The 72,089-nt window shown below is 37.8% G+C and overlaps 1 protein-coding gene across 1 annotated transcript; it reads left to right on the forward strand.

Moving 5' to 3' along the window:
* The first annotated feature begins 7,445 nt into the window (after nucleotides 1-7,445).
* Nucleotides 7,446-37,561, forward strand: PAPSS1 (3'-phosphoadenosine 5'-phosphosulfate synthase 1). The gene is made up of 12 exons (XM_088523985.1): nucleotides 7,446-7,509; nucleotides 12,063-12,177; nucleotides 14,310-14,545; nucleotides 15,571-15,709; nucleotides 17,109-17,227; nucleotides 23,042-23,155; nucleotides 24,499-24,610; nucleotides 25,607-25,812; nucleotides 26,934-27,069; nucleotides 28,001-28,269; nucleotides 32,037-32,266; nucleotides 37,342-37,561. Exons 1-12 carry the CDS (start codon nucleotides 7,450-7,452, stop codon nucleotides 37,478-37,480), a joined length of 1,875 nt encoding a protein of 624 aa, XP_088380111.1. The 5' UTR covers nucleotides 7,446-7,449; the 3' UTR covers nucleotides 37,481-37,561.
* The last annotated feature ends 34,528 nt before the right edge of the window (nucleotides 37,562-72,089 follow it).

Raw genomic sequence — 72,089 nt, forward strand, 5'->3', positions numbered from 1 at the left:
TTTAAAGCACACTTATTAAAAATAATTCATTTTGCAAAGACATTTTATGCTATGTTAAAGCTATGTTAAATTTGTGCAAAAATTTATGAAGAGTGATTAGGTATCTAATCTCAAGGCAATTAAATGAAAATGAAAGTTCTGAATGAGGAAAAAGTTTTGGGAAAGTTTTGCCTGGCAGACAGGTACTAGCCTGTATTCTTTCCCAAAATGTGAACTGCCATGTTGGACCTGCTCTCTGAAGATGCCTAATTTAATCAAAAGGCAATGCTTGCATTGTACACTGCAACAGCTTAACATGCTAGTCCTTGTCCCTGTATTGATTGGGTTTTTGATAAGAAGTTATCCCTTTTCTTTACCCACAGTGGTGGGTGCTGAATCTGTGTAAACCCAGATACCTTATCTGCTATCCTGGGATGGAGCGTGAGATTATGGCAGCAATCCCATCTTATCTGCTCTGTCAAATGGAAGAGTTTGTCACCAAGATTACTCGATTAGTACAGAGATTACTCAGATGATAACAACAATTCCAGACCCTTTTCCAGGGGTGACCCTTGATATCTCTTGTTTAGCTTTTGGTTTAGAGACCTCCACTGACTTCAAAGATAAATTCAATGAGATCGAAAAGCTTAAAGGGCTTGAAAGGTCCACTTCAGAAACCGTTTTCCAAAAGGCTCTCCATCCCTCCCTATACACAGTTTATGGAAATAAGAGAGGACTTTCCAGTCAGAGAGGGCCCTAGGTGACTAGACAAATGGGACCTCTCCAAATATGTGCCCACAGGCAAGAATAGTAAAACTGGCATTTATTTTGTTTTTCTTCCCTTCCAGTTTTGCTGCTGTGTCTATCAGCATAGTTAAGAATATTGTTCTCAAATATCAAAGGGAATGAAAGGAAATAAACAATTACTCTAGTACTTATTGATTGATCCTGTTAGCTACTGGGCTGAAAGCCTCTTAAAAAGGGCTAAAACCTTCATCTCCTTTTGATTTGATTAAGAGCACTAATCATCTGCTCCACTTTAAGTCAGTGAGAGGTCCAGGTACAAGCCCTTCACAGGCTATGATCTGTATTGCTTGGACCAAAGGCATGGTAAAGTGAAGCTGAGAGAAGCACTTTTCTCAAAGTACCATTTGGGAAGCCAGGTAGCTGTTAGATAACTAACCAACTAACTGATGCTGTTCCCACTTTTAACTGGAAGAGGGACTGCAGAAAGTGACCAATTCAGGTTTGAAGTATTGCAGAAATGGCTTGCAAAAGCTGTGCCCATGATCTTGGTTGACAATGAATCCCACTGGAGGCTGAGGTAGTTATGCTGGGAAATACAAATTCTTAAATGTCTAAGAGGTGTCTTGAAGAAAGCCTTTCAGTTAAAGTTGTTTCAAGTTTACACATCTGTCAGACATCTCCATAATTTTTTACTTTGAGGAAAAATATCGGTAGTTTGGTTAAATACTTATGATTAGAGAAGAGTTTAGCCTGTTCCTCACTTGAGCCACTGTGTTTTAATACCTTATGAGATGAAATAGAAATGTGTTTCGAGCCTCTGCCAGCTTTGCCCTTGAGTGTTCCTTACTGAAATGTTTTTATAATGAAATGGTAGTACATGCCATCATGGTAGGATAACTATACTTCATATATATGAAATAGTAATACTCAAGATATATAAGTCTTTGATTCAAAGCATTTTGCTCACATAAAGTAGATACAAAACAGTAAAAAGTGATTAAACATATTTTAGAGAATGGGAAGCAATCACAGAAAGATAAGATCCTGAATCTGTAGTCATCAGTAATTTCTGGAGACGTAGCTAAAAAGTACTCCATTTTCCAAAGGTCATGAGCACTTTGTTTTAGAGGCTCTGTGTATTACTGTAAAACTTATGTCAAAAGTTTTGAACAACAAATAATGCAGGCATGATGTATAAATGTCTCTTCCCCCACCAATGCATTTCCTGACTTTTGTCTTGTTGTTTAGTGAGTAGACCATACTCTCTCTAGAAGCCTTTAAAGTGTGTTTTCGCTAGTGATTCTTATCAAGCTACCTTTCAATGTTTGATTCTGTGGTAATTCGCTAATATTTATCTTAGAAGCCAACTGTATAGCAGTTACAGCTTTCTGTACAGAATTGCTTTTTTATTATTTCATAGTTATGGGCAATATTCTGTTTATGAATTAACATGAACCTCTTGCTAGTTCCACTTAGGGAAAAAAAATAATTAGAGCTTGAAAAGAGCTTGAAAAATGTATTTTCCAAGCTAAAGTGCTTTTTTTCCTAATATCTTTAGAAGAAATAATCTTTGGGGCAAATATCAGTACATTCTTGCTGATAAACACATAGCGAGGCTGCTACAGTTTTTTTCCAACAGGTAGCTAAGCTTGTGATACAGTCCTCTATTTCTCTGTCCAAAAATCTTTTCAAGATGAGATAGAGATTTTGCTTTTGAAATGTACTTAGCAGATGGATTTGCATATTGAGGGATAAATTATTAAAAAGCACTCTAATGGTTCATTTTCCATTTCCAACATATCAAATGACTGAGCAAAAAAGTATAGTACAAATATATTTGAGAACAGGTCTTCCTCATTAATGAAAAACTGTTTGTATTCTAAGGACAAAGCTATTACTACGTTAAACAACACATGTAGTAGGTAGCAAAAGGGAAGTGCTAAAATACTTGTTCCTTCTGAGAAAGCATCTCAGTAGCACAGAGACATCAGAAAGTACTCTGTAAATCTTTGTATACAAGATTTAGTTAAAAATCATCCGCTAATGGGAGGAACATCCTTTCAACATTCCTGGTTTGGCAAAAACAATTCTAGGGATGTTGCATCCTGGGATTGCTGACAAGTATACTCTGTTGTGTCCTTTTCTGTAAGAAAACAGTCTTAGTTCACATTTCTTCTCATCTTGTTTCTCCTAATAGGCTCTTAGCTAAGTAGAGCTGTCTCTGGCTTTTGGGGAAGAACCATTGCATATCCCTTCTTCCGCTTGGGCTTGCCTGACAGGACCTGCAGCTGTTCACCCTTCTCCCAGGTTTAAACTTCTCTAAGCTCTTTCCTATCTCTCTGGCTGATAGAGCACCCTTTTGTTCTGTTCATGATCCCAGATATCCCACTGGGTCTATCGCATAGGATTGTCACAAGTTTTCCCCCCACCTCACCCCCATGTAATGTCATATTCAGAGATGCAGCGCAAAAAAAAAAAAAAAAAAGATTTTTTTTTGTCTAATCATAAACAAAGACTTTAATAGGAAAATACCTTTCAAATTACCCCATTTTTAATTTTGCTTCACTGGAGACCCTTCTGCTTAGAAGTTCCCAGGGTCACTCCTCATGTTTCTCTACTAATGGTTAAAAAAAAAAAAAAAAAAAAAAAAAAGTCCTTCTGTCAGACCGATACAACAGGATGAAATTTTAGTGTGCTTCAATTTAAAATGACAATTTTATATAGATGTCGGCAGTTATTTAAGCATGGAGAGTACATGGGTATCCATTTCATTATTTTCAGAAGCAGTTTAGCTTTCGTGAAAAATTTATTCTCATTAATGAAAAGGACAAAACCTACTCAAACCAAAGAGCAACAACCTTCTCTTATTCATTTAATGACCTCTAGCGGTCATTTGGAATTTTATGGCAGTATAAATGCCGATGCTTGGGAGGCTCGGAGATGCATGTGTGTGTGTGTTTTTTTGTTTTTTTGTTTTTGTTTTGTTTTGTTTTTGGTAAAGTGTGGCACAAGAATATCCCTTTTTAAAAGCTGTTCCTGTGTGCTTTTGCTCTATAGCTGGAAGGCTTTCTGAGTCCATCAAAATTACGTTTTATTTTATTTAACAAGAGGAACATTTTATTAACTCTGCAAGAGTGTAAGTCAGAGGTTTCGTATCTGCACTGCTCCTTGCACTCTTTCTTGGCAAGCCAATACCAAGGCTGAGGGTAGCCCTCCCTCAGTCTACCTCTGCTGAACTTTGCCAGGAACAGACTTGTGTTGGATGACACAGCATTGCAGTGCAGTCCTTCAACCTGTGAGGCATTGGTACAATTGCTTGTAATGTCAGAATATTGCCTGGCCACATGGCCAGAACATGTCATGGCTGGCCACATCATTCTGAACAGTGGCAGTACACAGAGTGAGTGCATCCAGCTAGGGAACAAACTCAGCAGACAGCATAATTAGGAAGGAGCAGTAATCCTCAGTGTTGTGGACACGAAAGGAATCTGAGTTGAGTGTTCAGCAGCATTTCCTCATGACCAAAAATCTTTATTAGGATTTCTGCTGATCTTTCCATGGCTTCTTCAAACAGTTGAGCCTAATTTTTCTTCTCTTGGGACATATGTGTCAGTCCACATCAGAGAATTTATTAAAAGCTTTTGCTAAAGATAAAGAATGAGTTTTCAGAAGTACCTCCTATATTAGGATCTTTCCAAAATATGTGAGTTATGCAAGACTTCCTGCATTTGAGCATTATGTATATAGAGAAACATATTTTGCTTGCCAGCCCAAGTGGTACTGCAACTGAAGCATCCATACTTTAATTTCTTCAACTAGAAGCAACAGTGTAGAATTGCTTCTGATTGCTATCCCTTCTACCACACAAACATTGTGATAAACAAAAACAGCTCCCCGAAAAGTTGGGTAAGAAACTAATAGTTAAGAACAGTTAGAGAGATTGCTTCATGATCCCACTTCCACTGGTGAAAAACATCTGAGAAAAGCTTGAAAAAATGCTTCAGCTGTTTAAAAGGATTCTGAAGTTCTCACCAGAAAATTGACAGAAGAAAAATGATTTGTGAGACAAAGTTTGAAAACAATCCTGACGGAACAGTCAAAAGCCTTTTCTATATAGGCAACACCAAGGATTATATATTTCTCAAATGAAATGCAAAGGTGTGAAGAGCCTACCTGAGCTACAGGGCTTCTGTGCCTGCTCCTCCGCTGCCGCCAAAGAAACCTCCCCATATTGAGAGACATGGATTTCTGTTAATTTCCATACCTATCAATACAGATGGATTGAATTATAGATGCCTCATCTTGAGAGGCATCTCTGCTTTAGTTCTTGGACTTTTTGCTCTTGGTAGGTACAGCAGACTATCAACATTGATCATTATTGAATGGCCTTCTGGAATAGCCCTCATCAAGTAGCAATATTGACTGCTCACAGGACTGAGGGCCTTGACGAGTATCAATTTCCATAGGTATTGTTGTGGAATGATGTCTGTCTATAGATAATGATCCCTTTTGGTAGATTTTTATATCTCTCAATCTGTAGAGATATTATGTAGATAATATTTTAGTATACTCTGTATGTATATACTTATGTGTGTTGTTTTATAACAGTAAGCATAGTCATCAGAAGTGATCTGTTTTAGGAATATCTGTTAAGGAATATTTTTTATTACCTTTAAGACCACATCATTTGTCTGCCCATAAGTGTGTATATCTGCTGTCACACTTCATATTTCATGAGTATATGGTTCATTCATCTGCTTTCTTGCAACATTTTATGGAAGAAACTACGTAGCTCTTTGCTGTCAGTCTGTTTTGGCAGTATTGTGTATACATCTTAATATTTAAATACATTTTTTTTTCCTCTTGTGATTCTCAAACTATAAATAGTTAAGATAATGCCCCAAGCTTCCCATGCTGGTCTAGAACTCCCTGCAGGCACCCAGCTGACCAAAGTTACCATTCCCAAGCTGACCTTTCAACAAAATTCCCAGATTGTCTTGCTGCCAGTCAATATGTAAATATCAGAGAGATGCCAAATGTCGGTAGGAAGCCACTCGCATAGCTTAGCAAGCTGCCAGTGTGTGTTTTGTTTAATTTACAGGTCTTTTTGCAAAAAAGCCTTCTTTGCCACCAGTGTCTTGCAGCCTGCAGAATGAAGAGTACCAATCTGTTCCAGTACCACAACAGCAGTAGAACTGAAAATAGGGGTGCAATTACAAATAAGATGCCTAGAATTAACCTGAAGCCATATAAAACACTGTTACTGAAGCTGCAGTTAACCAACCCTGGTTTAGATATAAAATTGAAGAGTCAACAAAGGCTTTTAACTCACAGTCTGACTGCACTCTCCTAGTCCCCTTTCCATGTTTGGGAGTGTGTGTTTGAGCACGATTTTGCTAATTAAAAGCCAGGCCCTGTGACTGTCACTGTTTGTCATGGTCAGAATGTCTCTGCACAACAAGGGATCATCTGTATAACAGTTCTTTTGAGTTGCACTTCCAAGACCTCCATCCTTCAAACCAAGGCTTAAATAAATATCTGCAGCAGTTTTATTTATCGGTTATATTATGTTCACTCTATCAGACTTTCAAATTATCTGAGCATACAGTTATCTGAGCACTGCAGAGAAGTCATCTATCTTGCATAAAGGGTTTAAGCTTTTTAGCTTTAATACTTGGTTTAATTCCAGCACCTTTGAAGGATATCTTGCTGATACAGCAAGGGACATATCTGGCCACAAAGAATGCATTTTTTTTCCTGATTGAAATTCCTGAGAACAAAAAATCCACAAATTGATTGTAAACTGGTTAATATTTAGCCAGTAAATACAACTTATGTTAATCAGTAGGGCATCTTCTCTGCTTTAAGATTAGTGCTGGAATGCTAAAGCAGTTCCTTTCTGGAAGGGGAAATGGGAGAGCTTCTGCTCATAAATTTGCATTAGGAGCTGTTTCCTGGAACATAACACAGTGCTGGCTTTGTCTGCTGGCAAAACCCTGGTACGGTGAGAGATTTACTGGAAGGGTCCTCGTTTGCTAAGCATCTGTGACTCCATGGCCACCAGGCCCCCTCTGCTGCTTCCCAAGCTTTCAACAGCTCCACGCTCAGGAGTCGCAGCAAAGCCCAGGCTTTCCCTGCAGACCGGTAAACGGCTCTTGACGTGAGCTAGGTGTTTAGCTCTCTCTGCCAAAGAGACAACCCAGTTGCCCCCTGCTTTTCGGGGTGGCCCTCAGGGACGCGCATTTCCTGCTGCCCCGGGGGCTGCCTGTCAACGAGGGGAGCGCTGAGGTTACCGCTGCCGGCCGAGATGGCGCTTGGCTGTCAGCCCCTCCTGCTAAGGGGGATAAGGGCGCGGCGGGGGAAGGGGGTGAACTGTGCCTGCGCGCCGCCTTCCGCCGGGAGCTCTCCGCACCAGCCCGTACGCTCTGCCTTTGCTCCCGCCGAGCAGCGAGCCCCGGCGGCAGCGGAGGGCGCCCTGCGCCGCCGCGGGGGCAGCAGCCAGCGCGCCGAGCCGGGCGGAAGTGCCACGACCCGCGCCCCCGCGCCCCTGGCGCTGCGTCACGGCGCTGCGCACGCGCACCACACGCACCGCCCCCCGCCCGGGCTCCGCCCGCCTCCCGCCCTGCGCCGGCCTTGGGCGAGCCGGGCGGCAGTGGTGGCAGCGGTTCCGCTCGCGCGCAGCATCCCCAGCAAGGCGCTTCCCTCGCAGCCCGCCGCGCCGCCATGGAGCTGCCCGAGAGCCAGTGCAAGAAGGTCAAGCTGAGCAACAGGGCGCCGAGCTGGGTACGCGGCGGGCGGGCGGGCGGGCGGATGAGGGGGCTGCTGATGTGGCGTTGCAAGGGATGCGGCTGAGCGCGCGCGCGCCCGTTAGCGGACCGACCGCGTGCGCTCCCTGAGGAGCCGCTGCCCGGCGCTCCGCGGCGTGCCCCGTGTTCGTGAGCCCGAGAGCAAGGCGGGCTCCGGCGTGCGCCGCACAATGTGGCTATTCATGCGCTGGGGACGGCTGGGACTGAGGCTCTTTGTATTGTGGGTGTTCTGTGGAAAACTGCCGAGACGGGGCTCTAAAAAAACTCTCCAAAGGCAGCGTTCTTCCCGAGGGAGATGGGGGAAGATCAGCTTACAGCCAAGAGCAAAATGGAGCTTTTCAGAAGATAAACTGCAGGCCTTTGCTGAGAACATTTGGTATTTTTGTTACGGTAAAAATAGTTGTGTGATTCTTTTCAAGTGATGCTTGATCAGAACCAGATGAGAGATAACATCTCTAAAAGTATTTGATATGAAAGTATTAGCATAAAACAACAGTCCTGGAAGCCTTGCTGCAAGCAGTACATGCCCCAATTTTTGTATTAATGTAACAAATCCAGGAAGGAAAGAGCCTTCACTGTTGATCAAGGAAGCTGGTGTAGTGCTAGAAAGTACTTTGTAGGTATTGTGCCATTCCAAACTTCTACCATTGCGTGCAAGTTTGAACTTGTTGCCTAACAGAGTACTTGGTAAGTCATGTCCTTTATGTTCTGTGAGAAAGTAAATGCCATGAAAAAGGTAGTGAAACAGTTCACTGTCTATACAGCGAAATAGATATGTGGGTCTGATGGAGTGTATGAAAAAGTTATTCTGTATCATTTAATTTGTCATGAGCAACGCTGTGATGGTTTTGTCCAAACCAAGGAAATTGTGTTCAAAAATGTTAATTAACTTGTTTTGTTAGTTTAGCTGGCAAGCTCTGTAAGTAATGTGGAAAATGGAGAAATTCTTTCACTTCTCCCTTTCTCTGAAGAACTCAGCTGAAATGTTCTCTTTTTCCTGGGATTAGTTTTCCCCAGAACTCTACCAAAAGAAAATTCCTACTAATTCACATGTTCCACAGGCAGATGTTCTGTCTTGATGTCTTCAAGTGGCAGGAAAATCAAAGCAACCTTTTTTTTTTTTTTTCTTTTCTTTTTTTTTTTTTTCTCTTCTCCCCTCTGGTGAACCCAGTAGTTCTTAGCCAGAGCCTGTTCTGCAGACTTTCTACAGGCATCCAGCACTACTCACAATATACCTGTGTCTGTGGAAACTCATGGTTTTTGTGCTTGCCAAGACCACCTCTGAGCACAGCAAATTCCAAGTTGTAGAGCAACATAGCTGCAAATTCTCAGTTACACAACTTGGTAGGAAGAAGCATGGAACATTTTTAAGCTTCTTAGTATAGCTCAAATTATGGAGGTGGTAGGAAATGATGCAACAAAACCTTGTTCCAATTTTTATTTCTGCCAGCATATTCATCTGAGGCATTTCTGGCTTTCAGTGCTTCGTTTTTGTTCATTCTACATTGTCTCTGCTTTTGGCTACACTGTTATTGCAGCAGGTTGCACATGACGATGCTTTGTGCAGTGCTTTGTGCAGTGTGATATCACTGAATTGCTTGCATCTGCTTTTGCTATACATGGTTCTTGCAACTTTCCGTTGCCATGATTTGTGAAACTGTCCCAGGGTTAGAACATCTGGCTAGTTTGTATATGTGGCAGGGGAGTGTGCAGATTGGGCGGTGCTGCCTGCAAAACTGCTTAGATGCTTCATTGCATCAGTGTTCCTGTGGCAAACTGCTGCTCCAAAGGAGTTGCAAAGATAAAGGAAGACCTTTCACTGTTGTAATTGTGGGTGCAAGAAAATGTAGTGCTGTAGGGTATTGCAAAATGTGGGTTGGTGGTTTGTAGTATTTTTATGACTATGAAACATCTTATTATTTGGATATGTTTCTGGACTTGTACTTCTTTCCAAAACATATCCAAAGTGAAGCACAGAGTTTTCAAACCAGAATTTGAATCAGCAGTCACTAGAAAGCATTCTGGGCAGACCTTTTGCCAAAATGTCATCTAAATATATGAGAAAACAGACTATCTGGTGAAGTGTAGTGGTTCCAGCATCTGTAGTAGTAGTCTTTTATGTTACAATTACATCTATTCTTCTCTTGGACAGAAGAAGCAGGAATATCTGATTTGCCTCAGTTGCAGTTCCTCTCCTGAGGAGAGCAGTTTGAAGAGATGGGGGGAGATGTGTTATCAGTACTGAAGAATGATGTAAATGCTGTAACGATACGTTGTTATCAGGATATTCCTGGCTCATAGGAGACATCCGGTGAACAAGTAAATGAATGGCCTAGAAAATAGCTGCGAAATGGGGAAGCATTAAAGATAAGGTTATGTTATAGACGTGACACTTGCTATTGATACCTTACGGAAGTTCTTAGCTTAGGGAATAAATGCTATGTTGTTGTTAGAGCAGAAGAACATGGGTTTGTTCCCAGCTGCTTGAGTGTATATATGATTTGTATAAAAATTGTGCCCATTTTTTGCATAGTTTTGTTTGTTTGCTTTTTGGTTTGCTTCCTACCTCAAAGTTGTCTGTTTCAGTCTGTACTGTAGCTTGGGATGGCTTTACTTCCTACCTTAGAGGTCTTTTGCAATAAGTTAGTTTAGGGCAAAGTGGCTGCAGAAGCCAAACATTTCGTAATAGCTTCTAAAGTCATGAAAAATAAGCTCATTCTATAAGCTCATTCTATGCCAGTGTAGAGCTGTCTGTTAAAACTGTAATAACATTAAACAATAGTCTTTTCTTTCTGCTGTCTTTTGATTTTGGTGTTGCAGTCAGTTCGCTGTTCTTTATCTGGATGTCCGATCTGAGTTCTTATCTCAAAAGTATTTGGCACAGGTAGTCAGGTTTGACTTTGTCCAGGCAAAATTATATTTTTGTCTGAGCAAGATATCAAGAATAAGAAAATCAAAAAAAAAGTTAAAGCAAATCTTTGCGTAGAGAAATTGGCAGAGTTAATGCTTCTTTTTGGTTCCATCTCCTTTCTTTTTATGTTCTTGTAATTCTTAGATGTTTGTATTAACAAACATCAAACAAAAACAATCTGACATGGTGAAAACATACATTTGTACTTTAAAAAAGTGAATTGCAGAGTGATCCTTCTTTGTTCTCTTTTCATTGCATGTCTTTAGTGCACATATGTTGCAAGCTGTTACTTTAATTTTGCATTTTTTTTTTCATCTGCATGTTTTTATCTATTTCTGGTTTGTTTCTCTCTGCAACAGCTATGAACCCAGCTGTGTATAATGCTTAAGTATACAATCACTTAAATGAATGCATTCCAGTTTAATAATGGATAAACTAAATTTTGAGGTGCCTTTCTGTAGAAGGAAAATATATTACTTTCTCCGACATTTATTGAAGTCAAAAGTAGATACTGCTCTTCTCAATCCTGCTTTGTGGTATCTCTTTTTAAAAATATGAATAGGTCTCCGCTGGTGCTCTGTGGATATTCCCTCCCGTTATTTCTGAAGGAATACCATAAATATCCGATTTTTACTATGCAGCAAACGCTTTCCTTTCCATCTGCACCGATAACGATAACACAAATATCTTACGCTGTATAGTAAGCAGGAAAAATGAAAGCAATATCATGCATGCAGCTAATCCCTTCTGCCCTTTAAAAAAGCTTTTATGTGTGTGTGGCATTGCTTCTATTCTATTGTTTGATGGTCTAAGGTCTTAATCTTAAATGAATGAATCTTATATAACCAGATACCCATAAAGATTCCTATAAAACTCAAGGGAAGCCAAGAAGATCTTTCTGTGGATTTCTAATCTTAGATTGTGAAATTTGAGTGATAGCCATGTTATCTTAACTAAAATATCTATACAGTAGTTAATTACAGTCAGCAAATACTTTTAAAAATGTCCTTAACCAAATTTGTTTTTAATAAAATAATCTTAAAAAATTCAAGCTTCATAAGTATTTTTTTAAGTCACCTAGAAATATTACTTCCTTTAAACACTCAGGATATGTGGTAACTGTCTGTATTTTGGCAATGGAAGATTCCATGGGTAAAGGCAGAGTAGTTAAAGGTGTGACTCCTGGATTGAAACTTGGACCACACATGCATAGCTTGCAATGAAAAGGCCCATTTTTATGGCTTAAAAAGAGCCAATGTTTAGTCCTCTTAGAAACCTTCAGCTGTAAGACAAGAATTCATTATCCATTTATTCAAGTTGAATAGCTTGAGTAGGAGTCCTAGCAGTTTATCTCAGTGGATTGATTTTCTTAAAGCAGTGGTTGCCTAGCCTGGTAGCTCACAAGTTTCAGAGGAGGAACGCAGTATGTGTGATGCATATGGCGTGGGTTTTCTAACTCGCTGGGCCCTTTCACTGATGCTGCAGCAGATGGATTTTTACCATCTGTGCTTTAACTGCTCTGTTTCCAAGCATCGCTTCGTGTTTGTGGATAGGTTTTAGTGGGCTTTGGCAGTTTACTCTTCCAAAAGTCAACAACCTAACAATGTCTTCTTTTACAGGGAATGCAGAGGGCAACTAATGTTACCTACCAGGCTCATCACGTCAGCAGGAATAAGAGAGGCCAGGTGGTAGGAACAAGAAGTGGTTTTCGTGGATGCACAGTCTGGCTAACAGGTACAGTTGTGGATTTCTGAAGTTTCTTATGTCTTGCTTTAGATTCTCATTTATTAAGCTGCTCATCTGTAGCACATCTTAGTTGAGAGGCTTTGGAGAAGTGCAGAAAAGAAATACCTTTCTCTTCTGCCTTTCTTCCCCAAGCTTATCCCCTTTCTGAGGGAAAAGTTGAATGTTTGGAGTATCCAAAATCTTGATGTGTTTTTTGTTGTTGTCTTTAGGCAGGCTACCAAGAAATTACCCTGGGACAGATAGTAATTTTCACAACAGTACTTTGTTTTGTTTTGTTTTATTTTGTTGGTAAAGTTGTCTGGAGTAGAAGAAGACTTCCTTCGGAGTTTAAAAAAAAAAAAAGCGTAAATAAAGCACTAAATAGTTTTCTTTTAGTGAGATACGCAAGATGTTTAGAGGCTACTAGAGAATTTTGCTACATTAAAATTTTTGTTAAATAATTACAAAAGCTATTGGTAAGAAATGTCTTGCAGACCACATAAACAAATTTGATACAGTAGCCTGTTATCATGCAATTCTTTGGTAACAAAGTGCAGTCCTCTCTCTGTTTCTGTCTCATAGCTCCAGCCTGTGTCCTAATTCTTCAATGAGCCAGGAGGCTAATTTTCTGTTTCTTTTTGAAAAAAAAGTAGCAATTAAAATGTATTATTGGTTATCTGCGTGACAACATCTTCCATTCATTCTTCTTTTTAAACTAAAGTTGCCTTATCCTCATCTTCCAATCTTCAGAGGAAGAAGGTTGAGGGAGGCATAGGAAAGTAGGAAGGCTAAGGTGTTAAGATAAGTGTGTTGGGGAAGTTAGATTTAGAGGTGTTCGAGTTACTCATATAAGGAACTGAGATGAACCACTGGAGTTAAAATAATGCATACTAGCTGTTCTAGTGTAGATATGATTCTCCAACAACCTCAGTGAGTTTTTTAGAATGGAAGTTGAAATGGTGGTTTATTTCCTAGAAGTTTCTCCCCTTGATCAGGATTCATGGGGTGTCAGTATAGGGGAAGTTATTTCAGAGATCACTCTTCATTTTTTACATTGTTATTTCAGAACTAAGTTCACTAAGTGATGTCTGTTGAATCACTGAGTCTAATAAGTAAAATCAAAATTGTCTCTAAAACATGGAAAAGTTTTACTTTAGTGTTTAAGGCAATATGCAAATTTGAGAAGATAAATTTTTGTAAAAGGTTTGTCAGCTAAAAATCTATTTTAAAAGCTTACTGTGACGTAACCTTTATATTCCATTATATGTTGGAGCCTAGGTGTCGTATAGCCAAAGTGGGCATTTGAGAGTATGGCAGGCTAGATGCAGGAATGAAATTGCAAACTAAAGGTAAAATGAATGAAAAGTAAATTATAAAATTATCAAAGTTTCAGCTTGGACTACCATACTTATCCTCTAAGTTGTGGGTACACTTAATTGCTGCCAAAAAAAAAAAGTTCTGTTCCCAGCCTCACTCCTCTTCTCTCACCTTGTGCAAGCTGTAGTGTTTGCCCAGCCCAACCTTGGGATGATTCAACTTGCAAATTCATCAGCAAATTTAACACAGCCCCAAAAATAGAGCCATTAGCAGAGTTGGCTGATAAGCACCAAAGGTGATAGAACAGAGGAGGTTGTATGTTGTGAGCAGAGGGAGGCCAAGACAGCAGGGCCTCCTCTCTTAGCAAGCTAATACTGTCTTGAGTTACTAACTTGCAACTTCATCATCTGTGGCCGTTACCCTTTTCAGTGTAAACAGGAAAGTGTCTGAGGAATAGTAGATAATTTTTATACGTGGTAGGTCATTATTCACAACTTCCCCCCTCTGAGTTCTGCGTGTGGACTAAGCCATATTGAAATCTTTAAGATATATGGGTGATTTTAATTTTTGGTTTGTTTGTTCTGGGGCTTTTTAGATAGAGATGTTGATTTAGTCTCTTGTGTAGTGCTTGCCCTGGCATGCAAATGCCTAGGTAAAAGGTACTTTTTTCGCGTCTCAGCTAGATATTGCAAAAAAGGCAGACTCGTGCATTGCTGCTGATAACTGTTGCTTTGTCTTTCCTGCCATCACTAGCACAAGTACTCAAATTTGCTCTAGTTTGTTTCTATGTTTACCACATGTATTATTCTTTTTGAATACTCCAGGTCTATCTGGTGCTGGAAAGACTACAGTGAGCATGGCACTGGAGGAGTATTTGGTATGCCATGGTATCCCATGCTACACCTTGGATGGTGACAATATTCGCCAGGGCCTTAATAAGAATCTGGGCTTCACACCGGAAGATAGAGAAGAAAATGTCCGTCGGATTGCTGAGGTTGCTAAGCTGTTTGCAGATGCTGGTTTGGTGTGCATCACTAGTTTTATCTCTCCCTATACTCAGGTGGGTGCCCTGCTGTATTTTGGTCTTGCACTACTGTGCATGGTCACACGTGTGTGTTGCAAATGTGAAAACCCACTTGCTAAAGCACGAGAAAATACCAAAGGCAAAACATCACTTAAGATGGAATTCTAGGAATCCATTACAGAACTTAACTGCGATGAAATGCTTATTTTCTTGTTTGTGGCATTTGTACTTTGTAGAGATGATTACTCATATTTCAGAGAAGTTAAGCTTAGTCTTCACTACTCATAAGATTCAAACTGCCTTTTAGCCTAATCGGCAGAATTGCAGATTAGGAACAAAAGCAAAAGATACTCCAAGACTCTAAAATTGGCAAGAGAGGAAATGATGCATGAACACTAGGCATCTTGAAGAGTGACTGGGGGCTGTAGCTCATGTGTTCTGCTGCATGAAAAGATGACTTTTTCTTTGGCTTTTGTGGTACAAGCAGTTCTTCAGATAATATTTTGGAGACCTTGAGATCCTTCAGTAAAGCAGAAGTCTTTAGAGGAGAAGTACTAAATGTGACGAGAGATGCCTTTAATGTTTTGGGTTTATGAATACTGTGAATATCACTAACTGTTTCTGCAGCTGACAAACACTACAGATAAAATAGTTTCGAGTATGCAAGTCTTGTCAGATTAATGAAGAAAAAAAAGAAGGGTGGTCATATTGGGAGATGCAAGTAATACCCACTTTCACTTCAGTGAGCCAGATATAACTGTGAGGGGTGTAACTCCTAGTATTATGGCAGATAGTATTTATTTATTTATTTTTAAAAAAGTTAATATCTTTGATCTTGATATCAACTTTAACCATGTGACAAACTTCAGTCAAGCAGTAACTGCAGTGTTATCAGTATATCAAATCCCTTTTTTCCTCTCTCTTTCTTTCTCTGTCTCAGGCTTTGAGAGTTTGCATTTTACTATTGGCTTTAAAATTAATTTTGAAAGCAGAAAGAAAATAAAAACATGTGGCAATCTTTTTTTTTTTTTTTTTTTTTTTTTTTTTTTTTTTTGATTCAGGATCGTAATAATGCCAGACGAATTCATGAAGGTGCAAGTTTGCCCTTTTTTGAAGTATTTGTGGATGCTCCATTGCATGTCTGTGAGCAGAGAGATGTTAAAGGACTGTACAAGAAAGCCAGGGCTGGAGAAATTAAAGGTGAACACAGATGTAGTCACATCCTGCCTGTGTAAGGGGGTATTGTAGTTCAACGCGTAAATGGATGCATTGAAGTTTGCGGCATACCACCTTGAGAAGTAGCAAGGACTCTCCAGTCATAGGAAGACAGTTTGAAATGACAAGGTTACAAGTATATTGTATCTTACAGAGTCATCATTAGTGCTATGGAGCTTCTTTAACTGTTCTTGTTAATTTTACCAATCCATTTACGGAAATGTATTACTTTAGAAGTGGTGGTGAGAGATAATCATGCTTAGGTAAGTTACAAGGGGGAATAGCAGTTGCTGTGTCTTACAACCTAGTTAATCTATAAAGAAATGTAAATGACCATGCCTTCTCACAAGGAGTGCCAGCAACTATATTATCTTCCTTTCCTCTAGGACAGGTAATATGATACTTTCTATTCTCCCTCTTGTCACTCCCTCCAGTCATTAGATAAGCTTAAAGCGTACAGTTTTAGGAGCAGATGCTGGCCTTTATTTGTACCAGTGTTCAGCAAGTTTATCTTTTCACAGATGGAGAAATACACTAGTAATTTAAAGAATTTTAAGTCTCAAGCACAAAGGTCATGCTTTACTGTCTGCATTTACAATTGTGGAGGATACAAAAGTTCAGTTCCAGCGATTTAGCTGATCTGTTTATTACAGAAATTATGCTGTAGTACTTGTATGCTTTGCTTTTGCTTCCTTGACAGTTTAACTGGGCTTAATTTTTTCCTCGTGTTTATGCACGATTACCTAGGAATCTCTTTTTTAAATGGGATTACTAGCTAAATAGGATGAACAGCTGTCACTGGTAGTCTATATGGGTTGTGATAAAAGTCATAGTTATATAACAATCTCATTGAATGCTTCCTTACTTTAACTAGTTATGATGGCTATATTTGCCAGACTAATAGATGCCAGACTAATATAATAAATATAATTCCTTAATCTTCTGAGCTAGTATTACTTGGTGCCATGAGCAAATGTTTTACCAGTTGTTCAATAATTAGTCTTAGTGCTCGAAAAGCAATCAGAGATAATATACATCCTTCAGTATCTACTAATTCTGGGTTGATCTGTACAGTTCTTTTTCCAGTGTTACTTTATTTATTCGTTGTATAAATGAAAGAACTTCAACAGCAAGAATATGCCCTGTATGTTAGGGCATATATGATATGAAATTGATAGAGTTAGATGAAGTGATATAGCAGGGCTGACAACAAATGGTTTGATTAAAATTTAATTTCAATAAGAAATATTGTATCAAGGAAGCTAAAACTCTTTTCTCTGGCCTGCTGTATTGGTTTGTGCCTAGAAGATTGTGTATGAAGAATATTAAGATGGAGTCTGTCTTCTAGAGGAAGTGACCTAAGACTCTGTGTTCTGTTCTGTAGGCTTTACTGGAATTGATTCAGAATATGAAAAACCTGAAGCCCCTGAGCTTGTGCTGAAAACTGATTCCTGTGATGTGAATGATTGCATACAGCAAGTTGTGGAGCTTCTTCAAGAAAGGGTGAGCTGAAATGCAGTTATATCCAAGTGTGTGCATGTGTGTATATAGACTTTTTTTTTTCCCCCAAAGCATTAGCATTTTTTTCTAAACCTGCATGTACCAGTTGGGAAAAGCAGAGAGAGTTTTTTGATATGTAAAAAAAGTCTTAATACTAAATAAAACACCTTAATATTTGAACTCTTAAACTCATCCAATTGTTTGTTTCCTTTTTAAACCTAAACATTGCAACACCATTACTGAAGCTTTTGACAAGAGGAAAAGTAATTTATATTCATTGTCCTAACAGATAATTCAGAGAAGGATTTTGTAGTTGTTACATAACTGATGGTGTGTGCTGACTTTTAAAAGCCTCACAACTTTTAATTTCTCTAGAGCATACATATATTAATAACATATACTGAAAATCAGTAAAGACCAGGGATGCAGTTCCACAGCAGCTTGAACTGATCTAAGCAGATGTTGCTGTGGTTCTGTGCATTTTCCTTTGTTTATACAGCTTTTCTTGCACTAGTAGTAGTGCTCCCGCAATTGTGTAATTGCCTATTCAGGAAGCTGATTTTCCTGACATGATTGAGTTGGTTTATTGCTTCTAGAAAGGTAAGTCTGTTTTTTCTCTTCTACCTGACATTAACCCCTCCCCTCTTAGCCCTCTTGGTGCTCTTCCTCTCATATGGTAAGTGGATTCAGTTAGTTAATGCAACCTTAAAAAAAAACAAAATAGAAGAAGAAATAAAAACAAAAAAGAGCAGGTAGTCATGAGGCAGCTTTATGCTCCTGAAACTGTGCTTCCAATCCTTTTTAAAATTTATTATTATTATTTTTTTATTCTTCATGTGTTCCAATTATCTCCTGACTTGGTCTACTGCATAGCGACATGAAACCAACTGATGAGTCAGAGAACAGGGCAGTGATGTGGTTATGAAGGGAGCAGGTGGTGCTTTGATTTAGATCAGGTTGCATCACAGTGTTTCACCTCACCCTTATGAGTGTTGAGACATAAACACCAATAAAATAAAACTGAATGGACGAAGTAAATGTACTTTGCTCAGCTTTTAGCCTTGCTCTTCTGCCAGAGGTTACTACCCACATGGAGATCATTATGGACATTTCTTAAATATGTTTTAACTGCTGCTGTTCACAGCCTAATGTATGTAAGCTTTATTAACCAAGGGTGATGTCCAATACATTAATGTGCTGTTTTCCATTGAAAATTTCAAAGCTTTCAGGCTGAAAAGAACACCAGGTTAGCTGGTGGGTAGTTTTACTTTTAATGTGGGATGGACTTCTATACGTCTTTCTGGCTTTCATGGAGGAGTATAGTATCTGCTCATGGGAAGAAGAATAGGCAAGTCATGGTTATGACAACTGAAGCTGTTGGGCTTTAATTTACCTCCCTTTCTTAGTCCTCCCCCTGTTAGGAAGGAACTTGTAATTTTTCTCTAAAAGAAACTGACCTCACTAAATAGCTATTTATAATCAGTCAAGAGGAAGATTGCATTTCAGACTATGATTTTAGCCTACAAGGTCTGACAGGAAAAGTCTCTTGTAGTTAAATTTTCAAAAGAGCTCCTTAAACAGGTCACTGGTTGCGCAGGTGATCTGACGCACAAAACAGCAGCAGTGTGCTGGACTTGCACCTAATGCCCTACTAGAAAGAGAAGGGAGAGAGTAAGAAGTCCTATGTGTGGGACGTGGCAGGCTGTGGCTGTGGGAAGTCCTGAACCTCCTGCTCAGAAGGGCGATTGTTTTAAGTTTCGTAATTGTAGAAACTAGTGTCACGTGCCAAAACTTTGTACGCAATGCTGAATGCTGGCTTCTGGCCATCAGATATGCCTTGTCCTTTGCTTAAGGCACATTCCAGCATTTTTATTATTATTTATTTATTTATTTATTTATTTATTTCCTATCTTCGTGGGGAATGGCACCATGGATGCAAAGTTGCCTTAGTGGTTATTTTATTCAATGAGAGAGAATGAAACCAAGCCATGGCTGAACAGGCATGTCTTATTTTCCTTCTGATCATGTGTAACCAGCTGATATATTGAGAATGTGATTTCCATAGATGTGATGATCATTAGCTAAATATATCTGTGCATATGTATGTATAAAATATGATCTCTCAATGCATACATATATAGCATATATACACATATCAGTAAACATATTCAGTCAGGTTTTAAAACATTGTTCTATTATTTTTCTATCAATTATTTTATCCTGAGAGTCATAAGAAACTACTTTTTTTTTTAAAAAAAAACTACTTTAATATATTGGGGTTTGCACACTTAGTTTCTTCAGTCAAAAAGGCAAATGATGTGTTTGGCACCCAATCTGCTGATACTTTCCAGTGGAATGAGGCAAGTCTAGTGTGGATGTTTGGCTCTGGGGATTTCATTGTTTTCTTTCGTGTTTCTCTTGTCAACAAATGCGGTTGAGCCAGCACAAAAGTTGTTTTGCATAGTAATGAAGTAAGTTCATTTTTAACCAGTGAAATATTTTCAGGGGAAATCATAATTCATAATCTTGGCAACCTACTGTGATAGGACCTGCTTTGAATAAGAGGATACACTAGATGTCTAGAGGTCTCTATGTGGTTCTTTGACAAGGTTATTTTTTGTGTATGAGAATGGGGAAAAGCATCTTCTGTGTGAAGAATAGGTAAGACTATAGTAGTGTTTTACACTGAATATTTAAACACAGAAAAGTAAATATGCAAGCCAGAATAAGCAGAAACCAGTGCAAGCTTAAAGTACGATCAAAAAAAATCTCAGTATTGAACTTTAATAATTCCCACATCAATAAAACATATCCATGTATTGATGTGAGTTCTCCTCATGCTTATAGAAGTAAGCAATCTTCCTGTATTTGTTTAGATTATGAATTTCCTAATTTTGAGGTATGTATATTTTTGTTATGAAATGTTTCCTTTTAAAAATATACTATTGAATATAATATAAATCAAATTCACATTCTAAAACTGTTTTGTTGTTGCTGTTTGTTTTTTTTTTTTTTAAAAAAGGGGCAAATATAATTTTTGAGTTATTGTTAAAGAGCAACCTTCAGTTACATTGAATGTGTAATTATTGGGTACTGCAGTGGTGGTAGTGTTGCTGCTGTATTATTTCTGGCTTGTTCTCTTGATTTTTATCTTCTCTATCCTGGGGAAAGACAGGTATGCTTTTGATCCAGAGTCAGTCTGCTCTTTGCAGAGACTTTGGTAAAGAAACAATTGTTCGTTTAGATCTGCTAAGTATGTGAATATTTCCGAGGTGGTTTCAGCCATAATGAATAGGCTTGATTAAGAGGTAGTATTTAAGCTAAACACGGCTTATTTTGACTGAAGGAAATATCTAAAGGGTATGTACAGCAGAAAGCCAGTAGTGCTTTACCGTGGTCAGAAAATCCTCATTTGTACAGTTGGAGTGTCTCTGTGGCTCAAATGAGTTTTAAATGAAATGGAACCAGTGGGAAGAAAAAGGGGCTCAAGACAGAAAACCTGACCCGTTTGTTAAAATTGTGCTTTACTCTGCATGTTGCAATTTTCCCCCATACTTAAAATACTGACAAACATTCCATGCAAGCTGTAGATAACAAAACTTCAGTGGTGATTGTACTCAAGTTAAGTACTTTGTTTTTCTGTATATAGGTAAATCAATGGCTTTGCAACACTGTGCACTAATATAATTTGGATGATACTTGTGCTCACATACTGGGAGTTTACCTGAAGGCTGTTTCTTGACTGATTTTTATTAAGCACATTAGTATCAGCAAAGAATGCACTGCCAAAGTCTGACGAGCCTCTTAAAAAAGCCTCTAGTTTATTTGTATTGTTTTGCAATTATTTATATCAATGCACTGAGAAATATTAAGTATTGAGGAACATTGTGTAGTTTAGCCTTTGGTGGCATGATGCTCTGAATAAAGTCACCACCTTAAAGTGGTCACTAGGTGGCCTGCTAGCATAGTGTTTTCCTAAAATTCATGGTCTTGAAGACCTATGGAATTTTCCTGCAGGCATTTTTAGTCTGAAGTGTTTTTAGATACAATTTCTATGCCTGCTGTGGACCCTTGATTTACTAATCCTCCTAGCTCTGGATGCTGTGTTTTGGAGCTAGAGTTTTCTCCATAGCTTTGTCCCATAAAGGGGACACTAGAAACAAGCTACTATCTGATGGGATCTCTGTGTTAGCTAAATTTAATTTCCAGCTTTTGATGGGTTATAAAACTAGGACATTATGCCATGGAAATTAACTGAATTAACACAGAAGCAGAATCTTCAGTGAAGCAGCATGCAAGTACAATGTGTGCTTAATCATTTTACTTTGCTCATAGGTCTGCTGTTTTTTAGGGCAGGTAGCACCTGATTTGATATCTGGAGTTACTGCCGTGGCAGGAGTGTCCTACAGCTCCCCTGGGTCATAATTCTGTTGTTTGGAGGGAGACAGTAGAAAGTGAGTTTTGCTTTGCTTGCTGTCAGGTAAAAGCAGCTTTGCAGATAAGGTCTGGTAGATAATGGATTGAGCTTGTCCTTCTGAAATATTTCTAAGTGCTAGTTACATTTATTTTTCTTTATTTGTCTTTCGAGATAGGACTTGCCTAGTGGCTAGGCTCATCAGCTCTTTTTACTCCTATGGCCACTTTATCACCCTGGTATTTATGTTGTTCTGCTTTCCTTGTTTCTCTTTCCATAGACTCAGTGCCTTATGACTGACATGCTGCCTTTTAAAATGCTTGGATAAACTTTGTGTTTCCTTGGGTACAGGCATACCTCTTTGTCTTACTTTCCATGGAGGTGGATGGAGGGAGTGCCTTAACTGATACATTGCTTTTAAAATGGTTGGACAAACTTTGTGTTTCCTGTGGTACATGCATAACTCTCTACTATGGGCTGCATTTACTGGAAAAATAAAGATAACTTCTGTGTTTTTGTTTCAAGTCTGTGTGTTATCTTACTGTAAGTATAAGGTGTTTTCTTTCTTTGCTCCTGAATATCACTGAAAAGTTTGAGTAGCCTTTATTAGAAGAGATTCTATAGAGGTTTATCATGAGTGCTTCCTTTTCTCTTTTGATATTATTTTTGTACATTGAAGTGTTTGTTTTGTACCTTAGAATAAGACTCTCTTGTTTAAAACCAAAATAAGAAACTTTCAGGCATGTAGTTGATATGCTGGTTATGAAAGTAGATTTCTGTTCACGCTATATCTAGGTGTACTAATGAGTTTCTGCATTTAAATGTTTCCATGAAGTGTGATTTTACAGATTGAATGGTGGTAGTGTATTGATAGCTGTAGTTAATGTCTTCAATTCATACTTCTGTGTTAAGCAAGTTCAATTGTGAAGGAGACCTTTGCCCTCCCTTTTACCATTGCTGATACGTTTTGTGTAGTCAGTTACTTGACTCAGTCAAATGTTCAACTTAAAACATTTTTACTCCTTTAGCAAATATAAAAATACACTATTTCTTTTTGCTCTTGATAGAGTATGCATTAATGACTCATGAAAAACTGCACTTAATTCAATTGTTAATATTTACAGGCTAAATTTTTTAAGTGTATGGGGTGCTTATAGTTTAGAAAAAGCTTATTGTCAGGATATCTCACTCAAGCTGCTCAGATAAGCTGCTTGGCTAACAGTATGTCAGAATCTTAGGAAGGAAAGTGCTATGTTTCAGTTTAATACAAGTTACTTAATGCATATTTTTTTACTGCAGAACAATACAGCATAAATATTACTTCTTGACCATGTGTTCATCAGCCAGGAAGCATTCCAAGCAAATACTATACTCTAATTACTTTTTAAAATATATACATACAGGATATCGTGCCCGTGGATGCCTCTTACGAAGTGAAAGAGCTCTACGTGCCTGAGAACAAGCTTAAGTTGGCCAAAACTGATGCTGAGTCTCTGTTAACCTTGGAAATAACTAAGGTACTGGGTGCTTGGTTTTCTCATTGCTGAAACTGTAAGGTAGTCTAATATGTTGCTTAGCTGAAGGAGGTTTATGTGCCATTATTAGTTACAAACTACAACTTGATACTGTTATCTGCTCTTTTTGAGGGTTATTTCAGTGTCTGTATCTTCTTTAATAGCATGTTATTTCTGAGTCTTTCCAACTTCAAAAATGTCTATCCCTTCAGATAGCTTAACCTAAACCTGAAGAGTTAAATCCACAGTGACTTTTTTTTACTCCTGCGTGCACTGAACTATCTTGCGTGTGTTCCGAGAATAATTGTTTGTAAAAGAGTTTAAACCTTTTTTCGTAAACAGTCTCACTCACTTTGACAAGGGCCTGACTAGGCTTGGTGTTAGCATCTGCAGTAAGGGTCTTGACTCTTACAGATCAAGACCATTTTCCAGGTGCTGAACTATATTGTTTCTACATTTCCCTAGTCTTCATCTGTAAGAGGTTAAGACTTCCCTGTCTGCAGCTTACTAGATTTTCTTGCATATATATGTCTAAAACCAAGCATCTTGCTTTGCTGAGTAATAAATATTTATGATGACCATCATTAAATTTCTATACAGTCCTAACGTAAATTCTTTCTGGAAAAATAAGTCTACTTTCCCTCACACTCACCACTAGCAAATTATCAAGTAAATATATGCTTTAACCTAGGGAAGAAAATGTATATTGTAATTATTTCAGTATAACTTAATGTAATAAAATTAGTCATTCTGTTTGCAAAAGAGATTTGCACAAGCAAATTCTGCCCTTGTCAAAGACAACTGCCTAAGTCTCAGTAATGTACATGCAGAAATAATAAAGGCCACACACTAAGTCACAGTGTGACTGTTTAAATGCCAAGGGAGGAAATTCCCTGTAAACCAATACCTCTTAAACTAAAACAAATTCTAGTCCTGGGAGGATTTTATTTCTCAGTTTTCTTATAATACCTCCTGCAGTAAAAATTCCCTTTGTAATGTTTTGTAAGGTTATATATCTTAATATTCACCCCCTTAAATCTGATATTTTTGTCATAATAGTATGTGTTTTCTTTTTTACCTCTTGGATAGTTTGTTTTATTAAAAGACAAGTACTCCCCAATTCTGCTAAGTTGAGCTATATCAAACCTTTGCAAGTTAAATGTACTTTTTTTTTAGCACCTGGAAATTTGATCTAGAGTTAGGACTGGAAAACAGCCAAAACTATATAAGCCATGAGGAACAAGGTGTTCCTTTTTTTGTTACGTGGAGACTTTGAGATAACTTGTTGGGTTTCTGATGACTCTAAGTATTTTTTCCTTTTTTTTTTTTTTTTTTTTTTTTATAAGGTGGATATGCAATGGGTGCAAGTGCTAGCAGAGGGCTGGGCAACGCCACTGAATGGCTTTATGAGGGAGAGAGAATACCTGCAGTGCCTTCACTTCGACTGTCTCCTTGATGGTAAGGTATTGCCACTTGTAACACTGAACAATCTAATGCTGTATTATGAAATGTCATTTGTTCAGATGAAACTTTTACCTCAGATGACAAACATGTCTTTTCAACCATTAAAATAGCTTGCAGCTCCTAATATCAACCTCAATCCTCTGTAAACCAGAATTTCTTAAAAGCTTTTCAGATTTTGTAAAGGTGAGTGTCTGAGATGAGGCTTTATTTCAAGTTTGCAAACTTCTCTGGCATCTCTTTTGACTATCTCTTAAATGCTATTAATAAAATACCAGTTACAGAAAATGACAGTCAGTAGTATCTGCTTGAATAGAGCAGCCATACTCCTTAAATGCTACCAGATCTTCTATCTGCAGGTTGTCATACATGAATTTTGCAGTAGATATGTTTTTTGGTGAAATTGGTAGGAGCATGGGTTGTCTTAGGGCTGCCTTTCTGCTTGAGCCAATGAACAACAGAGTTGAGTCAGCGTGGTGTGTTAGTGCTGCAATCTAAGAGCAGCAGTTGTTTTCTGGAGTCCTTATTCTGGAGAGAGGGAATTTGCTACATAACCCCCAATGCATTTCTTACATTGGGTCTTGAAAGAAATATTTGCACTAATTAACTTCTGCATCATGGAGATCAATACAAGGGTGTAGCTATTTTTATTTTAAAGCTTTCTTAAATGGTTTCTACCTGACAGTCTGCTTCATCTAAAAGATATCAGCTGTGTTTTTCTGCTTGTAGTATAGCTTCTTGAACAAATTTTTCATTATTTTGGAATCACAAAAAATGTAATATAGTCTAAATATTTGCATGGAACTAAGTATTTGGTATTTTCACTAGTGTCTTTGTTCTTTTTCAAAGGTCAGCAGTTGCAACCCTGAGGTAAATGCTTGAACTGCTTGTTATACGATACGAAGTCCAGGCTGTAACTTTTCAGGAAGGTAGATATTCATAATCTCATTGATGATCCTTCCTAAGGGTCAGAGCTTTTTTTTCCCTCTGCAGGAGGAGTTATCAATCTGTCGGTGCCTATAGTGCTAACAGCTACTCAGGAAGACAAGGAAAGACTGGATGGCTGTACAGCAATTGCCCTGGTGTACGAAGGGCGCCGTGTAGCCATCCTTCGTAATCCTGAATTCTATGAGCACAGGAAGGAGGAACGCTGTGCAAGGCAATGGGGAACAACATGCAAGGAACATCCCTATATCAAGGTGTGCTTTTAAGAGTTGAAAATCTAGTCCTATTATTTATCCTGTTTGTAGAGTTGCATATTAAGTGGAAATGGTGTCAAAGCTGACAGCAGTTCTTGACACAAAGCTTCTTTGAGAAAGAAATGGTTGAGCAGAAACAAAGGGTTTTTTTTGTTTTATGCAGTTGCCAAATAGTCTGCCCTTAGTGTGAAATTCTAATGTCAATATGTGCACATGAAATGAATTTAGAGTATAATGTAGAATCTGTGCTACAGAGGAGAGGTCTTTGTCCTCTGGTGTGCTTCCCTCTGTGGACCCAGATGGATCATCAAAGCTCCTTAATCAGCGGATATATGCATTGTGAAGGCAAAAAATCTTCTCCATGCATGTGAAGCATGTGAGAATTATCTAGTTTAGATGCTTTTGAAATAGGCCTGCTTCCTAGAGAGTTCATAATTTAACTCCCTAGGGGGTTATTTCCCCTCCATTGTGCTCAGAATGTCTTTTTTATCTTGACCTTATGTGTATGTCATGTAACAATGTTCTAATCAAAACGTACCCCTGATATGACTGTGTTTGGTTTTAAAAACTGATGCAAATGTTATGTCTCTACAGAGCCATAAATGCTTTTGTCTCCCCATTTATGGTCTCTACCATTCCTTTTTTTACAACTGTGATTTTTAAATCAGATAAAAGGAAATCAAACTTCAAATTGCAAACTTGCTAATATAAATGGATAGTATTTGTGTTCAGAAAGTACTTGTATGACTAAAAGCTGCACATATATGAAAACTATGCGTTTCTTTCTTTTTATTGCCATGACATTCTTTTACTAACTGAACTTGTGCCCAGAAGTATGTCTGAAATATCACATCTCTTATTATATACAAGTAAAAGTACTGAGGAAGATTCTTCAAAATGCTTGGTATGTTCTGTGCTGATATGCTTAGAATGACACCTTTGAAAGCTTAAAATAATGCAGATTTAAGAAATTCCAAGAAAATCTAATAATTTAAGTGAGTTGTTATGATGTACTCTTTGGTGTATGCCTCTTTGGTAAATTGTGCCCACATTGCAATGCCATAGGTATTCAGGACAAGCCAACAGTTGACCCTAAGGAGGACTTTTATTTCTTTTCTTAGATGGTTATGGAGCAAGGGAACTGGCTGGTAGGTGGAGATCTACAGGTCCTTGACCGGATTTATTGGAATGATGGCCTTGATCAATACCGTCTCACTCCTGCTGAACTTAGGCAGAAGTTCAAGGACATGAATGCTGGTGAGCAAGTTTTTCTTGATTTGTGCCTTTCTGTAAGGATGTATTCAACATATAATGGACAGGCACCTGCACAGCACTATGAGGAAGAAGAGATTAACATGTATAATCCAAACTGGAACTGGTCCTGCATGCCTCTGTCTTTCAGTGCGGTCAGTATTTCCAGTCTGTGCTGGTCGGCAAAACCATTCTTTGTTTTAGTCGTCCAGTAAAATAAATACATTTGGTATCTAAATAGCAGTGGCTTGGGAGTTTAATTGTTCCCTCATGGGAAACCTCTTAGTTAAGGCAATTTTGCTATATTTAGTTTGTTAGTTCATTTTAGTTTGCAGAAGAAGGGAGAAATCCTGGTTGTGGCAGGATTCTCATCTGGCTGGTTAGAAATGCTTTGGAATAGCAGTTTGCCTTATTTTGTGCTTCCTGAGTGTAAGCTCTAATAATAATGTAGGAAGTGAAGGAGATCTGTTCAGGCACACTAAATCCCTACACACACAGACACACACATATATATATGTAGTTATTTATTTTTTTTCAATTGGAAATATATCCATTTGTTTTCCTGATATGTTGGGACTTTAAGATAAGTAGAATAATTTGGTTTCCTCTTAGAATTTAAACTGATATACTCAAGCAAGTATGAAATCTCCAAAGACAAGATGGTAGCTATTGGAGAAACCAGAGTAGTCCTGCAGAAATTTAAAAAATTAAAAAACAGGTATATTTTTAGTTTGTGGAGTGTGTGTGCATGTGTTTAACTTTTGCCAATTAAATAACAATGCATAGTAATTTATAATCCTTTAATGACTTGTAACTGATCTACTTGTTTAGAAGGGTTGAAAAGATCTTCCTGTTTGAAGATTCTCTGCGGTTGTACAACTCCTAATGATAAAATAATTTGCTTTTATTATATCTTTTGTTTGTCTGTTTTCAATAGATGCTGTCTTTGCATTCCAGTTACGCAACCCAGTGCACAACGGGCATGCTCTTTTAATGCAGGATACTCACAAGCAGCTTTTAGAGCGTGGTTACCGGCGCCCGGTTTTGCTCCTGCATCCGCTTGGCGGTTGGACAAAGGAGGACGATGTCCCTCTCATGTGGCGCATGAAGCAACATGCTGCAGTCTTGGAGGAGGGAGTCTTGAATCCAGAAACAACGGTGGTAGCTATATTCCCTTCCCCCATGATGTATGCCGGACCAACCGAGGTAGATATAGCGAGAGAGTTAAACCAAAAAATCCAAAAAAAAATGTTTTGTGCTATGCTTAATATCTGTGTGTGTGTTGTTTCTCTTTTAATGGATAGAGGAGGTTAGTTTTCCTTGGGAAATAAGACTGCAAGGGTCCTTCTGTGATCAAACAAATCATTCTTCTGTGGAGACAATATTGTTTTCAAGTGATCATTTTCTTTATTTTTATGAAGGTGTCATGATGAATTAATCTTTTTTTTTTCTTTTTTTTTTCTGCCTTGAATGTAAAGATGCTTCTTTTTTCACTCAGTTAAGCAAAAAGTTTGTATGTGGGAGGGCTATACACAAATTGGAAGGAAAAGGCTTTGTTTATTTTTTGGCAAACTTAATCCAGAGAGAATTGTTTCAAGACTTTTGTATGAAATAATTCTTTGGCAGCTCCTTATTTAGAAACCAGCACTTGGGTTGGAACAGTGAGGCGTAGGAGGCAGTAAAGTGAATATCCCCTTGTTTGGGAATGATTGCTTTAGGGGATATTGATTCTACATTTCGCTACCATTTTTCCCCACCACCACCTAGGTCACACAAAGTTCAAATTCTGACCAGGCTTACAAGGTTAACTGTGTGATAGCTTTTTGATTGATAGATGATGCCACTCGTGGAAAAAAAATCAGACTTAATTTTCTCTTGGTTTGTGGAGCAGACAGAGCCTGTTTTGCCCTTCAAGGGCAGAGAAAGAATGTAGTTCAGAGTAGAGGCAAGCAAGTGGCTTGCTGTAGGACATTTTGTTCTGTTTCTCATAGGCCTTTGAGAAATATCAGAAACCTTCTACTTCATTTGCTTATAGCAGCTTTCTCCAGAAAAATCTTGTTTTAGTGATTTTTTTTTTTTTCCCCTTTAGTTTCTCAGCAATGCTTTAAGAGTTTGGAAGTGTTTGAGTTGCATGCTGCTATGTTGTAGAAGAACCACATCTAAATTAAGTTGCTGATGAACAGAGAATTTTTATTTCTTTCAGATTTATAAGCATACAAGAAGGAACAAAATCCACGGTCCTCATCTTGAATAGAATGAGAGAATTCTCCTAAATTATTTGGCATTTCCAATGACCTAGAACATAGGCAGACAATAATATGTTTTAGCAACATAATAAAAAGAGACTCTTCCTTTATTCATTTTCTGTAGGTCATTTAAAAGGCATTTATACCAGATATATTTCTGTAGCACAAATATTTATAGAATAAAAAACAGCTATTAAGTCAGTATTGTTATCAACAGGACAGAGATGACTTCCAGTTTGTAGAGATTTAATGGCTGTGTTTCATAAGTTTCAATTTAGTGTGTTTTTTGTGTGTGTGCGTGTGTGTGTTTTTTTTTTTTTTTTTTTTTCCCAAATATTCTCAATTACTTTGAAGGAAAAGATATAAGTATAAAAGGCAAAAACCTGCATCAAAATGCAGTAAATTCACCTTCTTTGGAAGGTAACCAAGTCCTGATGCAGTATGCAAACAAAGAAACTGGACAAGAGTTCATGGTTGTACTCTTAACTCAAATGTATGGGCTACATAGTTTTAAATTGTCAGAAAATTAGTCAAACACCATCACTTAAAACTCAGTTTTTGCTTGCTCAGACCCAAATGACAGCATGAATCCTACTTTTTCTTAACTATGCTGGACTCCTTTGGGGAAAATGTGCTACTAGCTGTAGTGTCATGCTGATGTTTCATGTATATAGCTCACTGTCTGCTTATAGCATAAACGTTAAAGTGGTCAACTCGGGTATCAGAATCCAGATACTTTGACAGAACCCTGCTTGCTTAGTCAGCAATGGGATCTGTCATGAGTAATGATGTGGGCCTAGATGTGGTCAAGATGAAACCCGTTGCCAGTTGTACCCCTTAACTTGCACCTATTGCTTAATTCTATCGTGTGGCTGCTGATTTGCAGACCTTTGCTCACATTAACTGGAAAACTTCCTTTTTGAATGCTCTCTGTTACTGAGGCTAGTTCCTACTTTGAGAAATCAATTTCTGAGCTTCTTGCCTAAAGTTTGCTAACATATAACAACATGTGCAGTGACTAAACTGCAAAGCATTCTGCTCTTTTAGATAGATATGTGCAATAGGAAAATGTAGATAGGTATCTTCAACAGTTAGTTACCTTCACCTTTCCTTCCATTGCAGGGGAAAAGAATCAGTTTATGAGTATATGAAGTAATGATAATCAACATTTGGTAAAAAATATTTTGTTCTGCAATTTGTTCCTCCACAGCTGCTCTTTTCCTTTAGTACCTAGCCGTTGTTTTACTGAATATCTTGTAATTACCGTTCAACTTGCCCAGCTATTTTATGCTATGTAATTAAGTAGGTACTTTTTTTCTGTGAACATAAGGCTACCCATTCAATCAAGTATAATGACTTTGGAGTTCTTGCTGCTTGGGTGGTCCTGCACTGGGGCCTCTAACAGATAGAATGTTCTGTTCAGTGCTGAAGCTGCAAGTAGTACAAGGGGAAATTGCCCACACAAATGCTCACGTGTGTATGCATGTGTGTACAATTGCATCTAAATATTTATTGGGGGCCATTTAATTTCCTGCCCTGAACTGTGATAAGAATGAGTAGCACAAATAAATGTGTTTGCAAATACATATGCCTATATATATATTTCATTAATGTTAAAAAGGTGATCTGTTTTGTTAGCGTCTGGTATTTCTGATTTAGTCAAGGGCTATTAAGTAGTCTAGGGAATTACTGCTATATACTTGCAGGTTCTTAAATTCTTCTGAGTATTCATTGTCAGACAGTAAGTATTGAGCTATATAGATGGGGATTATTTACTTTTAGGGAATATTTACTACTATGAGGAAAAAAAGGGTATTTCCTGAAATGATCTGTTTTTGTTACCTAAAGTAACATAATGATTACTTGCTTTTTCTATACTGTACAATTAAATCTTCTGGTGAAAGTATTACATCTAAAAATGAAGTAAGAAAATTCTGTTTTGTAATTTAGTACGTAATAAGTCTAAAAATTGTGGATTATAGGCAGAAAAAATCCAGGTCCAGAAAGTCCTTGCTCAGTCTTGGATGTGATTTGCCTGTAGCAAGTCGAACACCATCCTGTTTATGAAGAAGTGTAGCTACCTGTATTCCAGGCTAGTGAAGATGGTGAAAAGGCTGTGAAGGTCTGTTGCAGCATCCCTGTGCAGCCACACAAGGTCTTCCCATCCTTTTGACCTGAGACAGTCTGAAATGCTGAAATCCCATTTGAACAACTTAACATCTGTACCAGTGTTTATGAGGAGGAGTCAGCTGTTTCTGAAGGCCTGGACTGGATAAGAGTGGAGGGATGTATGTGTTTCATTTGTAGACGTGAAAATACCAAGCCATTTCTCTGCAATCCGGGGTAATCTGAATCTGAGGTAACATGGTGAACCCTATGTTGTGAATATTGCAATATTGTGAAATGAAAAGATTTTAGGGGGTTTTATATCCTTATTAAACCATTACTAATATTTCAGTGTTGTCAGGATTATGTTAGCGTCACTTGTCCCACGTACTCAAGCGATACAGTTCCAAATGTCACTAAAGTAACTTCTTGTGAGTGTTTTAATGTGCAAAAGAAATGGGAATAGGACATTTCAGCTCTAGGTTCAAAGGCGATACTTTTGATGTGGCTGCACTGTAAAAGTTGCGTCAGTCTCATTGTGGGGGAAAAAGTTGTAATTACATAGTGCATACACAGATTAAGGGTTATGTTTTGCCTTTTCTTCCATTTTCTATGTTCTAGGTTCAGTGGCACTGCAGATCACGAATGGTTGCAGGAGCCAACTTCTACATAGTAGGGCGAGATCCAGCAGGAATGCCACACCCTGACACTGGGAAGGATCTCTACGAGCCAACCCATGGCGCCAAAGTGCTGACAATGGCCCCGGGTCTCCGAGCATTGGAAATTGTGCCCTTCAGAGTTGCAGCTTATAATAAGAAAAAGAAGTGCATGGACTATTATGACTCTGAGCAGTAAGTTGTGTTTAAGTTTTAAGACTTAGCAGGCTTTCTAAGCAATATCAGCCTTTTTTCCTTCCTCTAGCTCTTAACAATGCTTGTTTATTTATTAGTTAAGTTGTTAGTTACATTATTCAGAGATACAAGTCTTTAGATGTGTTTTCAGTTCATTAAAGCAGCTTGACTTGAGAATATGGGTACAATTAACCTGAATCCTGCTTTAGCTATCACTGAAAGCTACCTTTTCCTCCCAGGTGCAGGAGTTTAGTTCTGAAACAGGTACAGGCAGCTAAATCCTTGGAAACTACTGTTGCGGGCTGAGGTGCATTACCAAGTTTCCCTTGGTCTTCAGCTGCTTATGTTAACAGTTATATTGAGTACAGAGGTCACTGTGGACTCTCTCATCCATTTTTTGAGTTGTCCCTAGGAGTTCTCATCATTGTGCAGGATAAATAGATCATGATGTAAATATGGGATTTTTTTTTTTGGTAAGAATGTTTTGGCTTGAACACTTTTTTCCCCAGGTTTCTGCCATTGCCATGGAAAACAAACCCATCTGCCTTTAACATGACCCACCCCTGTCCGTGGACCGTTTTGATTTCCTCCCTGGATGCTGTTTGCAGGTTGGAGTGTGACAGCCATCCTCTAGATGGCAATGCAGACACACGCAGCCTGCAGGAGCAGAGCTGCCATTGCCACTGATCGCCATAGGCAGCACACAGTGCTAGACTCCAAACAGTGGGAGCTTGTGCGGGTGCAGCTGGCTGCATCTCAAGATAATCTGTGTGATAATGGAAGTGCAAGAGATTGTAAGGAGGAAGACAGGGAATAGAGGGTTGTTTGAAAACACAAGAGGATCAGTAAAAGATGAGGACTCTTTGTACTATGGTACAAAAAAGCTACTGTTCAAGTCTTTTCCATGTTTACCATCTATTTGGTGAGAAAGACAACATTATTTTTTTCTGAGTGTGGAAAAACATTTGGAAACTTGGCAGCCAGCTATACAATTCAGAACTTTACATTCCTAATAAATGTATGGGAGATTATTACCAGCATTTCTTTTACAACTGCTTGGGCTTCACTCTGCTGTATTGCAGTATTTGCCTGCTTTGGTGCTATGTTGAGACTGAAGTTGTGTGGTAGCAGGTATATCTGCAAGCTTACCTGGGTGTAAGGAAAGCAGGGATAACCTGCTTGCATTCAGGGCTACTCAGGCAGCACTGTGAGTGTGGATGAAGTTAAGAAAAATCCTGAAAAATCCTTTATGCTAGCTGGTTCAGTCGCACAGCTGTGCACAAAGTTTAGGTCTTTGTATGTTCTATTTGGTTGAAGTCACCCTGTAAAAAAAAAAAAAAAAAAAAAAAAAAAAAAAAAAAAAAAAAAAAAGTTAAGATCTATGAACCATCAGTGACTTGAGACTAGGTTAGTATTTTAGCTCATGAAGCCACAATGATTTTTAAATTTTATGTGGTATCTTAAAGCTAGGTTTAGCACCTCATGGAACCACAGCCTTTGAAAACACATTTTTGAAAAAGCAGTGTCTAAAACTAAGATCTAGGAAAGGGACTTGAAAAGTTCATTTGAGGTGGTATGCTAGCCTAGATAGAGCAAACTTTCTCTTTATTCAAACTAGGATAATAATAATAATAAATTCCTTTTGTTCTGGCTCAAATTGAAAAACAAGTCTCATCTAAATTCCTGTAGGAAGCTTGAGCATTTCCATTTGCACAGAAATTGGAACAAATAGTATGGTAGTATGGGTAAAAACTATATGAGCATAGTGGTCTCTGGCATATCCTAACTATTATTCTTCTAATTTTATAAAACTTTGAATTAGATTTTTCCAAAACTTGTTTGGAAATTACTACAAAAAGAATTTTGGTTTTGAGGAAGTTCTAAATGAAAGTCTTACCTGTGAGCTGCTTGTAGACTGAGGTGTCAAAACCACTATTACTATCAACAACAACAATAAAAAGCCTGGATGCTGAATTTGCTTCCCCAAATAGTTGCTGTGTTTCTTGATCCAAGAAGGCCTCTCAAACAGTTACCACAGACAAGTGTAACTTGGGATTGGTGGCTTAATAGTAATTGTTTGGGTGAGCAGAGATTCCTAAGACTTTACAGAAAGTCCTGCAAAATGCAGCCACAGACTGCTGCTGAGAAAAAGAAACTCAATTAAGCAAAGGAAATTAGTCTGGTAATTTAAAACAAAAAAACAAGAAAACACCACCAACAGTGTCTGGAAAAATGAATATGTACTTTTTTTCTGTACTTGGGGGGAAAAAAAAAACCCTGGTGAAATCCTCTTAACTAAAACAAACCCATTAGTAAGGTTACTGCAACAGGGTGTTCATGCCTTCCGTAAGAGAAGAATGCAGCATAGGAACTGAGTTGTCTATATGTTTGTAGTTTATTTCTAGGCCCCTTGCTATGGTCATCAAGCCTGCTTTAATACTGTCAAACCTTATTTAAAGAACAAATTTTCCAACAAAAGACACGCTACTTTCATGTTTGTTTGCTGTAGTTTCTAATTTTTAAGTGGTAGTAAGAGATTGAGACTCATTTGATTGTTCTCCTTAATTTAGTTATGTGAAGTAAGCATTATCAGCCAATACTATGGCATAATTTGAATATGCTAAAACACTGAAGAAGCTCAAACTTAAACCATCCTGCTAATGAGAAAGGAATTTCATTCACAGTAGGTAAAGGATTTGCTTCACTTATGTTAATATTAAGCACATGATTAGGTTCTGCTTTCACACAGTTTGTAGTTGGTTAGGTTTTGAACCTAGCTGATACTAGTTAGGTCATTCAGTGTGAAGGGTATTCCGCAGACACTGATGTCCTTGTAATGTTGTGGGACAGCAGGGACTTTGGACATGTGGCAGAACCAGGAACTGACAGGTTTTCTGTATGCCTATGGGCATCTTAATACTGTAGCTTCCTACTTGCAAATTGGAGATAACTTTATTGTTGTTGTTATAAGACCTATATTGACCTTGAAGACCTTGAGATTGTTGTTTCAAGCACTGTTGCATCAGTGTTTGGAGCGTTTAAAAAAAAAAAAAAAAAGGCATAGAGAGCTTTCTTCATTGCTGGGGTGCCTTGTGATATTACAGTATAAATAACTACTGTGTTTAAAAAAAATACTAATCTTTGTAAACGAAAGGAAAGAAAGAACCAGTATATGAATGTTCTGTTTTTCCCATTTGCTTTATAGTCTTCTATAGACTGATGTTCAGTTACAGCATGAATAGTTTGAAGATGAATTGAGCAGCACAAAATTGTTCTTGTGTTACTGTGACCAAATCACTTAAGGTTATTTGGTTGAAGCAAAGTTACAGACTATGTATAATTCTAATGTCTTGGTATCTTCAGTTCATTTGTAGGGTGTATGGGGAAGTTGTGTGTCTTCCCGAAGCTTTATCAGGGAGGGGCTAACATCCTTTTGCTACTCAGACTTTGGTATTGCCACCACATTAAAAATAACCTTTGTAGCATTTGCTTTACTGTTTTTTCTTTCAGATCAGATGAAGACTTGAAATGTTTTTTCCCTTTCTAGAAAATGAACCAGGGACTCTCCTTTATCCCACATATGTTTGGAAATAACTATTTGCAACAAAAGCAAAATATTTTCAGCCAGCACTAGTGAACAGTAGTCATCTTCCTAGCAAGGAACAACTGACACACCGTAGGCTTACATTTGCTTTTAAAAGTTTGCATATTTGCACACTTGATATTTTGCAAAATTAAAACATAATAAGGTTGTTTTTTTACCTTGCGCTTGTATTCTTAGGAATCCAGAGTCCTGAATTGAGAGCCAGAAGAGGAGAGCAAGCATGGTATTGCCATTGTGTAAATGCATACAGTCTAGATGCAAAAAAAAAAAAAAAAAAAAAAGGCTATTAGTTTTGTGAAAGGGAACTTGCTAATTTCCATACCCTACTGAGCATAATTCAGCACTTAGAGCCAAATTCTGCCCTCTGTGCACACTTGGCTCTCATATCTGCCTCAGGCATGTGCATCTGAGATCAATATTTGGCTTTTATTTCAAACAGACAAGTAAAGAATGAGTAATGGATACATGTTGCAAATGGAGCAAATGGTGTAAATGAAATTGCCATATTTAATTGAAGAATAAATCATTTTTACTTGGAACTCTTCATAGAGTTGTGGCGTTCTTGTCTTGGTTTGACTGTTTCGCTCCCGCTAGAAGCAGGAGTTTAACTTGACTGGAGCGTTTCCTGCTTGCCTGAGATACCTGAGAAGTTGCTATTAGTTTCCATTGTCTTATCAATAAATGACAATCCTGAGACAAGTTCACTCATACATCTGTCCAACTGAATTCTTTTGGAATTATATCTTTAAAAGAAGATGTTTTCGTCGTCTTCATTCATCATTATTTCTTCTGTTGAATTTGTGCTTTTTTTTTTTTATTTTGAACTAGCTGTGTCACGTGCATGTATATGAATACATGTGAAGTGACTTGCAGTGACCCAGCTGCAGAAACTAGGAAGTCTATCCCTAGATTTTGAGGCTTTTTACCCTCTTTCCTTCTCCGTGGGATTTCCTGCCTTTCTTGTTATGCCTTTCCCAATTCTCTGGGGGCACTGAAAGGAGCTTCTTCAAAGAGCATGGAGTGCTGGACTACTGCCTTGGCAGGAGGAGCAGAGGCTGCAGAACAGAATGGCTGTTTGGCACAGCCCTGAGCTGGGAGGTGGAAATGCTTCTCCCTTAAAGCAGTGCCCTCCTTTCTGGTAGAGGGAAGGTAGACCAGATGGAAGTGTAGACTAGATTCAGCCCAGAGGACATCAGTTGGACCATTCTGCTAACCTCAGGAATCTGAAAAACTGCATATGGTAGAAGGTGCATGTTCAAAATATTTTCTGGTATTGCTAGTCAGATGTCTGGAAATGACAATTGCTATCCAGCATTCTACTCTCAAAATGAGCTTTTATTCAAGTTTCAAAGAAGAGGAAGAAATAAAGGAAATGTGCTTGCAGATCCAGCTTTTTAAATATGTTGTCTTCTTTTTCCCTCCCCTATCCTTCCTTTCTATCTCCTATCCTTCCCCTCCTGTACTCTCCCAGCCATGAAGACTTTGAATTTATATCAGGGACCCGCATGCGCAAGCTGGCTCGAGAAGGACAGAACCCACCAGAAGGCTTCATGGCTCCCAAGGCCTGGACTGTGCTGACAGAATACTACAAATCTTTGGAGAAGGCTTAGGCCTCTTATTAACTGCAGATCAACCTTTGACGCCTGATTTATTAACAAGAAGGGGACCACACAGTCATCATTTGTGTTGCTTTGTTGTGGTGTCTGCCAGGAAGCTTTTCTCTGAAAACAGACTCTTTCTGCCTAACTTAGCATCATTCTTTGCCTGTCCTTATGGGTTCTATTATGTCCTGGCACCTAAATAACTGATGGTTTTAATGTCTTCTCTTTTATTACAGTTAATATTGTTGCAGTAGGATTTTTAACTCTTGTCTTTTTTTTTATATATATATATTTTATTGCCTCTGTCCTTTGAGTTCTGCAGCTGTTAAATTCATGCAACTTTTTCACATGTTATTTAAGCTGTTGGTTAGTTTTGGGTTTTAGTAGTTTGTAGGAAAAAATGTAACTGTTAGATCCTTTAAAATGAATACATGCTCTATAAGTGAAGAAAGTAAATAAGATTTAAAATTATTGTGAAAGTATACTAAATCTTTCTTATCAGCATTTCCAGAAACATTTAACATTAATTCCTTGTTATGTATATTCAAAAAGCAGAGTTCTATATGCAGTGTAATTAAACTTTATTTTTTGCTTCTTTGTTTAGTTTTGGAGTTCATTGAGTTGGCTAGTACTTTCCTTCTACTGTGAACCAGTAAAGCTGGGGAAATGGTCAAGTGGTGACTAAAAGAATATATCTAGTTTTCCCTTTTAATAGATAACTAATCCAGAGTTTATTTTATTTTTTTTTTCCTATATGCTTGTTGACAGGGATGTAATATCTAGTCAGTAGGGGAATGTTTTACTCATTTGATTTAACTTTTGCCAGTATTAGGTGCTGAATATACTTGTTGAGCCAACTACAACTTAAAAATAATATAGGAAATACTGGACAGAAATTTGTAGACTTGCATGTTTATGAAGTGAAGTCATTCGCACCTTATGAAGTGAAGTCCAGAAAATAAGTGGAAGTGGTGAACACTAATATGAACAGGGCAGGAGCACGTGGTTAATTTGCAGACAGGACTTGCTCTGTGTAACAGTATTCTCTCATGACATGCAATTTCACTGTGCAGTTCCCTTTTCCCCTTTTGTCTAACTATCTCTTGTAAGGAACTTGTACTTACGTGAAAGGGCTACCCCAGAAATAATTTCTTTTTCAGCATCTCCCTTTTCTCTAGTTTTTTTTTTTTTTTTTTTTTTTTAACCTTCCCTTAGTGGACAACAGCATTAGTTGGCCAATCCTAATGTTGTTTCTCATAGTAGGTTCAACATTAGTAAGGTGCTGTGGTTTTTGAGGTTCTCTGAAACTATTATTGGATGTCTTCCAGGAGAAAGCAACAGGACTAATGGGGTAATGGTGGGTGCACCCCACCTATTCTCACACCTGTCTTCCCACACCTGCGCTTTGACCAAAGGAAGAGAAATGACCTAAAGGACATGTTAAAGTGCTCCTTTCCACTCCCTACCTTCTACAGCTACCTTGATCTTCCTTACAAATGGTTCCTTCCCTGCTGCTCTTGCACAGCATAAAATATGGTATAAAATATCCCATGCTTTTTGTACAATCCTAGGATGATGGTTGACTTCTAGATGATCATTTGGATGTTTTGAACATGTAATGTACAAAAGTAATAAGACTCTTGATCCATATAATGCAAGGACGATGTGAATCCAGCTTTTCAAAATACAGGAGGATTAATGAGGTAGGTGGAGATCCCAAACTCTAAACCTTGGTGTTAAGTAAGTGCTACAAAATTACTGCATTGCCTAGGTAAAGCGATTAATTCCAGATGACTCCGATTCTCCTAGTACATATGAGGAACTTGAGGAAAAAGTTGAATTTTCTGTAAAGAACCACAAAGCTAAGATGTTGTGTGTGTGATCTTCCATATGCTTATGTTTGACTAGCATGACTTGAAATGTCACTCTGAATATTCAATATCTGAGGGTTAGGATGGAAAAAATAGTTGATGAATGCTGAGGTTGCTGGCTTCTACCTGATCTTTTTATTTATTTATTTTTCAGCAGAGGACCTAAACAGTACCAATGTGGTAGTACATCAGACATCGGAAATGCAGAATGAGTAGGTCACATTTTTAGACACAGTTTGGAGATAAGCAAGCTTCCACATCTGGAATAATTCAAAAAAAGTCAGGAGGGGGTGGAAATGAAGTATGGGATATGGGGTGGAGGAGGGTGGCTGTGGAAATGGAACAGAGCTGTCATGGAGCTGTGTAGCCAGTACTGTAATTAGTTTGAATGTGAACTTCCCTTGCATTTTTTTTATTAATTTTCAGCAAGCTCCACAGGTAGAACACATGGAGGTTTAAACTTTATCTTTGTATGCTACAACAGGCAAAAAAATTATGTTCATCCTGACCAAATAACAAAGTAGTTCAAATCCATTTTCTTTCCTTAAGGATTTAAGGTGTTAATCAAGAATCATCTTCCCTTTTTAAAGCAGGCAACTTCAAAGACTAGTATGTGTGTGTCGCTTTCAGTATTTACACATGCCCCTTATGTCTCCGCTCATGAACTTCTAAGTTTTTGTGCTAGACACTGTAGGAACAGAGAACAAAGCTCTCATCTCTGGTATAAATTAGCTTCCCTGTGAGTCAGAAGACAAGTTTATAGCCTCCATGGCACAGTCTCCAAAGATAGGGAATGGAAAATTCAGGCCTGTCAATACAGGAGAATCTACAGGGAAAAATGAGATGGAGTCTGAATATGCCTTCATCTTTGCAGGGATGTCTGTTTATCTCTCTACAGGAGTTGGATTTACTGTGATACCTGAGCAGTGGTAGGAGGTGTGAAGGAATGGTATTCCAGTCTGCAAAGCTGATGCAGAATCCCTCATCACCAGTAAAATAATGGGGACTTTAGCCTGGACTGAGTTACTTATGAATGAAAACCATTTTGATAGCTCAAAATTAATACTTTGTTCTGGTTTATGAATTGATCCTGGGAACTCACTTACCAAAACTACTGACTTAGATGCATAGAAAAACAGAGTGATACTAATCCCATTCCTTTCGTATTTAGAGCTTTTCTAAAACAGAGTGGAAAAGGTAGGTTGCCACAGGTAGCTTTAAAGCCTGCTGTGGCTGGTTTGTTGGATATGGCAGTTCCCTGCTGGCAGGAAAGCAACTGGTAGGGAAATGTGATTTAAAGTAAGACTTTGCTAAAGTTTTCTCCTCGGCCGTGTTGTTTTACCTTGAAGAAGCCTGAGGGTTGGAATAACAGGGCCTCTTTTAAATTTGCTTTCTCAGTTCTCACATACACACATGTGCATACACACACGTGCTCTCACACTCACACACACACAAATGTTTTGACTATGAATAGAGCTGGATTTTTTTTTTTTAAACTGTGCTTTTGAAGTGTTCATTGAAGGGTTTTCTTTGTGTCTCCTGCAAGCTTTGTGTCTTGTGGTATTAGGATTTTTTTAGCTGTATCCCTTTTCATTTTATTTCGTCACTATTAAAATAGCTTTTTTCTTTATGGGAAGGTGTATATGTTCATGAGCCAGAATCATTCCTGCAACATCACCAGAAGTGTCTGCCTTAGAAGGCTCATCTTGATATCATTTTAAAGTTGAAGGAGGAACGAACCTCACTGAAAGCTAGAATACAGAACTTTATACTCACATCTGGAATTCTTAGACAGTAAATGGCTCTGACTTAAAAGAAAGATAGAGTTTATGTGCCATAAAAACTGAAGGAGCCTTGCATTCAATGTAAGGACTGTCACTTGACCTTGGTGTTAAAAGCCAACAGCAACGCACTTTGAAGTATGACTGTAGTCATAATGCTTGGGTATATGTCAAAAGAGCAAAAAATCCTCATCTTCAGTGGGGTGCAAAGCATGCACAAATCTTTTATCTTCTACAAACAGAGCAGTTTAGTCTGTGGAGTCCTATGCTCCATCTAAATTGTGTGTGGTTTTAAATAAAAGGAATATATATATATATACACATATATATATATAAGACTTCTTTCTATTCACACTTCTTTTCTCATAACAGCAGTTATGATGTCAAGCCAAAGGCTTGCAGTTCAAGTTGCAAGTCTTCCATTTTTTCCTGAGCACCTGCAGATCTTAAGTCTTTCCATCTCAATGACCTGCATCTGAATTTGTGGTCTAAATCAATTTCTGTCAAGACTGACAGTAAAATTTGTTGAAAGAAATGTGATGAGATTAGGACCCATATCCATATGTTAATGCTGTCTGAAAAATGTTGGTGAATTTTGTATAGTACAAAAGGCAAAGTTTCATTCAAGAGCACAACCTACCCCTCTAACTCAAACATTTCTCTTACTTCAGTAATACGACTACCAGGAATAAGAAAACATTTAGGCTTTCATCCATTTAGGCTTTAACTTGATTTCCTTGACACCCTTCTCAAACGTAAGTGAGAGGAAATAGCTTTCTTGACTCTTAAAAATTGGGATAAAGTGTTGTCTACCATAGAATGGTAGATGGCAGTCTGATGGTCTGTGAAAAGTTGTTTGCAGGACTGGTTATAAGGCAGTGAGTTTTTTTTTTTTTTTTTTTTCTTCTGGAATGTGAGCATGATATTCTACCATCTGTGAAAATGGATATTTTGATCATTTGATTCATTGGTTTCCAGGCCATGCGCAGACAATCATGAATCAAAACCATGTTCAATCATGTTTCTTATGTTTCTTCTGGGAAAAACTTAGTACTATTGTAATTTAGATGATGATAAAATATGAAGGATATGGCATAATTATATGAACAAAAATGTCTCTTCATTTTCGTTGACAGCAGAGCAATAAATATGCCCTCAGAACTGACGTCAAAATTTCTGTTCAAAATGCAAAATGTTATTGACCCTTAATCAGACAGTTATTTATAGCTCCTTTCTTCATCATTTCTGCAAGAGAAAAATACTGCTTCTGAAAACTTGAATTTTTTTGCCTTGCCTGTTGGCTAGACACACTTTGAATCACAGTGATTCTTGGTTTTTGCTGTTTTGTTTCAAGTTTTTCTAATTCATATTCCTGAACTCCACTTTGAATGAGCTTCACAAAGAATAATACATGTTTAAAGCTTTTTCTTCATCAACATCCTTGTCTCTTTTAATTATAGTAGTTTGATCACTTTTTCCCTCTGGAAAAGTATTGTAATGGTCATTCTTACAGAGATTGGATACAAAAACTTCAACCAGTGAAGAACTGCAGCTGATTTTTTTTCTCTACTAGCCTTTGGCTGAGGGCTGTCCTTTACTCATTTTGGGTGGAATTCTCATGAAACACTTTGTGTGCTGGAGCAAATTAGCATTTTGGGGAAAGACGCTAAGCTGATGATGGTCAATTGCAGGATAGCATCACTGAAACATTGACAATAAAAAAACTGCATCTTGTTATAGGGAATTCTTTCAGAAAATATCGTGTCTTTTCTGCAATCATTATTGGAATATAGATTCAAATTCTTTGGTCAGTGGGTTTCTGGAAAGAAATAGGCAGCTGCTTTTTCACATTTTAGTGTGCTTAAAAACAACGTCCCTGATCTACCCAGTTCCTTACAGATACAACTTGATGGATAGGAACTTGCATTTTGTCTCTTAACTCAGACCATTGTGTCTTCAATTAGAGTATTTTGCTGAAAGTTTGCAATGAACTGAAAATAATGATCTATGTAGACCAATCCTTTGTAGGAGAGTTTCAAACAGGGCAATTTGTCTTTTTGTTTAGACATTAGAATTGACTTTCATTTATACATGAACTGCAACAGTTCCACATTTTAGGGTTTCCTATATAACCACATAACTAATAAAGAGAAAATTCAGCCTTTTTGCCCATTCTTGGTTTGACTGATTATAATCCTACAAGCATGCTTATCTTGGAACCAATGCTGAAGAAGCAGACAGCTTTCCACATGGGTTTTGTGAAGATGACTCTGGAAGGCATCAGCTTAATTTGATTCTCTTTTTAAAATGTGAGCTTAAAGCAAGACCTTGCTGACTGAAGGAGAAACATGACTGAGTGGAGAGTCTGCAGGGTATGCACTAATTTCCCCTATACATCTGTGACTAAAATTTGGAATACACAAAGTCTTTTATTTTGACCAGAGTTGCTGTACTCTGAAATGCAACAGAAGGGGGGATTCAGAAGTAACAACCTTACCTTACCTAGCCAAGTAAAGGCAAAAATCTAAACTAAGAATTTTTTTTTTTTTTATCTAATATCTTACAAAATGGTCATACAACTAGAAAAGGTCTGCTAATCAAAACCCAGGAGACTGTGTGCCTGCATATATCCCTAGGAAGGCTGCTACTATTATGGAGAATTCTAGCACTGAAGATAACTCTTTGCAGCATGACTTTACCATCCATTGCATGGTTAGTATGGAAATTTAAATGTCTACTCAACCTCCAAGAGCAATTTTAATAAAATGTGTGCCCATAGCACATTCCACTCTTGTATCTTTTCTTCCTTTTCTCATAAAAGTATTTTGCTATAGTTTTGGGCTGGAAATGTTCTTGTACTTGGACGTGCAAGGGAGGCATCACAGTTTACAAGGGAATTATTGCAGTTTAAAATTCATCAGTTGTGAAAAATATGGGAGAAGTGACCGTAGAGTGTTCTGTGACAGGAGTTTGATTTTGGTCTGGGTTTGTACGCCGGTGACTGCAGTTTTTCTAAGGTTGTAGGCTACTATGGGACTGATTGGTTAGTTTGTTGTGAGCACTAGTCAGCCTATAACCTTGCTTTTGTTATCTTTTATGGTTCAGATGTAGTCTGTGCACTGTCTGATAATTGAAGCTCACAAGTTTTTAAACTATTATGCTGAAATTGCTAATAAGTTTTCATGAATTTTAATCTACACAAAATTACAAAGTGCAAATTTTTATTTATTTATTTGTTTATTTTTTAAAAAGGCAAGATTACAAATAAAGGATAATAGTAGGTGGATGAACACTTCCCAGATGATCACCTTGCCTAGGCTGCAGCTGCTCTTGGTGGAACCCCAGGTGGCAGTGTAAGTGCCAAGCCCACAGAAGGGATTTGTGCCAGGTCTGGAAACAAGAGCACAGTTATTTGTAGTGCTTTTTTGGTGTTCTCTTCCCCTTTCTGCTGTGCTGTGATACAGTACTTTGTTAATGTGTATGATAAGAAAGGCTTCTAATAAGGAAAAATAATGAGCTTTTTCAAAGCTTAGGAGACAGAAGAAATGAGAACTGGGCATGCTTTAGCTGTGCAACCTTGGGAAAATAGTTAAGAAAATCAGAAGCTCTGTATTATACTTTTAATATTTCTTGATAATAGTTATCTCATCTCTTGAGTTGTTCTGCCAGTTGCTCTGTATTTCAGTTTCCATAATACCTGTCTGATGAGGAACATGATCAAAGAGATTATACTTTGTTTGCTATTAATTTCTTATGCAGGCCCTGTGTAATTCTTTCGTGTTTCAAGATAAAACTGTAAATAGTGAGGAAAGCCTCCCAGTTTGCAGTGTGATACAATTAAGCTGCATCTGGTAGCACTCATTTGCAGAATGTTCACAGAACTGTTCTAACATCATCCGTTGTACTGATGCACAAACTAGGAAGTAATCAAAAAGGCAAATTCATCACAGGCTCCATTGGAAACAAAGAGCAAAAGAAAAGCCTGCTGTTCTCCAAGCAGAAACATACCAGTCCTGTAATGGTACTGGGGGATGGGAAACATTAAAGCTTCAAACCAACATAGATAAAAGACTAAAGGAATTAAGAGCTTTAACTAATATTAGTCTTAATCCAGGTCCTTTGTTTAAGGGTTGGTTGCCTGGAAGCTGCAAGACTGAGCTTGTTCAAAGAACCGAGTATCACTATTCCTTGCTTTTAAGATAGTTTTCACTTATTCTAGAGCTGCTAAACTTATTTAAATTCGCAAAAAAAAAAAAAAAGTATCTGAAAGTGGTAAGCTTCTTAGTATTTCAGTTTTTCTTTCATCTGATGCAATGAGTATTTTCAGTCTGCTCTGAAAATATAAAGCTGAATCTGCAGATTGATAGTTGCTATGTGTGACCATGTCTGAGCTCTTGCCATTGTCCCTGTGCTAATGAGAAGATGCCATTCCCGATGGGGAGATGGCAAATCTACCCTTAGCGCTCACGCTCTGGGATTAATTTAATGGATGCAGTGGTGAATGCTACGCAGAGGTCTGTGAGAACATGCTGCCTGGGAACAGCAGGCTTAGCATTGCCTCGGTCTGGTAGATTTTCAAGTCGCTTGGATCTTCTTTCTGCTGCAGTCTGTGCTAGCAGACACCCTCTTATGTTCTGAGGTGAATCTACTTCCTGGTAAATTTATTTCGTAAGTGCAAAAAAAGGATATTACGGTTTCACTGCAGGAGCCAGCCCTTGAAATTTTCATGAGACTGCTGCTGAGCGGGCCTTGCTGTCTTGCATATTAGAATGACTAATTTAATTCAAAGACTGGAATATAGACTGAGTACTCCAGCATTTAGTAAGCAGTTTTGCCCCTTCTATATACTAAAACTATTTTTTCCCATAAATATAGAATAAAAGAATAAAAATGTAGAAGAAAAGTCCCCTTTGCAGAATTCTGCTGAACAAATGGGGCTATAATGGTTCTTTCTCAGAATTAAATACCAGTCAGACCTGCTATTCATATGTGACATGCTTGTTTGTATTTGCTCTGATCTCTTGCTGAAATAAAAAAAAAAAACAGAAACTACATGGGATTTAATTACAAGCTTATCTAAGCTATCTTTTATTCAGACAGTAGAGGAGTATGTATTTATCTGAGTAGAAATTCTGAAATGTGGTCCTTTCTGCTGTCAATCTTTTCTTTTTAAGAATGAATTATCTAGCCACCAGTGCTTGGTTTCTTGCTTTTTTGTTTGTTTCCCTGTGTTGGAAGCCTATCTTTAGTGTAATGATATCAAGCTATTGCAGTCATAGGCAAAATAATTAAGTGGATTTGTTTTCCTTTGTCTATAAGTCCTACACAAAAATACTGGCATACTGATTTGTTTGCTTCTGAGGTACCTAGTTTTACAGTGTTCTGTTTCATCATAAGGAATTCTTATCTCTTAGAGGGCATTAAATTAGATTGAAGTCATATTTGTAGTGTTCTATGTGGCTAGTTTAAATCATAAATATCTATAAAAATAATAAAATTCTGTTCATTTGAATCAGTTATTTGAAATCATCTAAGTTTGATGCTCAGCAGTTTTTCATTTCTCTTTGGAAGAACTTATCACATCCAAATTCTGCCACTTTTAGCTTCTCCAGATTTATACCTAGAAGATATTTATCCTTATCTGTCATTACCCAGATTGGTTTACTTGTATGGCTCAACAAGTTCAATTAACATTAAAAACAGGCATAAAAATTCAGCTATCTTTAGAAGCAGCCATTTTTTTCAGGTTAAATTTGGATTCCATTTTCATGTTATGAGAGTTTTATCTTTTACTGGGGATGTGCCCCAGATATACTACCCTGTTTGTAGAGGATGAGCTACCTTCTTACGGTGAGCAAGATGTATAGAGAAATCCTGTTACTAGATGAGTTTTAACCTCATTTCTGGTTAAGGGGTGAGTTAATTACCTTTTCTTTACAGTGTGCAGAATTCACTGAGTAGAGTTCTGTTTATTTAATAGGAAACACATTATGGGATATACTATAGTGAGTCCTTTTTAAAAAGTCTGTGTGTAATGTAAAGCAAGATTTTTTTTTTGCATAATGAGGTGACAATTAAGAGGCGTATTTTTACTTTAATGTTGCTCATGTTCAAGGGGTCTTTAAAGTATTTGTGTGTGTCTGTATATATACATATATAGAGAGAAAAGTAAGAAGAGAGAAAGTATCTTAACCACAACATATGTTTCCGTTGAATCTTATCCACTTTCTTCAGTGACAAAGCCACATGCTATCCTTCTTGGCCAGTGAAGGCCAGTGCAGATATGGAATAGTGAGTTGGATTCCATGCTCCGAGCCAAGCAGTTGCATAATCTGGTTATTTGTGCAGAGGACAGGTGCATAGCCCCTGACAGGTATAATATTCTGTAAGTTGATTTCTTTTTCTGCTTTTTCTTTTTCTGCTTTTTCTTTTTCTGCTTTTTCTTTTTCTGCTTTTTCTTTTTCTGCTTTTTCTTTTTCTGCTTTTTCTTTTTCTGCTTCTATTCAGATCTTGCAATGTTGTTCTGCTAGCAGTTGGGTAAAGATACTATGCACTCAATCTTAGCATATTGAAAATCAGTAGTCCGAAAATCAATGACGAAGAGCAAATAGGATGAATCAGTATCTTTTTGGAGGGGATTGGAATTTTTTTTGAGATTAAAGGAGCATACAGAATATTATCTGAAGCACCTTGAGGTTACCCACTTTGTCAGAATTATCTTAGCCAAGCTTCTTCAGCTTCTTATATCATCACTAGAGAATGAGATGTGCACTTGAGTCAGAATGTCAACTCTGTCTTGAATTGTCCCATGAAGGTGATTTTTTCTTGCTGACTGTACAAGAGAAAAGAGACTGGCTGGCTAATATGACCATATAAATAGCTATCTGTTTAGGTATAGGTATCTAAAGTTAGAGAAGAATGTATTTGTCCTTAGAGAGTTGCATCTTGTGTTAATGCCTAGTGATATTCCCAAAGTCAGCCCACAGTGAGACTGGTCTTTAAGGACAGTCATGAAATGTTTGTCCTTCTTACACCAATTTCTGATTTTAGCTTTTTTAAAATTTTTGAAAGTAGTAGCAATACAACAATCAGCTTGTTTGAAAATTTATTTAGCTCTCTCCCTCCTTCTTTTTCAGAAGTATGGTTTAATGGCTGTCGGGTTGGAAATGTGATTTTACTTCCCAACTCCTAAGTGGGAGTTGCAGCATGGGTCTTCAGTATTTCCAAGTTTATTTCTCCTAATAATTTAGTCGGGGGACTAAGAAAGGGAAGCTTCTTAGAATTCAGCATAGTGCCTGTCTGCTCAGAGAAGCAAACTCGATGCAGCTTGCAACAACTTGATTTAGCTGCATGAACAGTGCGTGTACTGTACAGGTACAGTGCATGTACAGTAACAAAGAGCAGTTAATTGTGATGAGAGGTTTCTCCGTTAAAGCAGAGACTTTAACTGTTTTCAGCATTTATTACTACTGAGGATTTCACAAGGCTGTTTTAAATTCAAAGCTTTTAATTTCTCTTGTAATGTGCAGGACAGCAAAATCATATTTTGAATTAACTTTATATTCATGTAGAAAAGAGGAGAAAAAGTTCACTTTTAACCTTCATGTAATCACTTGGTGAAATTAGTATCATTTTAAGAAGCAAATTCTACTTTAAATAGTTGGGTAGTTCTGAGAGACCTAAGTAATAAGCTGGACATAACTGTTTCACTGTTAGGATTTTTTTTCCTCTTTGAGCCATTGGCAAACCAAAGACATTATGTCCCTAATGATACAAAGGTATTTTTCTGTGTACAATTTTTATGATTAAGCTACAGCTCAAGGTTTAACGGGTTGATTGTCCTTTTCTCTTATGCCAGAGTGTGTTCTGGATATATTAATGACAAGATGTTTCCTACCTGAAGGAATTGGGAAAGGAAAAATCTCATAAATGTGCGCGGTGTTTTCTTTAAAAAGAACAACCCCCTTATGCTATGTAACAGAAATGTCATGAATTAAAAACAATTCAAGAATTGACTTGGCAGATCATACTGGAAAGGAAAGGGTCATGTGCAATAGACTGTAACTTCTGGAAAAAGAAATTGAGATAGTTTTCTGGAAACAGTTTTAACTTGTAATCCCTGTAGCACCTCTGCATAAATCCATCCATGGCTCTTTCCCAACTTTTCTTGTTGTCACTCTTCCATCTACCCCATTTTCCTCTCCTTTAATTTGTTTTGGTTTTGAATTTTGTCCTATTGTGTCCTATAATCCTGTGTCCAGGGACAATGTTATGATTAAGAGGTACAAAGTCCATGGAACTTAGGATATGCTGGAGTGAAGTATTCTGCACTTAACTCATGTGCTAGCACTTAATACGCTTGATTTTCTTACCTTTATTTTTTTAGATGCTTTATAAAGCATGTCATTTGAATACCTTTCTTTTCAGCTATCTTTTCATCTTTTCCCCCTTTTATATTTATTAATCTTTGGAAATAGATAATCTCAGAGAAAAGTAAATAGTAGTGTTGAAAGAATATCTTTAGGATCACAGCACAGCATGACTATAGGCTTTTAGAAAGGAATCCTTTGCTTAGCAGCATGAGGCTTTGCTAGTTTTGAGGGCAGTGATGAAATCTGTCCTTGTGCAGAATATACAGGGCTTACTAACTCCCTAATACAGGGGCTATTTACCACTAGTTGGGAAAGTCTACACTGGTGGGAATGGACATTGTTCTCTGGATTTCACAGGAGCAATGCAAACTTACACATTTACATTTGGCTCAGAAACTCAGAATTTTCAAGGTCCTTGAAGGTTCAAGTGGAGAACAGGCCTTCGAGTTTGGCCTTTCACATAAGGGTGAGTTTTACCCTGGGTGTATGGATTATCCTACATAAAAGGCCTTCATCAGTTCTTACCATATGGTTAAAACATACATACATATTTTTTCTGTTACCTCCAGGCCCTGTAAAGCAGCTGGTATTAATGAATAAAAATAGCCAGCAAAATCATGGCATGTGGTTGCTAGAAGGAACAATTTATAGGCAGGAGTCCTGTGGATTACTAGAAAGAAGAAGGAAAAAAACCCAAACACCTGACCTCTGAGAGCATGTATGAACTCTAAATTTCCTCTACATCTTCAGCACCTGTATTGCTCAAGGCAACAGAATATGGGACTGATCAGCAAGCACTAATTCTATTGCTATTGCTGAAAAATTAGAGGGAAGGGAATTGGAAGCTTGGAGGGTGTGGTGGTTTTGGTTATATATTTTTTAAACATCACTATTGTAGTTTGTCTTCTAATTGACCATCGTATAAAGCTATTCATCAATTTCTGGAGAGCATCAGAAGAGAAGATGTTTGCTTTTTGTCTCAGAATAAATGTAATATAAGTAACAATATGAATTTTAGAGGGTGGATGAAGATGAATTATCTAAGCGCAAAATCACAAGCTCTTACCTCATTGCCCTTGATTGGAATTTCCCTCTGGGGCAGGGCGAGGAAGGCAGACCTACCCTTATTTAAAAAGAGCAGTGACAAAATTAAAAATCTTGCATTTTGATACTAGGAAATTATTTTAATGCCTGTTTATGTTTCATCACTGGTAGTTATCATGCTCAACGGAGGAGCAGCAGACTTTCCTTGTACCTTTATTGAGGCTCTGCTTGTGTTCATTTCTTTTTGTCCTCCCCCTGGGGTGTGTGGGTTTTTCTGCATTTTTAATATGTGTTTGCAGTTTGTATGCTAGTGAATTCATCATTTATTTCTCATAAAGGCAGTGGTTCAAATGGGAAGGTCAATATGAGATGGAAAGTCTATAGAATGAGAATTATAAACAGCATAATGATATTGTAGTAGAAAAAAATGCTGAAACTTAATTTGTGGTGAGACTAAACTGGCCAGTGCAGTTCTCGATTGTTTTATAATCACGGGACAGGAACAGCAGGAGTTAAGGAGTGATTCTCTTGTTTTACAGCCTGGGGAAAACTCCCACCAGAATAACATCCTGGGTTGCCCTAGGGGGGAAAGAAAAAACACGAAAATAAAAGAGAGCAGGATCAAAATAAACGTAGAACGAGAAAATATTTTACACAAAGGTGTTTAAAGTTCTCAAATTATTGAATTTATTCCAAAAGTAAGAAATGCACAAATTAGGTTAATGTTGAGGAGCAACAGAAGTCTGAAATCTGGAGAAATTCACTGCAGGAGTCCATGTCTCAAAGCTAGGCAGAGAAATTCAAATGAGGAAAAAAGGCATTTTGTAGTGAGAGTGGTTACCAATTGGAAAAAATTACAAAGAGAAGCGATAATTTCTTTTTTTTTGTAAAAGGGCCATATGTCTTTGAAGTGTGTTCTAGAGAAACAAAATGCAGAAAAACATGAGGAGAGTCCAGGTAAAATCCTATAGGTAAGATAAGGGGCTATACAATGGTACCCAGTTGGTCCAAGAGATGGTTCTTCTACTGAATATGTTCATGTGTAACAATTTGTTCTGAATGAGAAGTTCTCAGATTACATACAGCGCTCTGGGATGGGAGTGACATAGGAATGTGCCTTGTAGAAGTGTTCAGCAGTAACCAAATTCTTCTCCCTTATAAGGTTGAGGGAAGCATAAGCAGACAAATGATGTCAAAGGAGAAGCAACATATTTCCTGAGGATGAAGCTTGATTGGATCTCTGATCTCCGGAAAACCCAACAGGGGTAAATGCCTAGTGGTTTTGTGGCTTCATTACAGAAAAATTCTTGGGATATGGAAATTGTAAACAGTGGTAGTTGGGGCACTCTAATTCTTTTGGCAGGCAGCCAACTTTAGTGAGCACTCCAATTTCACAATTAAACCTCATTAGATTACGTGGCAACAATTTTAAAATAGCATCAAAGTGCAGTGCATGGCACTATTGTCACGTTTTAGATTTTTATTCACCTACCACTGGCGATGCTGCTAATGCCCTATTAGAAGTTTGGAAATATATCTCTTATTAACCAGTGTTACACATTATGCATTTCCACTTGTCAAATGTGCAATTTTTGTGTATGGACGGTTCTAATATGAATGCTTCGGGTTTGCGCTAGAAAGAGCTGGTTACCTGCAGGTCTTGCAGGCTGCCAGAGTCAGTAACGATTTGTTCTGAATGTCAGATCAATCTTAATGCTTGAGTGCCCAGGAGAGGCTTAGCTTGAGTTGAGTAAGGAATGTATAAGGACAAGAGGTACTTTCTGTTTAGCTGCCTCTTAAAAAAAAAATCATAACAGAAGATGTAATGGCAAACAAAAAAAATAAAAATTACTCTAAGACAATTAGTCTTTCCTGCAACAAAAATATTAATATGGGCCTTTAACAAAAACAGTTTGTAGTTCGTAAAGGTGGAAATATATATCTCCAGCACTGAGGGACTTCATAACTTCTTGGATTAGAATAGAAGTGTTTGTATGTAAAAGTTTGGCATTTTTGCCAGGCAAATCAATTCCTAAGCTCCCACATGTGAGGCATTTCTAATTATACCCAGCTGAAACTTAGCATGCCAGCTGCCAGCCCTGATTGCTGTGTTTTTATTGCTGAGAGAGGGCTGGAACTTCTGATTTTTGGAAAAATCTTGCCCACAAATGGCAAATTATTCCTCATTGTGGTCTTTTAAAAAAAAATCCTTGAGTGTTTTATATCAAGCAGTATGACTCCTTTCCTCTCTTAACATATTCTTGGTAATAATGTTTTAAAGTGGAAATACCACACAACAGAACAACTTGCTGCACGCAAAGCCTTCTCCCAAAGGAAAGGCCTGATTCACTCACAGAGATCAATGGTCAGACACGCAAACTGGTAGTAGAAAGCACTGCTGTAAACACACAGAGTGCAAGCTGCTCCCTGGAAATAGCTTGCGGGCAAGTTTTTACTTCCGCTGCCTCATGATAAGATCTTGCCTTTCAAAAGGAGTAACCTGCGTTACTCCGATGCGTATCTGTGGTTCTTTTGGACCAGTGGGCTTGCTGTGACCTCAGAGTTCTGCCTGTACCATGATAACTTTGTTACCTGTTGATGGAATAATGTGTGGAAAGCAAACAACTCCTGTATAAAAATCTGGGCCATATCTATTATACGATACTTGTCCAGGACTGTTTGTTATAGTAAGAGTTGTAACAGCATAAAACAGATGCAACTATAGAGAGGGGAAGTATAATAATGTACGTCCTTGCATGGTTGTGACAGTCTTGCTTAATCCAAGCAAATTCACATATTTTTTCTTTGCAACTACTATTTCCTGTAAATTTAAGCATACCTATTGCTGACCTGACTAGCATTATACATCATCTGCAATTAATCAGAGCGCTGCATTAAAACCTGGAGAGTTCTGAAGCATAGATTTTAATGTCACCATTAGTGCTGCTTGACAGGCCAAAGAAAAAGAGGAGAAAAAAAAAAAAAGGAGAGAGGAAAAAAAAAAAAAAAAAAAAGGGGAAGAAATTGTATCCCTAACCACCAAAGTATGGAGATGGTACTTTCCCAGAGAGTTTCAAGCCTTCATATACATATGTGTGCTCAGGCATGTAGGCACACACTTTCACAACCATAGCATTTCATTGCACTTGCTATTTTAGGAGTGCATCATTAACTCACAGAAAATAGAAGGTGCATAAATATTACACTGCCATTTTCATTAAAGGCTTGTATGCATCATGTCATTGACTACTGTAATCTCCTTACGTCTGAACTGATTTTTAACTGCCATGTTCTGTCTGCTTGCACAGGACTCCAGTTGTCTAAAAACACTATTAATTCTGAAAAGCATAAACTTACTCTTCGCCGTAGAACGTCTTACTAGAAGTATAGGTATTGAGATACATGTAAAAATGTATGAGTTTACCAGCCCAGTTTTCTGTATTCAATCTCTTGTAAAGTCCATGCAGGGTGCTCTTTGGTCTGAACGTAGTATTTTTAAATCTCATGATAGAAGGGGTGCTGTTGCACATCAAATTGCTGAGAGTGATGGGACTTCTAGAAATCTATGGCAATTCTGCTGCTGGCATATATTGCATGAGCCTGGTAAAAAGATACAGTCTGAGCTACCTGGGCAGCAGCCTGCCAAGGACCTTACAGCTCTACTTTCAGAATCAGAAAAAAAAAAAACAATTGAAAGATAAGAAAATACGATAATAAGCCAAACTTTGTTGAAAATAAATGGTGAGTAAATTTGGTGTCTGTCTTTGGAACTATAAAGTTTAATTCTTCTATTTCTCTGCTTGAAAGAAGACTATTCTCACTCTGAGAACAAGGGCTGATGAAGTGTTTTGATAAATCTTCATAAGAAATGCTAGATACTGTTGTGGGAAGAGGTGGAGGTTTACGGAGCATCAGCTGGACCCATTAGCCTTATTACAAAACCTGTTGTTTTGTTTATTAACTAACTCATCAGGACTTGCTTGTTCTACCCTAAGCAAAATGAATTGAGCAAACAATGGGTAGTCTTCTCTGATGCAGCAATTTTATGCAAATCTTTTCTTTTTTTTTTAAAAAAAAGGCATTGTAAGGGCTTCTTAAGTCTTTTAATGACTAAAGGAGACTCTTTTTGTATGAGAAGAGCTTAATTCTTCCCCAGAAGACTTTCTTCCTAAAGAATTTCTTTGTAAATTCCATCTGTGTCTTGGTATTATGTAAGTTAACAAGTCCCTAGGCTATAGTAAATCTGCTTAGCTGACCTTTTTAAACAAGTTTAGATGGTTTGTTTTCAAACTAAAGTTATTTGTAAAAGAAACAAATGCAACTCTTGCTTTTATTTAATATTCATTGAATTAATTCATTTTCCCATAAAAAACAGATCAGACCTGAGAGTGGATTGAAAAGTACATACACCTAATTCATCATCCCAATTGAAGTAGAGATTCAATTTGATTATGAAGTACCCTTTTAAAGACATTTGTAAGCATCTCTGAATCTGTGCCTGATCTGAATCTGTGCCTGATCATCTTTCCAATTAGGACAAAATATCTATTAAGACTAAGCACTGAAATCCAAGCTCTTTAGAGAACTGATACACTCCTAAGACTATGGTTCCTAAGACTCTGGTAAAGAAAAAGACTAGGAGCTTTCATTGGAATTCCTATTTAAAATTGTGAATGTTGTGACCTTTTTTTTTTTTTTTTTTTTCTTTTTTTTTTTTTTTTTCATTTAGGCTATGTTCTGAAATGAAAAATATGCTGAAAATGTCCTGGCAATTCTGGTGAACACCAAACTGAACCAGAATCGGAGACGTGCCCTTGCATTACTATGCTGAAACAAGTGCAGGAGAGGACACTAAGATGGTCAGCGAAGTGGAGCACATAAAGTACAGGGAGAGGCTGAATGAACACATACTGCTCAGCCTTTAAGGAGAGAAGGCTACCCAGAGGGAGTGTTTAGAGAAGGCGGAGATAAACCCTTCTTGGAGGTGCATAGCAATAAATGAGAGGCAAGAGATACAAGTTGCAACAAAGGAAACCTTAATAATTTCTAGAAAAGAACATTTACAGTGAAGGTAGTCAAATGGAAAAAGTTGATCAGATAGGATGTGGAGTCTCTGTCCTTTGACTGGATTATCTGGAATCTCATTTTCTTCTGCAGTATTCACTCGGTCCTGATCTACACCTTAGATTGCACTGGAGTTAAATGCAGTCTTTTGTTGGAATGGAGTCTCATAAGGGCTTCCAATTAGCCAACAGTGCACCAAGCTGTATGTTTAAAAGCATATAATGTTAATGGCTTGTGTTTTAAAAATATTTTAAAATAGTCTTCAGCCAGAAAAATTGAGCTCAGCTATAGGGCAAGAACAATTTGCCAAATCATCAGCTGAAGCAGGAGGTTGCAATTTTGCAGATCTTCAGGGGCTCCTGGCAGAGAGGAAAGCTGATATATATATGATGACAAGTGAAAGATAAGCAAGTTTTCCAGTCACTTGGATCTTGTCAGTTTAATTCCTCTCCAGTGCCTATTTGTAAGAGGCACTTGGGAAGTCACCGCTGATGATAGAAGTTTAAGTCTGATTCTGCCAGTTATTAAGTAATTGCACATTTTGCTTGAATAAACAGAGCCTGGCTTAAAAAGGGGGGGAAATTACCACAGCAGTAAAACCTACAGGAAACATCTCTCCTTAAATCAGTTTCCAAATCTGTGCTCAGCAAATTCCTAAATCAAAATACCTCTTTGTAAAGTGAGCCAAAGTTGTTTAAGTGGCAAACGATATTATGGCATTTACACAATAGACAACTAATAATTAAATCTATGTTAATATACATAAATTTACTCCTAAAAATCTGTTATGGACTAAAAAATGGAATCTTCTATTTAGGATAACCATATATCAGATGAGTGCAATGTAGGATTGAGGCAGATTCCATAGTGTTTTGAGGATTTTTTTTGTTTCCTGTGGGTGTCTGTAATTTGCAAAGGGAAATACTGCCTATTTGGTGAAGTATTTACATTTTTTTTATTTTTGAGTATTAAATAGTTGATCTTGTGACAAAAAGAAAAACAACCTAATTTTCCTGTGACATGTTGATACTATAGAAATTTGCCTGCGAGGGTGGCATTTTATTCATATTGATAGCAACAATAATTTTCTTTCTGCCTTTCTTCTTATATTTAAGTTGTGGTTCAAACTCCCAAGCTTCTATTGTCAATATTTGAATGAACTTTTCTTTTTCTAAACCAGATCCAACTTCTAACACTTAGCACTCCCATATTTTCACTGTAAATTAGCTCCAAATTATTCTTAATTTTCTTGTTTGAGTTCTTTCCCTTTTAATTATATTTTTCTTGCAAGTTTGTTTGTGAAGGGCACAGAATAAGGATGCGTTGTTAACAGCTGTGACTTCAAATATAATTAATAGCAGAGGGTGCCTCTTCGGTCCATGCCATGACTTTAAGTCATGTTTTCCTGATTTGTTGGCACAGAAGGTCTTTGGGGATTGAGCTCTAGCTACTTATGTTGCATGATGTCTAACTCAGTAGGATTGTGTTCCTTCCTGGGGCTTCTAGTCACTTTTGTGACATGCACATATGATAACATGAATTATTTTTTGACAATATGTTGTTCTTCCAGTTGACTATTCGTGTTGTCAAACAATTTTTCCTCCAGCTGTAATATGTTAGCTTCCATTCCCCACCCTCAACCTTATTTTATTGTTTATAGCCTTATTAGGTCTTATGTAAATGAATTTTCTGTCCTTAATGGAGTTCAGGTTATGTCCTGGATTAGCATCATCTTCACTTTTCCTCTCTTTTTAGCTAATTCTAAACCAAATAGATTATTAAAGGTAAAATAGAGGTGCAAGGTGCAGAACATTCTTATTCACTGTGTTACTTTCAGTGGTTATGTTTTATTTTTCTTCTGTGTCCTTGAAAATTTTTCATTACAGTGATAGAGACTTAATTAGGAGGTCATTTAAGTTAGCTGTTATGTGCCTGAGAGTAGCTTTACTCTCTTTGTAAGGAAGCAAGCATATCATACCTATGCCTGTGAGGTCTGCTCCATTCAAATAATCTTGGATAAATGTTCTCTTGCTGTGATGATATAGCAGTTCACTTGTATTAGTCAACATGATCAGTAAGCTTTGATCCCTTGCTATAGACCATAATTGGTCATGCAGCAAAGATACTGCCTTTGAAGTCTCTGAAGTTTCTCTAAAGTTTCTTCTTCTCTGAACTGTTCTCTGGGACCCAGAGTGTCTCTGTATCCTTGCCGTGTCCTTGCATTGCTCCCGAGTGATGGGCCTGGCAGCTTCTGGAGGAAGGGTGCTTGGCCCATGGGGCTAATCTGTATTCTGCCAGTGTCATCAATTTCCCACATCTGGATATGTGTGCAAAGGAGGGATAATACGGCAAGTTCCCTATTTCAGAAGATGTATTTCTTAGTTTGCCTTAAAGAGCATCCATTAAAGAGTAACAGAAGGACCAAAGCAAGAGCAACAATAGAAGAGAAGATATAGATACTCCCATAGTAAAAGAAAAATAAGTGATATTAGATTTTAAAGAACACAAGGAGGATTAGATGCTATTCCTCACAGAGTTCTGAAAAAAAAGTATATAAATCCGCAGGTGGAGCAGCAAGTATTTTTATTATGTCTGCCTAGTCATGTAGTTCTCAAGAATATCTCAGAAGTATATGAGGAGAGACAAAAGTAGAGCTTGAGGTGATTATGAGTTTCATCACAGTATGATGCAGAGCTTTGGAATACATTTCAAAGGGAAGAAAAATTTGAGGATAAATGGAGTATGGAATTAAGTGAAACATGGGCTCACTAAAAGTAGGTCACAGCCAACTAACCGAATATGTTTCTGAAACCAGAATAACTGTCAATGTTACAAGTTCGGAACCCGGTAATAATTTTCCTGAAGTCAGTAATGAAAACTATGTAGACAAATCTTCTAACCTTTTCCCATCTTTCCAAAGACTAAAAATTAACCTAGAAAATATAAATGTATTTGTAAAACTTCAAACAATAATAATCAATATAGGTGATAATAATCAGTATAGCTAGCACTTCTGGTCTTGTTTCAGTTGATCTTTTGTTGTTAGAAGCCAGGCCTTTTAGGTTAAAATAAATAAATATAAAAGAAAATCCTGCAGTAGGAGAAGCCTCTTGTGTTTGTTAAGATATTCTTATATCTTAAATAGGTATAGGAAATACTTTTCATTAGATGAAGAATAAGAGAGGCAATTGTTATTGCGCATGCTTGTATTTGACATTTGATGATGAGCACCAAAAAGATCAATATGACGCACATGCCCTAACAACATGCCCCTGAGGTATATTTTCTGCAATACACTGCAAATAAAATCATTCATTGGACGGATGGCATATACATTTTTTTCTGTAATATTTGGCTTTGTAGAAAATCATAAATAGCATGATTTGGCACGTACTATAATAGCTTATTTTTACTTTATCTTTTTTGTTAATGGAGCATGGAGGGTGGGGGTAATGTGGTTGGCCCCCTTCCCCTTCCTTGCAGTTTTTGGCAGCAAGATGGATGAGAAAGGATCCTTGTGAATTATTGTCTTTTCAGATTCTAGGCCACCTGTGAAAATAGAAGCAGATAGTACACAGTAAAGGAAACCTTCTAAGGGCTGCAATGCCTATGACATCTTAATATATATATACAAGGTTTTCTCTTGACTGATGTATTGATCGCAAGTATTTCTCACGAGGATCTCAACTTGAGAAGAACTCGCTGCTTATTTGCAGAAAAAGCTTGAGCCTGCAAACTACAGAAGAACCTGAAGGAAATTTTTAGTGGGTTGGTCGACAGGTTCATCTTTATCCCATCTTGGAAGACACTGCATTGCAATCCATACTTCAACAGCTGTGTTCAGCACCTAACTGCAGATAAAAAAGAAAAAAAAATACTGTGAGCTTGTCTAGTGCATGCCTCCTTACCATATAATTATTATGTTTGGGGAAGACCTTCAAGATCATCAAGTGCAACCATGAGCCCATCACCACCATGTCTAGTAAGCTGTGTCCCCAACTGCCTCATCTACACTTTTCTTGAGTGCTGCCATGGATGGTGACTGCCACTTCGCTGGGCAGCCTATTCCAATGCTTTACCACTCTTTCTGTGTAGAAATTCTTCCTAGCATCCAACCTGAACCTCCTCCGTTCAACTTCATGCCATTTCCTTGTCCTATGGGACAAAGCCATGTGCAAACGGCGGGCCGAGTGCAATGCAGCTGGACCATGTGCAAAGGGCAGGGTCATGTGCAATAAGATGGGGGCCATGTGCAAAAGGGTGGGGCCGTGGGCAAAGGGCAGAGTCGTGCACAGTGGGACGGGAGCCACGTGCAAAAGGGCAGGGCTATGTGCAAAGGTAAGCAGTAACTTAATATTGCCTCTGGCTTGAGAAAAACACCCTTTTTTTCAAGTGTTTTAACTAGAAAGGTTTTTATCTGTCTGTGATAATGCTAAACAATATAGCAAACACTGGACTAAACATACAGGGGAGAAAAAAAATTATGCTGTGGATTCCTAAACTGAAGTATATTTTTTCATTTGTTATCCAAGTGTCATAGTAGAATGGTGTCTGAGGTAAGTGTTGTCTGTTCTTTTGGAGGTTTGTGAAATACCCCTGTTTACAGCAACAATGTCCATTTTTTTCTCAAATGTGACCAGTAATATTGCACATTGTGTCTTTGTTAGACATCTAACTTTTGTTCTTCTCTTAGGGAGGTTTCAATCCAGTTCAAGTTCAGATTATGTAGGGACTAAGAAAATAGTTGTCATATGCTTACAGGAGAAATACAAATCAGGAGCCCCCTAATGATACGATGAATGGAATGATCCAATTATTGTTGATTATGGTGTTTATGAAGCTTGAATGAAGCTATAGCTTTATGAAGTTTTTTCCTTCTCATATAGGAGGTCACAAGTTTTAATATTTTTTTTGACTTGGATAATATGCAGAATTCTATGATCAGATTTAGGCTCCTAATTAAGAGACTTAATTAAATTTTATCTATCAGATTTGCAAATTGACCCTTTAGTTAGATACCTCAAAAGGGATTTGAACAACAAGCTTTTTCCTGATCAAAACTCGATAGGCAGTGTTAAGCTTTGTGTTCTGGCCACTTATATATTGTTTTGCAAATAGATTTAGGTGCGTGTTTATGCATCTGTATACATGAGCTGCATTTAATGCCATCTCCTACTATTTTGGAATGTTAAACATCTGAATCCCTCTAGAGGCTCAGGAATGGAGAGAACTGAAGGTCCTTGAGGCTTACATGTAGTCAGCAGCATTCAAATGCCAATGGAGAAGAGTTTAAAATTGGGATGGAGTGAGTTCTTAGGGGACAGTGGCTACAAGTACTTTATGATGTGCTAAAATTGGCCAAAAGTCTTGATGCATCTCCTAGCTGCTTTTTGCCTTGAAACAAGAAAGCAAATGTTCCTTTCAGGGTTGCGTATGCTTTTTTGAACATTTTTGAAAATCGTAGCATTGGAAAAAAATAGAGATGGGGATTTAAAGAAACAAAACAACAACAACAAAACTTTGCTAGAGAAGTGATAATTAGACCTTTATTTGAAATGGAGGAATGGTGAGCTTTGCCTTATCTGGCAGCTTATTCAGTTTGGACTTCTCAAAAGTTGTTTTGTGGCTCTTAGCTACAGAGTCAGTCTAGCACACCTAATATTTATATGCATAGAGAAGATGGGCACTAGTAAGCAAGATGAACTCCATATTGCAGGTCTGTAGTTTAAGTCAGAGACAAGAAGATGCTGGGAGCCATTTTCCAAGCAGTGAAGCAGCACTTCAGCAAAGAATAGCAGAAGCAAAGCTAGATTTCTGTTGGGGCATTTTTCGCGGCCTGACCTGTAGTCTGTTTGCAGCAGGTATGTTAAAAGTTGTAGCACTATGATGATTAGTTTAAGTGCACAAGGAAGCTATCAACAAAAATTGATATTTTTGCTATTGGTCGGAAAATTATGGCCTTATTCAAATATAATGGCAAATAGGGCATAGCATTCTTTGCAGCATTTGTAGCATTTCTGATAGTGACTTTAGTTGTGGGTTTTAAAGCTTTCTGCTAGACATGACTTGGAAATAACTTAAAAAACCCCACTCCACTCTTGTCTGCTTCTGCTCAGTTTCTGACTGTTTGAATATGGCACTGTATTCAGTGCTCAGCAAAAAAGCTCGAGTGCAGTACCATTGATTTTTACATTGCAAGTTAGACACAGATTAGGCAGAATGCAGAATGCTAATGCTTCAGTTTCAGATCGTACAGACTGATTCTTATCAGTAAATGCTCTTGAAAAAACGTATAAATTCTGTTTCTTGGGTTATTCTTTCAAAACAGTTGTCTAATGATTATCTAAAGGAGCGTGTCTTTGTTTTTTATGGAGCCTCAAGTTTCTTTGTTGTAAAATACTGAATTGTGTAGAATGAGCTTTTTATTTACACTAACCACAATAAAACTGGAAGGAAAGCTCTTATTAAAACTGTCTCGGGCAAAATAATTTATTACAACCACAGAAGCACTGTTCATGTACCAGTTAAAAGAAATGAATTTTTAGAGATCTCTCCTAGGGTTTTTAATCAACCACGGAGTTTGGGGCGGGAAGCTAATGTGGTATTTTTATTTATCAGGAGAAAGTGAGGGTAAGCGCCATTTTTATTATTTAGTATTATATATTTATTATTATTGTTGTTGTTATATTTATTGTTACTACTCATTTAAAGAGCAGAGAAAACCCTACACTAAGTCTAGAAATCGTTAATTTTGCTTTCAAAGGGTGAAGTGAAATCAGAAATTCTTTCTCAGAAGCTGTTAATGGGTAGCTTGATGAAATAATGCAAACATCCCCAAATATTTATTCTTGCTTATGTTTTATTGTGTCCTTATTATGTTTTATTTTGCTGGAGACTGTTAAAGGTAGCATTTGCAAATTTTACAAAAATTTAGTGTGATAACTGTAATAGCATTTAATTTCTTTCACACAAGGTTCAGTTCCCAGTTGTCTTTTTTCTTATGGTCTAATGAAGATTTCTTAAGTTTTTTCTGTCTCAACCAGTCTCAGCTGCTTTTGCTCCACTTTTACTGTACCTGCAACACCTCAAAGTCAAACCAATCACTACCACAAACTTCAGAGAGAGTCAAATGTGTTTTTACATCTGCAGTTATTACATTCTTTCCCACAGTCTGCTTCCACTTTCTTTAACAAAACCCTCCACATCTGATCCAATAAGACAACACATAAAAATGTATGTCAACTTCTAAGCCCTGAGTACTTTAAATGATAGAGAGGTGTCTACCTCATTTTTATAAAAACTTCAATTACAGCCCAAATTCATTTGCGTTTTTACATACCATGAAAATATTTTCTTTAACTACAGTCACTTTTATCATGTTTCTTGGAAAAAGAGGGAAAAAGGACAACAAACTACAAGTTGGTATCACTTTAAATCAATATACTAAAAAAACACCTTAATCTCCAAAACCGCAAATCAGAAAAGAACTCCCTCAGGCCTCTCATTAAATTGAATTCTCAAGCATTCTAAAGATCACAGCATGTGTTTGTTCCCTACCTGTGTGCAGTGTGAGAAGATTGCAGGTGGCCTCAGAGACGAGCACACTCGAAGGCCTCCCATCTTGGTGCTCCGTGTTGGCCCAGGGTCTGCTCCTTCAGCAACAGGGAACGGGCCTGTCTATCATCTCTACCTCACTGCCATGAGTGAGAGAGGTTGTGGAAGGAGAGTGACAGGTGCTGAAAGCACTAGCGTGCTTTAAGCCAGTATATTTCAGCCTGAATGAATTTTGTAACTAACTGAAACCCCTTTGTCTTCCCCTAGCCTTATTCTCTAGAGACAAAGTAAGAATGTGTTGGGTAATAGGTGAAAAATGTCATGGTCACGTTAAGGAGTTAGTTAATAGCTCTGCTTACTTCTCGTATTTGCCCTAGTTTTGAGGCAAGAGTAACTTGGTGGCAATTCAACTGTGCTTTCCCTGTGCCAGATCAGGCTTCCCTGTGATCCACGTTCTACTCATCACATTTTGCTTGTGTTTATATGTGTAACATCCCTCACTGGAGCTGTGCAGTATCGAGCCCCACATGTCAACCAGAATGTTGTTCTCACTGTGGGAAAAGAGTGGAAAATGAAAAGATTTCTGTTGTTTTTCTTGGCATTTAATGTTTATAGCTGAGCAGTCTGAGGTAAATGCTGTGTTACTACTAGGCCAGGGGGTCACCCTGATTCCATAAAGCTGCTGCTAGCAACATGATATGAGCCATTGTTCAGCTCTAGGGACTGACAGGGAGCTAAAAGGTGATGCTGTCATCTTCTGTGTGTCCCCGAAGTGCAGGGTGTTACAGAGACAAATGCACGTGAGGGGAAGATTTCTGACTGTGGAAGAAAGGAAGGGTATTTCCATGTGTAATTAGAGTTCATCAAATCTGTCAAAACCGCATAGATCTGTAGAACTAAAGTGAGTGCAGCTGTGTTCTCTGCATTATTTTTTATGTTTTAGTTCATGGAGAGCCATAAGCGTAGGCTACAAAGCATATATAATTTATACTGGCAACACAAAGTGTCTAAGAAATAATAGTCTGGTGGTGATGTGTGAATCTCAAAATAGAGGTTTGTTCTAGTTTGGATTGCATTAAAAAGTGGAGATGCTGAGCTGAAACTATTGGATCTCTCCAAGGGGTTGAGGACCCCAGTAGAGAAGATAGTCTCCCAGATTTTTTGGCAACTTCTAGAATTAATTTTGAAATGGATGGACCAATGCCCAAGGCAATTGTAGCAAATGGTAGCAATCATCAGCAAAGGGAGCCAGAAAGAAATGCACAAGCTACACAAGTAACGGAGCCAGTTTCATTTCAGTTTATCTCTGGCATGTTTTTTCATGTTGACTCTGAAATCCCTTAGCATGTCGATCAAGATATATAAGCGGTTTGAGCAGAGATTTGCTCTTCATCTCTTTGAAAATATTTTATATTGGCAGTTCAGGAAGCTCATCAGGAAGTTACATCTTTAAGTAGAGTACCAGCATGAAACTCTAGTGTGTTCCATTCGGTACTGTTTCCACCAGTGCAAGTCTGCCTCCCCATGTCCTGCTTTCTTGAGTATTTGGCAGCACCAAAAGAGGATAATCTGGCAAGCGTGCAAGGGAGACATGGGGTGGTAAGTCTTCCTGTCTCTGTAGCAAAGTTAGTTGGGATAAAACTGTTGAAACAGAAGGACAAGATGTCCAGTGTCAGAGTTAAGGATTGGCTGAGAGTTTGCTATAAATTTCCAGGTTGTCTGGCATACAAAGGTGATATATTTTAAAGGACAATATATGCGCAGTCTTAATTCTGCCATGCCTAGCTATTTTCATTAAGAAATGCCTTTAGCTTTATTAAAATGGCAAAAATGACTGAATGGTTTGTGCATGTAGGTTTAGTGAGACCTGTGTTGTATCTTACCAGTTTTATAGCTCTCCAGGTAATGTTGTCAGAGCACTGTTTTCTCGTGAGACTCCACATGTGGTTCTCAGAAGATTACAGACTTAAAACCATCACGAGCAGAAAAAAAAAAAATACTAGAAACCTCACTGAAGTTTGTAAGTTTTGTTGGCACAGCCTGTGGACCTTGCAACTTCAGTGAGCAGAACTTTCCATTGCCTGACTAATGAGAATTTATTGGCAAATGACTTAGAATTTATTGGCAAAATTTGGGCTTTAAAAAAGCCTAAAATAAATGGTGTATGGTCTGAACACAGGAGTCCCTAAAGCAACCACCTGTTGAAGAGGCGTTATTTGATTCTGCATTACTGAAGGAACTGCTTTATTTAGATAGGAGAGTTTCTCTATAATGCAAATTACAACTGGGAGTTCACTAGACAACTGACTGTCAGTCTTCCTGTATATATTTTGGTAGCAAACTTTAGTCTCAAAATTCTGTTGTTTTCAAATGTCAAGTAAATTGTTCTATCCTTTCGTGCTGCTTTATAGAACTTTATAACTTTATACGCTTTATAAGGAATTGCCAGATGTTGCTGGTGGTGGTTGTTTATGAGGGTTATTGTCAATAGCCTGAGGCAGGGCACTAGTGCAGGGGCAAGAAGGTTATTTGGGGAATGTGCAATGTGGTATTTTACATCACTGCGGGCCACTGCAGTTGGTGACAGAGGTGTTTGTTATGCAGTGGGAAAAGAGACCTTGTGTAAATGGGTCCAGTTCTGACTGCATCCCCTCTTCAGAGAGCACCAAGAGTGGTAACTGCTGTGACCATTTGTAAGAAAACTCTAAGATTTAGGCCTAACTGGTTAGACTTGGAGCAGTCAAGTAGTCTGGTCACAAGAACCATCTGTGGTTCTTGAGAAAACCTGCTGTGGCAGGTTTATAAGATGAGTAGCTACAAATTACTTTCATGATGAAAAGTTAACAGATCACATGTGTGAAGTTAAGCCCCTAAATATACAAGCCAAAATAGTTTTTCAAAGATACTGGGTATTTTCCCATGATGCAGGAATTGCCCAGCGGCTCTACAGACCCAACATACTACCATTTATTTATGCAAATATGTCTTTGAAGGCTAAATGTGAAACATGGAGGCTAAAGGTGAAACAGAAATATAAAAATGTACATAAGGCATGGCAAAGGCTATGATATTTGTCAGATATGTACATGTGCCAGGCATGTTACATCTCCCCAGTTACTCTGAGCTTTGTTCTGTAGGAGCTATTCCCATGTGTACACGGAAGGTTGGTTTCCACAGCAAGTTACTAATCCATGGATTACTTTCTCCTTTAAATAGGAGGGCAGGGTGGGGGGAAGCCTAGAGAAAGTGTAAGTTGAAAGTGAGTGAGAGTTACAAGTTGAAAGGGAAAAATAAACTGATCAAAACTCAAAATCTTCAGATTTTTTTCAGAGTCTCATAATTAAAAAGAGGTTTGTCAGAATGCTTCATGATAAATATCCTTCTCTGCATTTGGTGAGGACAGGAGGAATTTTAAATGGAAAGTTGCCTTTTCTCCTCTCTTACAGGAATTCAGTGACAGGATTATGGTTTAAGGGAAAGTCCCTTACCATCTTAACTATGGAATCAGTAGCCTGATTATATTCCTTCATTATAGCAGGAAAGGGATTTTACTATTTACACTTAGGAATGTTTTTGGTCTGCCTTGTTTAGGGGAGGAAACAGGATTGCCTAGAAAAGCTGGTGACTGGCATAGAAGCTGGCGAGGGAAAGCCCTGATGTCGTTGTTCTGGCATATGTGCGACAGTAAAAGATGCGAATGAGACAGTCCCAGAATAAGTCATAATTTTTGAAACATCTCATGTGCCTAGTCTCAGTGAAGGGACACAGACATCAAAAAACAAAGCTGCTTTATTTGACTGTGATGAATCTGCGATAAGAGTCTAGCGCCTCCATTAACTCAAATGCATTAAATGAATGAAATTATTACAGAATCTGCTTCATGCTCTTGGCCGTACTGATCTTTGGTGTTGGTGAAAAAGAACAGCAAATTCTTCCTTTGCTTTTGTGAACAGGTAGTACTTTGCATAGAATCATAGAATCGTTAAGGTTGGAAAGGACCTCTAGAGATCATCTAGTCTAAATCCCCCTGCACACACAGGGTCACCTAGAGTACGTGGCACAGGATTGCATCCAAGCAGGTTTTGAAGATCTCCAGAGAAGATTCCACAACCTCTCTTGGCATACACATCTTGTAAAAATATTTATGAGCAGCTGTTGAATAAGAATGTTGGGCTTCAGGTAATTGTCTGGAGGGTGGAGCTGGAGTTTATTGCAAAGTTTATTTGCTGGGCAAAGCTGTGTTAGTTTGAGGTGGTCATTTGAGACTGTACAAACAGGATGAACAGGTATTCATTCACTGAAAACAAGGCAAAATCAGAGTATGTACTGTTATATATTCTTATGTTATTTTCAAGGAGAGACAATACATATTGAAGATGAAACAAGAGACTAATGCTATAGACCGTATTTGTACAACTAACATAAATGCGACCAGAGGGGACTAGCCACAAGCAGTGTCTTAACTGAATAGTAACAGGATTGTGATCAAAGTCCTGTAAATTTTTCTTATTTTTGTAAGTAGTTTCATTTGAACTTGCGTGAACTGAAAGATTCATGTATCTGATGTTCAGGATTTCGGTCCCGTATTCTTCTGCTCTATGGCATCAGCTTGGCCATTGCCACCCACAGTACACTGCTGCATAGAGTCTAAAGAAGAATTCCCTGAAGTTTTGGTTAGTCTCTTTAAAAATCGTAAGTATAAATAAAAAAAAATCCTTAAGACAAAGAGAAGTGATAAAAAGTGGAATATGTGGTCCATCTGGCTAGAGTCATGTAAAAATGTGTTTATTCTTAATTTTACATACCCTCTCTATGTTGATATGACATAATTCCCTGTAAAGGTAGATATGGAGTACTGTGCACTCAAACATTATTTTGTATGAGATATAGTGAATATCCCATGGGAAAGAGAACAAGACAATTTAAAGCTGGAACCTGGGCTGATTTATGAAGATCATTGTCTTACTGGTTCAGATACTTTCCATATGTTGTTCTAGAAAGCCTTTATGTATTGTATGTATAAAACATATGTAGCAAATTAGTTTCTATATAATTTTCCTCCTTTAAAATGTTTTGCTTTAAAAACATTGATGTCTTCTTATCTCTGATCTATGATGTCCCACCTTGTTTTATTGAAAGGACATTCTAAAGTTAAGATATTTTGAGATGACTCTGGTGAAGTACACTATGATTGATAATAAATCTAGGGGTGTTTTCAATGCTAAAGCATCCTATTGCATTGGATTTATGGCTTAACTTCTGTATCACTTAGCTAATATATAGTATACCCTGTATCATGATTAAGCTATTAAGGTCCTGACTTAGTATGGGAGGATGAGATTTGTTCTGTTACCAGCTGTAGTACATTAGAATTCTATCTCATTTTATTTTAGAAATTATTTGAAGATGGAGCTAGTTATATGGTATGGGATCATGATTACTAAAAATACGTTACTGTTTGAAGCACAAAAATCTCTATTTAATTTACTATAACATGTAAAATGCTTTCATTGCGCTAAGGAGACTTTATTTCACTGGTTGCTTAGTAAGCGAAGGGACACTTATTAATCAAATAAATCAACACCACCCATGGCAGCTTGCCCCTGAAGTACCTGCTTAGAAATGAATGAGGAAAACATGAGGAAGTGATTATCTGGTCAATGATGTACCTTTCTGCTTGTAATTTTCTAGAATGTATTCATTATGGAGCATTTATTCATGAACAGTGTCTGCAGAGTTGCTTGACTTGTTGCTTTTTCAGAAGCAATTAGTACTGAATATTCAAAATATTCTTAAGATGAAAATTTTTGGTCATTAATGCAAGGGACCTTTTTTATTGTTTTTGTATAAGATCCCATACACAAAGTCCATGGACCATGAAAAAAGCACCTAAGCATTACTGTGGTTCAAATTAATAACAGCATGAATCATCCACAGCATATCTGTAGCCTGATATTGGGCCTTCCATAAGGATCTCCACAGACTTCAGTGGTATTCGGAACAAATCTTAAAATCCTTTTTTTTTTGTTATAAATGTTTGAAACTGCCCCTTTAAAATACATTAGGCACACTTTCTGTGCTTCTTTTAAAAAAAATCTTAAGTGGCCATTTCTGCCTTTAAACCATTTTGCTAGAGTATCTGTAGAAAGTATATTCTAAAGAAGACAGACCCACCTGAAAATAATTAAGTATAATTAAGAAGTTCTGAACTGTTTACTTATTTCTGTAACTCAGGATGTATGTTTTTCTTCCTTCCCCCATCTTCCTATCTTAAAAGGCATTTTAAATGTTCTAGCTCTGAAGTTGCATAAGCTCTTCTGTACAAAAGGCTCATGTTCTGACTGCATGAAATATTTTCAGAGTGAAAGCAATGTCACTATTAAAAGGTAGTAATGATAATTTATTTCGTTGAATTAATCAGATAAGTTTCTGTTTCCTCATTATTGCAGCTGTGCAATGTGTCACCCCAGCACATGAAGTGCTAGTATGAGCACACAGATAGGTAGCACAGTAGGAGACCTGTAGACATACTGTGTTGTATACTGTGCACTCTTAATGTATCAGTGCCACAGTGTTGTTCTCCCGGCTTCGACTGTGAGCTTGCTTCCAGGCTGGGAGAACAAATGGGACGGTAAAGCTTCAACATCTGCTGTAGCCATGAGTAGCTATAGGCCTGAGTAGCGTGCTGGGTGAGCTCATCAGCGGGTAGGCCAGCTAGTTCCTCATGTCTGCTATCATTAGCCAGAGCCACTACTGCAACCCTCTGGGAGTTGTCAGTGTATTTTGCTGGACTTGAGAATCAGTTAGTCAGCCAAATAGGTCTTTTCCTCATGTCCTAAAGGGGAAAACAAGCAGCTTTTTCCAGAGCAGCTGTGAAAGCAGCTTCTACATGCATAGGACATGAAGCCAATTTATGGGACCAGGTTTGTCATTTTCTTTTTTCTTTTTTTTCTCAGAATGAAATGTATCCATGGACAGGGGACGGAAACAAGGCAAATACAGTGCTTCTTCCTTCAAAATAAGAAAACAAAAGGATAGAGTACAGGCTCTCTAAGCAGGAATTACTTTTACCTCTTCAAGGGCATCTCTTTATTCTACTACCCTTGCCTACAGAGAAACAGTAGTAAGAAGTCAGTGTCCTCAGGTACCATCCAATTGGCAACATATTAAAGATTTTCGGATGTATGTTAGCAAAATCCAAATGAGTCTAGTTACCTCTTTCACTTATTTCTGGGTGCTTAAAACAATGTATCATCACCTGCAGCGGCTGCTCTCTGCTGCTTGGTTGGCCACTGGAATTCCCATCACAACCTACTCCTTGTTCTAATTTCCTTTGATTCCGCTTCCTCTCCCTCACTGCATCATGAACTGGAGTAATGCGAACTGGCACCTTACAGTCCTGGGAAAGCCTCTTTCAGAATATACCACCAGGCAGACTGCAGCTCTTTCTGGATTTACCTGATTTGGATTTACCTTCTGCGTGATGCTTCTCTATGTGGACAATCTCTATGTAGTTCTCCTTTTCATTAGAACCCATGGGCTACATATTAGCATCTTTATCATTATCTCTGTCATGAATGAATTAGTCTTCCAGTGAACGACTTTTCCAGATTCTAGTATGTTTTTGTTTTCTTCTTTTCAGGTAAGGTGTATGCGAACTCTGGCTGGTAGCAGAGATTATGCCGATCCTGATGCCATGTCTAATGTTGAAGATTCCTAGCAAGAGAGAAACTTAAGGTGCTTTGCATTTTGTAAACCCAGTTTATCTTGATATTGAAGCATGCAGGTAGGATTACAACTGCCTCTGCAGGCATACCTTAAATCTTCTGGCTCTGTCATGGGTTGTTGTCTTTGGGTTCATTTAGGCTCATGGCTGAAACAAAGTGTATTTTCAGGGTGGAATAAGGCCAGTTGTCTCAACTGAAAAGATGAGTAATTTCTTTGTTTCAAAGATACTTGTTCACTTAGAAAACTGGTAGTCAAGTTTGAGGCATGACAGCCAGAGATTAGAATTAATTATAGTTTTCCTGTCCAGAAATAGAATTTGTGCGTAAATGATATCCATCAGACATTTGTCTCTGGGGGTTATAATGTACGACCAATACTCCTTTGCTCTTTTGGGGCTAATGTATAATCAATTGTGTACTAGATTCTGATTTTAAAATCCTTGATAGCCATAACAGTTTAAGAGAAGGAATAAACAGAATTTCAAATCCGCAGTAGGCTTTATAGCACTGATACTTAGGGGGCAGAAACGATCTTTTTTGGAATACTGCTGCCTTTGTAGTTTGTTTGTAGAATCATAACAAAATTTAAGTCGGACAGGACTTTGGGCCCTGTATATGCGCACGTGGAAAGGAAACACGTGTTTCAAACTCTGAAAACGCCAGAGTTTACTTCCACAAACTGTATTGCCCCTTGGTCACATTAGGTGGCACTTGAATACCTGAAATGCATCATTCAATTTGTGCTGTTGCAGTTTTAAGCCAGAGGCTATGTATAAACTGTGCAAGTTGCCCTTGTGACAATAATGTCTTCTGATAAAAATGGTTTAAAAGCAGAGTGATAGCTAATAAAATGGAGGGGTAAAGAAAAAGTAAGAAAGGAATTGTTGGAAACTATAAAATTAAGGTGGGTAGAAGGACTGCAGTATTATTTCCTTGGCGTAACTGTGAATCAGGAAAGAATGTGATTACTGTTCTTAATGACCTATCCTTAGTAGGAGGAGCTTTCCCAAATTGCATACCTAACAAATATATCTAAAGGTAAATAAATAAATAAATAAAACCTCAAAATAGTAATTCACTCACAGAAGAGCAACAGTGGCCAATTCCTTTTACACAAAAGCCAAAAGTGTTAAGGTTTTATTTTGATGCCCTTAATATTTTGCAGGAAATGGGCTTCAGTCCTCCTGTACCTAGCATAACAGAAT

This window comes from Tinamus guttatus, unplaced genomic scaffold (assembly GCF_059628265.1).
Source record: "Tinamus guttatus ecotype Peru unplaced genomic scaffold, ASM5962826v1 Tinamus_guttatus_pri_ptg000202l, whole genome shotgun sequence".
NCBI lineage: Eukaryota > Metazoa > Chordata > Aves > Tinamiformes > Tinamidae > Tinamus > Tinamus guttatus.

Bases quoted from the DNA above. Each gene is read 5' to 3' on its own strand.
- PAPSS1 (XM_088523985.1), top strand. From the start codon at position 7,450: ATGGAGCTGCCCGAGAGCCAGTGCAAGAAGGTCAAGCTGAGCAACAGG. The intron at 17,228-23,041 runs GTGAGCTGAAAT...ATATACATACAG, and splicing joins TGGAGCTTCTTCAAGAAAGG to GATATCGTGCCCGTGGATGC. The intron at 25,813-26,933 runs GTGTGCTTTTAA...TTCTTTTCTTAG, and splicing joins AGGAACATCCCTATATCAAG to ATGGTTATGGAGCAAGGGAA.